General features: G+C 39.9%; 1 pseudogene; it reads right to left on the bottom strand.

The window, feature by feature from the left end:
• Nucleotides 1-12,524: 12,524 nt before the first annotated feature.
• On the bottom strand, nt 12,525-64,469 carry LOC103697805 (annotated as a pseudogene).
• Nucleotides 64,470-72,089: the final 7,620 nt, after the last annotated feature.

The following is a 72,089-nucleotide window of genomic DNA, read 5'->3' as shown; positions in this document are numbered from 1 at the left end:
ACTCGAAGCATCGTCGAGTCGACTCGAGCTACAGTCGAGTCGACCCTAGATCGTGCCAGTTTTGTCCAGACGTGCCAGAGTCGACTCGAACCACAGCCGAGTCGACTCGGGCTTGCGGAAAATCGTACGGACGATTTTTTTTTGGTATTTTTTGGTAGCATTTCGACGGCTATGATCATCTGAAGGTCTTGAGACTATATATAGGACTCATGAGAGCCCTAGGAGTAGAGATATTCAAGGATATTTTGAGAGAGACTCTTGTTTTGTGCGGCTAGGGTTCTAGAGAAGAAGAGGATTGGGATCCTACTTCTTGTGCAAGGGGAATTCTGTGTGAATCTCTTGTAGAGCGATCGCGTGTGATCGTTCGGGTGTGTGCTATCTCTGTAATCTGTTCATCCTAATTGAGATTTGGAGCGGTAGAGGACGTATGCTACTTGTAGCCGAATCTCGTTACATCTTTGTGTTTGCTTTGCTATTTTCTTCCTATTTCTTCTTCCTTTGGTTTGATAATCCGCTGCGGTGCTCAAGTGTTTTATCCTATTGAAACCACGGGGTAATCTTTTGCCCTTCATAGCGGAAGCGAAGCGGTGATCCTTGAGTCCGGTGTCGAGGGAGCGAGAGAGTGCTTATCCGTTTGCTTCTCTCTTTGCTTGTCCGACGTTGGTGGTTGTACTGGTGTGAGTGGGTTCCGGTGCAGGGCGTCGCCAACAAGTGGTATCAGAGCTATTGGTATTCTGCAATGGCGGATGAAGGAAAGTTGCGAATTGAGAAGTTCAATGGCACGAACTTCGGATTTTGGAAGATGCAAATAGAGGATTATCTTTACCAGAAGGATCTCTATTTACCTCTTGGAGGTAGAGCGAAGAAACCAGAGAAGATGTCCGATGAAGACTGGGAGGTCCTCGATCGGAAGACGCTCGTCACCATAAGATTGTCACTTGCATCCCAAGTGGCATTCAACATCAAAAACGAGAAGACGACGATGGAGTTGATGGCAACATTATCGCGGATGTACGAGAAACCCTCAGCATCAAACAAGGTATTTCTCATGAAGAGGTTGTTTAATCTTCGTATGAAAAATGGCGGCAGCGTAGCAGAATACCTCAACGAGTTCAATGGACTCACGGCCCAGTTGGAGTCAGTGGAGATTAGTTTTGACGATGAGATTCGGGCATTGCTAATCCTCTCCGGATTGCCTGATAGCTGGGAGGGCCTGGTGATGGTGGTGAGCAACTCTTCGGTGACGGGGAAGTTGATCTTTGATGACGTTGTGGGAGTGCTTCTGAGTGAAGAAGCAAGAAGGAAATCTTCTGGAGCTACGGAGTCGTCTGGAAGTGCACTAAACATCTCTAACCGGGGAAGACAAAAGAAGGACGGTCGATTTCGAAGCGACTCGAAGTCGAGATCCAGCAGGTCTCGAGCACCTCAGAACAAGGGAGCGAAGTGCTGGAACTGCGGGAAGATGGGGCACTTTAGGAGGGACTGCAAATCTCCTAAAGGGAAGCAAGGCGACCACACCGAAGGAGTCAGCAAGGATCTAGCAAATCTTGCTGAAAACGGTGACATGGATGCCCTCGTTCTATCTTTATCTACCGGTGACGAGTCTTGGGTGATAGACTCGGGCGCGTCTTTTCATGCTACATCCCAACGGAAGCTTCTTGGAGGATATGAGAAGGGAGACTTCGGCAAAGTCTATTTAGGGGATGGAGAGCCTTGCACCATACAAGGAAGGGGAAGCGCGGAAGTGAAGTTGATTTCTGGATCTTCACTTGAGCTTGAGGACGTACGGCACGTGCCTCAACTGCAGAGGAATCTGATTTCTGTTGGACAGTTGGCGAGCCAGAGGTACAAGACTATTTTCACAGCTGATCAGTGGAAGATATCCAGGGGTTCGTTGATGGTGGCTAGTGGCAAGAAGGTTGGGACACTTTATATCGCCAACGGCACGGAGAACTCTATTGGAGTTGCTGCAGCAGATGTGGACGCCAAGTTATGGCATGCAGACTTGGGCACATGAGTTATCAGGGACTGGAGGTGATGCACCAGTTGGGAAAGCTGCAGGGTCTCAGGAGTGTTGAGATGGACTTCTGTGAGGATTGTATTCTCGGAAAGCAGAAGCGTGTTTCATTCAACAAAGAAGGTAAACCTCGGAAGCAAGAAAAGCTAGATCTCGTGCACACGGACGTGTGGGGGCCTGCACCGATTTCTTCCATTGGTGGATCTCAGTACTATGTTACTTTTATTGATGATGCTACCAGGAAGCTTTGGGTGTTCTTCTTGAAGCACAAGTCAGAGGTATTTGGGGTCTTCAGGAGATGGCAGGCAATGGTAGAACTCGAGACAGGAAGGAGGTTAAAATGCCTGAGATCAGACAACGGTGGTGAGTATTGTAGCAGGGAGTTTGAGGACTACTGTGCAGAGGCTGGGATCGTCAGGCAGAGGACAATTCCAGGGACACCACAACAAAATGGAGTTGCTGAAAGGATGAACAGAACAATTAATGAGCGTGCCAGGAGTATGAGGATACATGCTGGATTGCCACAGCAGTTTTGGGCGGAAGCAGTTAACACTGCTGCCTACTTGATCAATAGAGGGCCATCAAAGAAACTTGAATTTGGGATTCCTGAGGAAGCATGGACAGCGAAGAAGATTGATTTGGCGCACTTACGAGTATTCGGTTGTACCAGTTATGTCCATGTTGATTCCAGTCAAAGAAGCAAACTAGACGCCAAATCAAAGAAGTGCATTTTCGTTGGATACGGAGGTCAACAGTTTGGGTATCGGTTTTGGGATCCCGAACACAGGAAGATCATTCGTAGTAATGATGTGGTATTTAATGAGAAAATGCAGCAGAGCACTGAATCAGAAACAAAACCTGTTGAGCCGTGTTTTGTGGATCCTGAAGAGGAGTCTACAAATTCTGGTCAGAAGACTTAGTCAGAGCAAGAACCTGAAGTATTGGCACCCTTTCCACAACTAAGAAGGTCCACTCGTAGTACTCATGGGAAGCCTCCTCAAAGATATGATGGGACTCTTAGTTATTTGCTGCTCACAGATAATGGCGAACCTGAATGCTTCATGGAGGCATTGGAGGTTGATACTAGGAAGGAGTGGGAGTTGGCCATGGATGATGAGATGGAGTCATTGGAGCAGAATCAAACGTGGGATTTGGTGGATCTGCCCAAGGGGAAGAAAGCACTGTCAAACAAATGGGTTTACAGGCTAAAGGAAGAGCAGAATGGGAAGAAACGGTACAAGGCCAGGCTGGTTGTAAAAGAATTTCAGCAGAGAGCAGGTATCGACTTCACAGAGATCTTTTCTCCTGTAGTCAAGATGAGTTCTATTCGGGCGGTGCTGAGCATGGTGGCAGTAGAGAATCTTCACTTAGAGCAGCTTGATGTGAAGACAGCTTTTCTTCACGGAGTCTCGATGAGGAGATATATATGCAGCAGCCGGAGGGATACGTTGCAGCTGGCACGGGTGACTTGGTTTGCAAATTGAAGAAAAGCCTCTATGGTTTGAAACAGGCGCCCAGGCAATGGTATCTCAAGTTCGATAGTTACATGCTTGAGATAGGATACAGGAGATGTCAGGAGGATCACTGTTGCTACTTCCGGGACTTCGGTACATCTTACATTATTTTGCTATTATATGTTGATGACATGTTAGTTGCAGGAGCTAGCATGCATGAGATTGCAAAATTGAAGCTGAAGCTGTCAAGAAAATTTGCAATGAAGGATCTAGGAGCAGCGAAACAGATCCTTGGGATGCGGATCAGCAGAGATAGATCTAAACATATCCTCAGACTATCTCAGGCGGAGTACATCAGCCGAGTACTCAAGAGATTCTGCATGGAGGGTGCCAAACCTGTTGGCACACCACTAGGTGCCCACTTAAAGCTTTCAAAAGGACAAAGTCCGAAGACGCGGGTGGAGGAGCTCAATATGTCAAAAATCCCGTATGCATCGGCGGTGGGGAGCTTGATGTACGCTATGGTCTGTACGAGATCTGACATTGCTCAAGCAGTGGGAGTTGTGAGTCGCTTTATGAGCTGCCCAGGCTTGGAGCATTGGCGTGCGGTCAAATGGATACTGAGGTATCTGAGAGGCACGGAGCACATGTCATTGTGCTATGGAGGTTCTGAGATCCGGTTACAGGGCTTTATGGACTCAGACATGGCAGGGGACTTGGACGGCAGGAGGAGCACGACAGGGTATTTGTTCACCTTGGGCAGTGGAGCCGTCAGTTGGATTTCCAGGTTGCAACTAGTTGTTGCATTGTCGACTACGGAGGCGGAGTATGTGGCAGCCACAGAGGCGTGCAAGGAACTAATATGGCTTCAGGGCTTGATGAAGGAGCTTGGGAAGGAGCAGAAGGATTGCATGTTATATTCAGATAGCCAAAGTGCAATTCATCTGGCAAAGAATTCAGCTTTCCATTCAAGGACGAAGCATATTGACATACGGTACCACTTCGTGAGGTCATTGCTCGAGCAGGGACTCGTCAAGTTGGAGAAGATTCATACAAGTCAGAATCCTGCAGATATGTTGACGAAGGTCGTCACGGTGGAGAAGCTGAGGAGTTGTTCAGCTTCTGCTGGTCTTCATGCTTGAAGACGTTGAGGAGGCATCGTACCTATCTCACTAGGATGATTCAGTTTCAGTGGGAGCACAGAGGAGAGACAAGTAACAAGAGGATATACCCAAGGTCTCCAAGTGGGAGATTGTTGGGGTATGTGGAGACCATTGGTGATGAAGAGAATTGAAGGAGAATCAATTCTGCATAATTCTGTCTGGCGGACTGTCGGAGTCGACTCGAGCTACAGTCGAGTCGACTCGGGAACAGTCGAGTCGACCCGGGAGGAGAAAGACCAGAAGACCGAGAAAACCATGTTTCTGTCTGGACTGTCAGAGTCGACTCGAGCTACAGTCGAGTCGACTCGAAGCATCGTCGAGTCGACTCGAGCTACAGTCGAGTCGATCCTAGATCGTGCCAGTTTTGTTCAGACGTGCCAGAGTCGACTCGAACCACAGCCGAGTCGACTCGGGCTCGCGGAAAATCGTACGGACGATTTGTTGGGAACCCGCCCATGCCGCTGATATTTCAAAAATTTTTCAGATGGCAGCGGAATCGGCATGCACGGGTTCGACGTTCATCGCATGAACGTTGTTTCGAGACCTTTCGTAATTAGGTAAGAATTAAAACTTTTAAAACTATTAGGAAGATCAAATCTTCACCTTGCGCGGGTAGATGATCACCGCAAATTTGAATTCGTGGTTTTGGAAGAGGGTTCGCTTGAAGCCGTTCAAACGTCCGGCCTCTACGGGTATCCACACGAAGCAGGATCCGATCCAAGCTTTCTATCTCACCGGGGTGCTAGCTCCCTTGCAGAGATAGCTTTGATGGCTGATCTCCTCTCTTTCTTTCAACTCTTGAAAGTGCTTGAGAGGAGGAAGAAGAAGGATGAAGAAGAGGAAGAAGATGAGCCCCTACGCAGCCTTCTTCTGTTGCTTGCGTTGGATGAAGAAAGGGAAGAGGAGGAGGCCGCCAACACTTGGAGAGCTTCTACCCTTGCTTGCGGCTGCAACTAAAGAGAGGAAGAGGGTGGCCACGGCACAAGAGGAAGAGGATTCCAATGCCCTAGGGCGCCGGCCTCATGGTGCCTTTTATAGCCATCAAGGGCTCCTCCAAAGTAGGAGCCCTAGATGGTTTTCCAAAGAGAGAAGGGGGGCGCGGCCCCTCTCTTCATGCCGCACACAAGGAGAGGAGGAGGGGCGTGATCCCTCCTTCTTGTGATGTTAGGTGCCTCTCTTATGGTTTAATCCCAATCCAATTAGGATTAGCCAAATTTGGGTTCAATCTATGCTAGTCCTAATCCAATTAGGACTTGAATGAACCATGACTCAATTGAACTCTTCAATCCTAATCCAATTAGGAGTCATGTTGATTCATTAGATTAATAATTAATTAGGACTTAAGGAATCCTAATCCAATTAGGATTTGTTTAATTCTAGTCCTAATCCAATTAGGACTCTAATTTGAATCCAAAGTCCCAATCCGATTAGGACTCTAGGAATCCTACTCCAAGTAGGAATCCAATTTTGATTCAAAACTCCTAATCTCATTAGGATTGAGGAATCCTATTCCAAGTAGGAATCCCAGTCCTACTCCAACTAAGATTTCCAGTCCTAATCCAATTAGGACTCTAGGTATCCTACTCGAAGTAGGACTCTTGTTTCAAGTCCAATTAATTAATTCTCTTTCCTTCTTCAACTTCTTATCAATCAAATTGATTACTTGTGATTCCTAATCATGATTTCAACCATCGGATCGGTCAATACTTCTAGTGTGTGTGACCCCATAGGTTCTATTCTGACTGGTAGTGAGATATATTGTGATCTCTATCACTATATCATTGAAAACTCCTTTCAATGGGTTGGAACGATTCCAACTCAACTCATTAGGGTTTATCGATCATCAAGATAATCCCTATGAGTCCCACCATCCACCAGTGACACCTAGCAGCATGTAGTGGCTACCCAGCAGAATGGAATGATGAACCTCTAGGTGCAGTTAACATGTGATACAGTCCTACTATCGTGGATCCCTACAGGACGGAGGTCATGGACAACTCGTCAAACCCCATCGTCTGTCATATGTCAAGATTTATTCGACTTGAGTTCGATAGTGGAAAACTCTTTTTCCACTTTATATTACTGCCCTGGCCAAGGTCTTAGAACTCAGTCTAACAAATCACATAGGATCACTCCTCTTCTATCAAGGTCGATAGATTCCTTATAGGTGCATACCCTACTCCTACAGTGAACCTACTGCAGCCAATCTACACTGCATGGACCCATATGGCTAGAGACCATGTATGTGTGCAGTCAAACTACAATAACCTCACTGTGAGTAGCCGAAGCACCGCAGGTCAAAGGACCAGTCACACTACTGCAACATCAAGCAAGTCACTGACGAGTGGATAGACATCCAAGTGACTTCTTGTCTTGGTCACGCTCAGTACCCTTGTTCTCTAACAAGCACCTGCACTATCACTTCAGTGTCCCTTCACTGTGGACTCAAGTCTCGTCCATCCAGAAGGAAAGTGATCTGTGCACTGATCGGATCGATCACCGTCCTCGTGATGATCCATTGATCAGGAGCATTTAGAAATTAATTACCAATGATACATGGCTTAAATTCTCAACTCTTGAGAATATGTATCATCATCTTATTAATTTCTTGGATGATTCATAGACACATAAACAATATGAATGAAAAAGATGCCTTTTATTTATTCAATAATAAATAGTCAAGTACAAAATTATGTCCCTAGAATCAACAATGCGTCAGCCAAATTGGCTTCTAGGGCATACATCTAACAATGCGTCAGCTAGTTTTCTTATGAGTCTAAATAGTTGTTTTTATCTCTCAATGGCTCTATTAACTGTCTAACGACTAGAAAAATGTTCCAATATTCTCCAAAGCGTATAAATGCATGGAAACACCAAAAAAAAAGAAAGTTCAAGCACTACAAAGAAAAATCTACTAAGAAGAAGAGAGAGAGAGAGAAAGAGAGAGCCTCAATGAGCAAATCATTTTAGAGCTTTCATTATGAGCTGAAAAATTACATCCTTAACTTCTGAGAGTTGTGGTAAGCGCCTTCAAGGAAAACTTTACCTAAAGAAAAAAGAAAAATATCTTAAATGGTAAAATAGCTCACAAGAGAATTTGGGTTTCAAAAGGAACCATTATAGCTAATCTGCAAGGACCCACAAGAGCTTGGGCACCTAAAATGAAAACTTGATTTCTATGATACAGGTGTGTAGCCCATGGAGCAAACAAAAAATGGTACTTGGACAGTGGGTGCTCTAGACCCATGATAGGGAATGAATCTCAATTCATTTCTCTTAAGAAGAAAGGAGGGGTGGTCACCTTTGGCGACAATGGCAAAGAAAAAATCATTGGAGTTAGTAAAATTTGTATCACTTTTCCTTCATTTATTAAAAATGTTTTGTTAGTTGATGGCCTAAAACATAATCTTTTAAGCATAAGTCAATTATGTGATAAAGGCTTTAAAGTTACTTTTGAATCTTCTATATGCTTTGCGTCCATCCTCTTTCCATGGTGAGACGCCAAGCTTGGAAAGAGTTTGAGTGAAGTGGTACTCTATACCCATCCTCATGCTCAATCCCTTCGAAGAGTTTGAGTGGAGGTGAGACTCTTCTATCCATCATCTTTAGTTATAGTATTCTTCCTCATGCCACAACCCTTCTCACACCATAGTAGCTATTCCTTTCTTTCCTCATGCCATATTCTTTCCTTATTTGAGAATCCTAGTGAAAGAAGAACTCCTTCCATCTCTCACGCCAACAACCTTTCCATATCTCATGCCAACCCTAGAGTCCTAGTTCCATTAGGACTCTTCCCTACTAGCCACACTGCCTTCAATTTATTACACCATATTAAGCCCAGTTGAACCTCATTCAACCTAGCCAAGTCCACCCAATTTATCATGCCACTAACTCAATCCTAAATTGGGTCCAATCCAATCCCATCCCATTCACAATTCCCTCAAGCATGACCCTCGCCCAATTGAGCCAATTTCCATGCCCAATTAGCCATCTTCCATCTTCCCTTCCCTTCCATCTGCAAGGAGAAACCCTAGCCTAACCAACCGCCATAGAAAAAAAAAAAAGAGAAGAAGGAGCCACCATCTTCCCCAAGTTTGGCCTCCTCCCCATCTCCGTCTGCGTCAATTAGTATCAGAGCTACACCATTCACCATCCTTCATCCTTCTCCATCCCATCCGCTACACCAAAAGTGCTATCAAAGTCCTCCTACGCCATCACGACCCTTGAAAGCATTGAGTCGACTCATGAAAATCTCAAGTCGATCCCTAAACCAAGAAGAGCTAACTCTATAAGTGCCACAAAAGTTGGATAGAGTGCAGGAGAAACAGAAGCAAGCTCGAGACGACTCCTGAACATCAAGATTCGACTTTTGAAAATCTCAAGTCGATCCTAGAAATTGGGAGTCAAACCCTCTACGCCTAACAACTATAATGGCTAGTTTTCTTGTGAGTCTAAACTGCTGTTTTTATCTCTCAACGGCTCTATTAACTATCTAACGGCTAAAAAAATGTTCCAACGTTCTCTAAAGCGTATAAACATATTGGAACACCAAATAAAAAGAGAGTTCAAGCACTACAAAGAAAAATTCACTAAAAGCAAGAGAGAAAGAGAGAGAGAGCCGTAATGAGCAAATCATATAAGAGCTTTCATTATGAGCTGAAAAATTATATCCTCAACTTCTGAGAGTTGGTAAAGTGCCTTCAAGAGAAATCAAGCCAACCAGAGTGTAGTTCCATTTGTTGTTCTACATTTACGGTCTTAGAGTTGTATTCATTGTAACCATATTTATTTTTTTTATTCTTTATTGTAACAAGTTTTAGGAATTGAAACTTAGAAAAAGATCCATCCAAACCTATAATTTGATTATGTTGAGCCTTGGATAGGCTCGGGGTAGGTTTTGGTTGATTGCTTAGAAAATCAACTGGTTTGATTATGAATCCAAAAAACAATCGGTGAAGGTTTTGATTAATTGACCTAAAAAATTAGCTGGGTTTGGTTGGGAACCCAAAAAACAACTGGATTGTAATCTAGATAATAGATTATAGTAAAATTTTCAAGAAGAAAGTCTTAAAGAGTGGACATCAGTGTAGAGTTAGCACCGAACCACTATAAATCTTTTGTATTTGCATTGCTTGATCTAGTTGCCCTTACTTTTAGTTCATTTACATAATAATTAGGTTTTTTCGCACGTATACCCTCCAACATATATAAAATTGTATGAATATCTTCGTAAAATTGCTATTTGCATGTAAACCCTCATCAAATACTTATTTTGCATGTAAACCTTCTTTTTACTTTTTTTATATATATACCCATACCATCTAATACTGTTAAAAATAAATGATTTAAATTTAAAATGATTGAAATATCCTTACAAGTAGAGGCACAACAAGAAAACTTTATAAGAATCATGCAAATAGCAACTTTGCATGGGTATTCTTGCAATTACACATATTTATTAAAAAATCTAATAAAAATGATCAAAATTCAATAAAAATAATTCAGTTGTTCTTAATGAAAAAAGGTGGCGACAAAAGATTGATATTATCATGTCACATTATCTCATGTTAATATGAATTCTTATAGAATGAATCATGTTGCTTTTAAGAAATTCTAGCCTTAAAAACAAACAACTCAATATTTACAAATCACTAAAAAATATTTTACCATTCTAAGCACTATAATTAATTTAAATTTGATATGCTTTGATCTTTTAAAAATAATGAAGAATATATAGATATCATAAAGTTAATAATGATAATTATATCAAAATCAAATAGAGAATAGAATTACCAAAATGATCACCTAATATTCTAACTTGACCAAGTCATGATCATAAAAAAAAAATAACAATGTGGCTCATTTTTTTTTTGACTTGTTAGTCTAACTGAATCAAAAAAGACTCAACAAGTTTTGGCCGAGTTTTAATTCTTTTAATAAATTTTTCGAATGTATACCCTTCTAAATCTAATAAATTGCAAGAATACCCTCATAAAGTTGTTATTTGCATGTATACCCTTATAACTTTTTTTACATATCTACCATAAGGGTATTTTAGTCATTTTATTTTTAAGTCGTTTATCCTTTAAAAATAATAGATGGTACAGATACATATACAAAAAAAAGATATACGTACAAATAGTAATTTTATGAGACGTCGGGTTACTCTCCGAGTGCCTACGCCGCCTTAAAGGCTGGGTCGTGTGGTCTTTCATGAAGAAGTGGAAAGCTTGCCCTATCTTTCCTTACCGGAAAGTCAAAGATCCCCTATTTCATTCTCCCGAAAAACGAAGGTCGAATCTGTATATCTGCATCTTCCTCATATATAGTTTCTATGCCTTTAGAAAGGCCCTATTATTGATCCACCATACTTCCTATGATAGGCTGTAAAGAAGCTATATCGGCTCTATTCACACAATTTCATATATTTAGGAGGGTATATATGCAAAAGACCCTATTAATTATTTGTTGCAACTTATTTTCTTTTATCAAGTATTTAATTTTGCTGCATAGTTAGCTGAACTTTCAAAAAATCCAGTTCACCCCCCTCCCTCTTAGGTTGCATAGCTCGAGAACAAGTAGTATAAGAGCATAATACTTAGCCACTTATTGACCTAACCGCCAATGGTTACTTTTGTTGGTACCTCTATCCTTGAGGGTCAGTCTATGAATAGATCTCCTTTATTTAATAGAACCAACTACTTTTTTTGGAAAGCTCGTATGTGCATCTTTATTCGAGCACTAGACTACGATTGCCATGGTTAATGGTCGTCACATACCCACAAAAGTAATTTATGGTATGTCTCTTCCCAAACCCGAAAGAAAATTGGATAAATTTGACAAGATGTCACATTTACATGGAATGTTCTATATTGTTCATTATATGCCAATGAATTTAATTGCAATTTAATTTGTTTATCTACAAAAGAAATCTGAAATAGGCTGAAAGTAAATCATAAAGGTACTGTGTTATTGAAAATAGAGTCTAGTGAGTCTATTTCTGAAATATTTATCAAATTTATAAATATTATAAATGATCTTCAAAGTCTTGGTAAATCATATATTAAAAGTGATTTAGTGAGAAAGATTCTCAGGTCAATACCAAGAACGTGGGAGGTCAAATTCATTGCCATTCAAAAAGCAAAAGATCTCAATGCCCTTCCTCTAGAAAAACTGTAAAACAGAACATGGAAGAGGATGAAACAAAGAAAAGAACTATCGCTCTCAAGTCAACAAGGTTAACACCGAACACTTTAAATCTTTTGTGTTTGCATTGCTGGATCTATTTGCCTTTACTTTCAGTTCATTTACTTATTAATCATTTGCTACAACTTATTTTTTTTAATCAAGCATTTAATTCTATTGCATAATTAGTTAAAGTTATTGAAAAATCCAAAATCACCCCCCTCTTGGGCTGCATAACTGGGCAACACATACTAATCTTTTTCCTAGGACGATCTTGTACACTTGTCCAAAGCTCTCCACCTCACAAAGAAAAAACACATATCCAAGTTACTCAGAAGGCAGTACTTTCGAATGTTCTACTGATAGCAGGCATATGATGAAAAAATAGCCGACATTTGTTCTGTTGCTTCCTTCAAGATAAAAATTTCTCAGTCCAGCCATGCCGTATAGTTTTGCAGGCATAGGATACAATCGACAGGCATATAGATGCTGTAAACTTGATAAAACCAGGCTGCTGACTTCATGTTGATTGTTTGCACCTGTTTCGTGACTCATCTGCCAATTTTTCCAGGCTGTCTTAACCCATGCAGGCTTAGATCCTGGATCAAGCTCAGGAACAATCATAACCTAACAGGATATCCCCTACAAAAAATCACATAATGCGTAGTATATCACAATCATGAGTCGCAAGCATCCAGGGCATCATGTCCATAACGCACAAAAAAACTGTATTGAAAACTTTGCAAAACAAAACGTGGATTAGTTATTCGGCTTATTCAAAGAGACTGATTAAGGGAGTGCACCTTACAGGTATGGAAACTGTAGTTTTCTATGCAGATGACTAAAGGACATAATTTCTTTATAAATTTCATCGTTAGTCTGAACAACAAATTGTGTAACAATCAAAGATAACATGGCGACCGTATTCAGCATGGAAAGCTCCCTGTCAACTGGATATGGTCAAGCGTACGTCTAAGGCCATACTGAAGAACTGCCTGGTTGCCAGCTCTGAAACCATCTCCATATGCTGATGAAGTATCTGATTCAATCTGGTGCTTAAAGAAGTCCCCCAGTTTCCTCTCGAATTGAGATCTGGAGCCCTTCTTTGAGGATGTAGATGCTGAAGAGGCTGAGGTCGATGCAATGTTACTGCCTGACCCTGACATGATCTCTGAATCCAGCCACATATGTGCCAGAACCTGGCAGATACCTTCTTCAACTTCTTGACTAAGGGTGGGATATCCTGTAACATGGTCAGGGTTGAACGAGCTCAGATGACTATCACATTGAAAACACAATCAGTACACATGAAATGACACAAGAAGAAAAATGCACAGCCTAGTGATGTGAACTGATGGGATTCAGAATGCAAGGGCTTGTCACCTTTTAGTTTTAAAATACCGGAAAGACGGGAAAACAAGGCCCATTTGGTACTGCTTATTTCTGTTTTTGTGTTCAAAAACCCAAGAAGAAAATGAACGACACTGGACAACATGTATGATGAAACCCTTATGCTTTTTAAATTGTAAGATCTTCGCAGCTATTGGTAGCCAGGATTCATTGCTTTCAAAGAAGAGCAAAAATAAAAGCGAAGAATCTCGAAAGTTTTATGCAAATGCTACCTTCAATTTTGGCGTGTTTATCCAATTTTGGCTTTCAACTTGTTTTGCAGTGAATGTCTCAATCTATACACATATTCTTGTCGAGAAGTTAAGCTAAAAACTTTAAACCTATTAAATATTAATCGTGATCATTTAAATATATCATCAAAACATAATCCTGACAATGCTCTACAATGACAATAAGTTACAACACAACCAAAATGATACATTATACAATCAAATTAGATATTAGGGTCATCAGTGGTAAATTGATAAACTTAAAATTCCTATGCTAGTATATTCCTGATAAAACCCAGTCGGGCCCACTTGATAAGTTTGATTCCTGGACCAACTCTGATTGACCCATGGCCTATTAAGACCAGGCATGCAACCTGGTCAAATTGAAGCGTAAATGCAGCATGAGAAACCATTAAAATCTGTTATTCTTATGATGCTTCAGTAAGCCTAGTTTAGATAATAATATCACGAGAACTCCCAATCTCATAAAGCAAATCTGCAAACAGTTAATTGGCGATCCAGGTAAGAAGTTTTCTTTGAATATGAATTCCATTAAATGAGGAGACTCAAAGCAACCAAACAAGTAATTTTGAAGCAAAGAACAGAGGCCTCAATTTAGGTCTCACAAAAGTCCAGCAGTGCCAGAAGATCGCTACGAGCATAACAGGCAAGTCCCATGCTTGTCTTTAAAATGTAATAAAGTCTCCGTAAGCAACAGGCAATCCAGATTGATAGAAAGTACCATCAAAGTTAAGCTTGACCCACTAACTCAAAGAGTGAAAGTGAACTATCAGAATGTGTTTGCAAGCCTATCTCTATGCATCTAACCTCCTCATACGAGGAGGCATAAATGGAAGAGTCATTTGCAATCCAAGTTATAAGTGATGAATTAGTAGATCAAATGGTCAGCATAGATTACCTTCTTTCAGTCAATACACCCTCAATTTATTTCTACAGGCTTTTTATCTAAGAGGACCACCGACCAATCCATTCTTCCACTATCAGTGGACAAAATTCTGAATATTCCACAACATGCACTAAACAGAAGAAAACAGATAGATCAGAGTGATTGCACAAGTATACGAGCCACTAGGAAGAAGGGAGAGATGTTATGTCCGCCCGTTGTTCAAAAATTTCACTTAGATCTTAGAATTGACCACTTAAACTGATTTTCATTTTGAATCATATCAGAAGTATTCATACACCCAGTCACCACCGTCCAACAGAAGATGTCCACTCTAGGTAAGAGCAATCTCATCTTTTATTTAACATAGATAGCATGGTTTGCCGTACCACTCCAAAATACTCGGTTCAGCGTACTGTCCTGAAACACCTAGTTCTGGGCATCTTAAACCAAGGACTACCGAACCCGGCTGAACCGCCCGGTTCGGGTAGCGCCGAACCAATCCGATGTGAAACCGAGTTGGTTCGCCTGTTATATTCGGTTCCGGCCCCGTACCAGCCGGAACCTATATAGAACCGGTCAGAACCAGTCACTTACCGACCGGAACCAGCCGGTAAGTGCCCGAACCAGCCAGAACCAGCTGGTAAATGCCTGAAACGGCTGGAATTAGTTGGTTCGGTGCAAACTCGATGCGAACCCACCGGTTTGCACCGAGTCAACCCGGTTCCAAACATTCTGGCACTGTAGCACTTTGCCTGAGGCTTTTTAAAAAGCATCACGTCACCTGTTGGAAAGGCTGAAGTGCATTCAGGGAGAACTAGAGCTCAAGTATACAAATCTGATTTATAGTGCTTTCGTTAATGATGAGGATGACCTATGATCGGCTGGCTTGTGGGCCAGCAGCAAGATCCGGAGCTTAATGAGCGAGGATCGCCTCCACGATCATTTTCGTAGCCAACGAGACTAGGGTCGATGCAGGGCAATAGGCTGAGCGCAATATTTCATGCATTCTTCCAGCTGATCAGCCATAGCCATAAGGGAGCCAATCACCACATGATTCCTTATTCGAGACATCCTCTCAGAGATATGATCGAGAGATGCTTAAACGCAGTATACTACTTGGTCGACTCGGTCAGAAGGGCGACATACATCCTCTCGGCATAGAGAAGGGCACGAAGGATAAGAAGGCAGCTGCCCAGCATACCAAAAGAGAAGAACAAAAGGCATCTGCAGCCGCAATGGAGAGTGTTGAAATGTCAGTACACTCAAATTCAAAGACCAAGAGTAGCAGCGATGACAGTTCTGGTGGTTATGGATCTGTTAGTCAAAGAAGAGTGGAGGACAAGAGACCACTGTTTATGAGACAGCCACAGGGTGGTCTTCAATTCATCAGTGTCTCAATTTACGCATACCACACAGGATAGAGACCACAATACACGATCTGGTAGAGTCCGCGAGGATACGATTGCATTAGAAGACGGACTCCTTAAGATCATTTAGGAGGACACGATGTAGCTGCAAATGACTTCGCACGTAGAGTAGAATACATAGATGTATCAGGTTTTGAGTCGTATACTGAATGCTATTATCCGTAGCCACAGGTAGCCTAATGACCCATATGGATACGAATATGGATAAGGTGCGTCTGAGGTATCGTTCAGTAGCTACTATCCTATGCAGCCCGGAGTATCTTACGGATCGAATTTTGCTAGCGACATTCAGATGGCCCCTTCCACAACCGTATTATCAGCCAGAGGACACCTCTCAGAGCCAGAGCTTCAACGAGGATCCGAGTGCTTATAACTCGGTGCACATTTCTTAGAGGATTAATATAAAAGACTATAACGCCGCTTAGTTAGAGGGGTAGGCTAATGTGCCTCCTGATTATGCTGATGATCTGGATATCTACGAGAGGCATCGCCACTCGACCCGATTTTAGATATCGGTATGTATGATGGACTTTAAATGTATGTAATTGATTGTATTATTTTTTTAATTTTTATGTCGCTACTTAATTTGAGAATATTTTATGATGTTCACTTTACGATTTGTATCATTTTAAAATAATAAGACGCTGTTGGGAATTGTATCCTAAATGTCAATCGTCAGCATGTTGATGATTAAATGAATTGACAAATCAATAAAGTATTTTTTGACATTATTCATCATTTTACATCTTCAAATGAACTCTTATATGATAAAGTCCTTAGGACTTATTAATGATAAAGGAGGATTTATCTTCGAGTCCTTAAACTAGTTCGCGACCAAATGATATGTTGTTATAAGGACGACAGCATTATCAAGATTAGGTCGTTGTGTGACATATACGTTGGTTGTCCTCTTAACCAAGGAGTGTGGAGACACTGGTATGCCACACAGGTGAAGTGTAGGAGTACATTTCACTGAACGTGGTGAATTCCGAAACACTCTACTGTCAAGAGATGTTCCGAGTGGATATGGGTATAAGTTTGGCCCTCTGATCTGAGACCGCAACTTGTGACTAGCAAGCAACTCATTGTACTTTGGTACCGGACTACCTAGATTTCTAATTCAGTGACGGAAGGTCACTGGGTGCAGTCAAGTACTTGCGTAGTCAGTTGTGAGTCGAGATGGAATTGACCCCTCCTGAAAACAGGAGATAATGTCTTGTGATTAATTTAGCAAAACCTTGGCCAGGGTAATCCCAGTGAGGAGTCACGGGATATCTAAAGTTAATTACATAATGGATGTACTAATTATAGGGTTGACAGTGAGCTCTAAGTCATCCTGGCATTAGGAGTCAAAGGGATTGAATTATACAGTAACCATAGTTCAGGGTTTCAGAATATTTGCTTCGCATATATTCGGCCTATCTGGACGTCGGGTACCATTGCTAGATGGTCACATTGATTAGTGTAGGAAGTCGTTCCTATACTACCGGCTTAGGTTCGATCCTATGAGGTCACACGCATAGAAGATTCCTGATTGATCAAGAAGGCTGATGAATGATTAAGAATCATTCAGGGGTAATTTGGTCAATTCGATTGGCAAATTATCTCATAAAATAATTAAAGTAATTATCGGAGGATTAATTAATAATTAGATTGCTAATGAACTCAATTGGATTGAGTAATTAGACTAAGGATGAGCCAAATTGAATTAGATTCAATTCTGGGCTCAATCAGGATTTTTGACCTGATTGGATTAGGTCTGAATCAAGAGGACTTACGTTGACCAAATTAAATTAGATTAAATTTGTGCTTAATTAGGGATTGACCTAATTGGATTAGGATCAACCCATGGTAATTGGATCATTCTAATTGTTAGGATTTAATTAAATTAAATGGGTTTGATCTGAAACTGTTCGGATCTTGAAATCCACTTGTCACATATTCATGCATGGCGCCATAAATTGATTTTTAATATGATTAAAAATTAATTTAATTTATTTAATGGTGTCATGGGACACTTGGCAACATCAGAGACCTCTTTCATCATTAGATGGGTCGAAATGGAGAGATAAATTCATGAAAAGAATTGGATAAGATCAAATTCTCTCTCTTCATGACATATATCATCTTTATCTTTATCTCACTTCTAATTAAGGTTGAATTTCGAATTTAATCATCACAAAATCACCACGTGACCCTCTAATCTGTTTGGGGGCATGGGAATTTTGAAATTGAAAGAGGGAAGTGGCAACATGATGAATGGTTTAGATTAAATCAAGCTTCATCATGTAATGGCACATGAACTTGAATTTTGAATTCAAAATTCAAAACCCCACAAAATCCTCCACAAATATGGGATGGTTGGCATGAAGTTAGGTAGGAGAGCAACATTAAAAGGACCTCCATCAGCTGGTGGTCGAATTCAAGGAAAAAAGAGAGAAAAAGAAGAAGAAAAAAGGGAAAAGAAAAGAGAGGAACCCTAGTTCATGCATGGAAAAATTCTGCATTCAATCTAGCTGACTTCTTCCTCCTCTAAGTCCATTGCGCCATTAGTGTTAGGAGTCCCTGATAAGAGTCTTTAGATCAGATCTAAGTCCTCTTCAATCCCTCCAAACTTTTTCTCCAAATTCTTCCAAGAAGGCGGTTCAAAAGTTGATAGCGTTGGGAAGATCAAATTTCAGCCTCAAGAAATTCTGCGCAAGCTAGCACTTCCACAGGATTGGATCTCTTCAAGAACTTCGCGTGTACTTCTCGTAGAGGCCATTCGTGTGCGTGGCAGTGAAGTCAAGGATCAGATCCACAACTTTCATCCATCATTTATTATGGTATCAAGATCTAGGTCCGGTTTTCCGAGGTTTTACCCTCTTTTGGGGCTCCTCACGGAGATATCTCCAAAATCCATTCAATGGATATTCGGAGATTAATTGGAATAGAGTTTTTAAGTTTCAGATCTGATAGTTAATCATGTATGAAAGTTTTAGCATAATTGTTTAAACGATTCCGGCATAATATTATGTGTTCTTAAGGTGCTGATTTCTAGATTTGATCTTGTAAGCATGCATGAATTAAATTATTTGATTCAATTTTTCCGCTGCATTTTTGAAACTTAAAAAGAACTACGTATGGCTTGATCCCCCTTATGAAGGGGTACGTAGGCAACCCGATCAGGTTCAGCCATGGTTTTCCAAAAAAAAAAAATCAGCATGCTTAACACCGAAGAACCTAGGATTCACTTTCAGATGCATCATCAAGGTTAAACTGGGATAATAGAAATATTCGAAAACATCAAAACAACATCAGAAAAAAATCAAATTAGACCTAAATTCATTAAAAAAGTTCAAAAAAAGTGATTACGGACTAATTTTTTTAAAAACATCCAAAAAAAATAGCATGTCGGTCCGTGAATCGGCACACTCTACCAGTACCAGTTCGTTATGGTATGAACCGATACTGAACCAATCCAGGCACCGACCGGCACGGGTCTTGGAACCAGTTCGGCGGACCTTGTCTCAAACTGTACCGAAGGAAACCAGGATGGTTTCCCCTTGGTTCGAAATAATGCCTGAACTGGTGGCGAACCACTCCAAACCAAGCGTTTCGGAGTGGTACTGAGGCGAACCAGGAGGTACATCATGGTTCGGCCTGATCCACCAAATACCCTCACTCTCGTGTGAATAAAAGAGATAAGAGGCTGAGAAGGCCTCTTGAGCCTTCTAAACCCCTCACCTATTTAAAAAAAAAAGTGAAAAATTGCTAGAGGCCAGATTTCACCAGATGTAAGCCAGATTCAAGATAAAAATAGGTAATGACCCTCTCCTATGTCTTTCTCATTTTTTCATTTTGAGGCTAAAACTAGTAAGAAAATGAGAAAATAAGAGATCATGCCAAAATTTGACATTGGCATAATTTCATGATATGTTGTAGGCCTATGGATGATCTACGCAATGTCACTAAAATCATAATTTTCATTAACTTGATAATTTTTTAAGTAAAAAATAGATTTTTGAATAAAAATTAATAAAAATAAAAATTAATCAAAAATATTGTAAAATTAGTAGGATATTTAGGAATGTGCATGCCACTCTCTATCAAAATTTGGTGCCAATTTATTTAAATTTGGGCATGATCATGTACGCAGAATTATAGGCCCAAATTTGAATAAGTTGGAAAAATACGTAGCCTTTTGTACATACCCATGGGATGAAAAAAAATATATGTAACATCTTTAGTAGGATGCCACGTTGTCAACTCAAGCTAATTTTCAAAACATTGTCTATCTAAAGTTATTTTTAAATCAAAAATTATTTAAAAATATTTAAATAAAACAAAAAATTAGTACTATGTATAGATAACTCAAAAGTATTTTCTAGAGTAGAAAACGATTTTTTTGCATTATAGAAAAATTCACTAATTTTTAAATAATTAAATAAATAATAATAATGTAGGATAAAAAATATATCTAGCATTTGTGGCAGGTTCTATATTATTCTGAATTAAAATAACTATTTTTTGTATTCTAAATAAACATAGATTTATTATATAAAAATCAGTTAAAGATATTTCATGAAGTCTTAAAATATTAAAAATTTGTATATATATGATGATGTAGAAGTATTTTTTGGATTAATTTGGTTTTTTTAATTACAATATAATTTCACTAATTTTTAAATAATTAATTAGGTAATTAGCAATTGATGTAAAATTGTTTGATGTGTTTGGTAAACTTACAGGAGTAGATCCAACAAGAAAGAACCCAGGGCATAATATTTATTAGGATTATAAGGTCATGCTCTTAGTCCAGCACCACTGGAGATGCAAATGGGGCGACATAGAGCTCAAGGAAGAAGAGGTAACCAGGTTGAAACAGTATCTAGCTGGTGGTAATCCCAACACGTACATGCTGAAAATGCTTGCAGAAAATCTGCTAGCTAATGAATAAATACTTCGCTAATTTCAACAACCAAAAAGAAAGCAGCCAAAAAGATGGTAGAGGTGGAGTGCAAGGCAACAGAGCCTCCATTTAACCACTCCAAAAATCTGAAGGGCTATAAAGAGTCCGTACTGAATGACGATGGTGCAACCTATAATCGACTACCACAGGTGTAGACTGATTTCATAATAGTAAATTATGGTATGATTGATTAGACACTTCAGCAAATGCTCTTTATCCCAAGAGATCATCATAGAGGTATGTGAACACAAAACAGAATATGATAGATATCTTATTAATGAAGCCTAATCAATAAAATATAACTAGTGCAGCAAGCTGAAAATAACAACAGAACAATAAAAAAAATACTGACAGTAAACTCGGATTCCAAGAATGTGATAGATGGCAACGATGGTAATGATGATGGGTAGAGATAATGATTGATGGATGAAGAAATGAGAGCTGGGTAAAAGATGGTGATAGAACTAGTCGGATAATTACCTCTGCGAGTTTGGTCCCTCCAATCCAATGAGAATCTTCAGGCCGTGCTCCACCAAAGCATCGAGATGAAGGATGACGGGGTTGAGAAAGTGGCTTCAAGAAGAAATAGGTCAAGAAGCAGGATGAAAGTGGAAGAAAAAAAATTTCTCCGGACTTCGCCCATGGTAGTACTCACCTTTTTAGGTTTTTTTTTCTTTTTCCTCTTTTTTTTCAATGGTTGTTGTCCTTTCTTTTCATAGGCCCAAAAACAGTTGTAACAATCTTTCTAAAAATCCTCCAAAATGATTCCTATAACTTCTGCACTAATCCTTATCCAACTTCCCCAACAGCCCTTATCTTTCCCCCACTCGTCCCTATCTTCCGTCCAACCGTCCATTACTGTTCCGTGAACAGTAACTTGGGCCGGATTACTGTTCATGTGAGCAGTGTTTTTTTTTGCTATTTTCTGCAGATTTTTATATATTTTTGCAGATTTATGTTGTATTTTTTTTCTTTTCTAACTTCCTTTCCCCCTTCTTCCATACATTCAATATGCACAATTCTATCTCCAAGACTATCATCCATCCTCCTCCGTTCCTAGAGATGAGTGATGGTCGTGGACATTAAAGGTAGGCCAAGGCTCAGACAATTAAGTGTGGTGGTTTGGGATTGGGTTAAGCTTTCTATCACACCTAAGTGGACCCCTTTTGCTTGGCAGTCCTAGTACATAACTCGACTGAAAATCCAAACCTAAACATAGCTTTGGATGGAAAATACAGAAACAACAAAAAACATAAACTATGTACAAAATAGAGCCCTGAGATTACATTAGTTCCCTCCAATTGGAAAGAAATCGATTTCTGACGAGTAGGCCTCCTGTATCCACTACAACAAATCAGGTCTCTGGCGCCTCAACTCATCCTTGCTGATTCATGAACTGTCTGAAATAGGTCTCCCTTGTCAACGTACAAAGAATCTGCGGTACTGCCCATGCCTAGTGTCTACTGCTCACACGTCAAGGATATCCTCAATGCCCCCATGGAAACTGGACTCTGAGCTGGTGTTGGGCAGATCTGGAACTACAAGCGCCTCTGGTGGATCTCCATGAAATTGGTAAAGGTCAGCAACGTTGAAAATTGAGGAAGTCTGGACGTTATCTAGAAAATCTAATAAATAGGCATTCTCCCCCAACTTTCGACGTATGTAGAATGGACCATACTTTCGCGAACTGAGCTTGATGTAACTGTCCAATAGAAATCTCTCCCCTAAAATAGGCCATCATCAGATTGCCCTCTGCAAAGTGAACCTTCCTGCGATGACAGTCAGCATCATTCTTATACTTGGCACTGGAGTCAATCAAGCACTAACGGATTTTTCGTTGGATGTGACGGACTTGCTTAATATTATCCTCTGCTTCGGCACTTATCCGACCATGATAGGGAATAGAAGCACGATCAAGTATGTATGGAATAGAAAAATCATGATGATTTCAAATGGAGACTTACAAGTAGTACGATTTATAGAACTGTTGTATGCAAATTCAGTCTGTGCTAAAACCAAATCCCACTGAGTAGGACGCTCACAAACCAAACATTTAAGCATGTTACCGAGTGTACGGTTCATTACCTCTGTCTGACCATCTGTTTGGGGGTGATAAGCACTGCTGAAGTTTAGTTTTGTTCCTAATTTGCTCCAAATTTTTTTCCAAAAATAACTAGTGAATTTTATCCCTATCAGATGTGAATGATCTTGAAATACCATGCAATCTAACACTTTTTTTTAAAAAATAAATTTGCTATATGAGATGCATCAGATATTTTTCTACATCGAATGAAATGTGCCATTTTTGAAAATCGGTCTACCACAACAAAAATTGAATCAACCTTCCTAGCAGTCATGGGTTGTCCTATAATGAAGTCCATGGTGACATCCTCCCCAGGGCCACTAGGGATAGGCAACGAGGTTTTCAAGCCTATATTATGGACCTTTTTCTTTTCCTGCTGACAATGTTAACATTTTCGCACGTATCTAATGACATCGTCTCTCATCTTAGGCCATAAATACCTCTCAACTAGAAGTCCTAAAGTGCGACTTTATCCATCATGAGCAGCTAACCCTCTATGAAATTTCTGAATCAAAGTCTCACGAATTTCATCTCTACATATGCACAAGCGTGATCCTCTAAACAGGAATCCGTCTTGAATGTGAAAGCTAATAGGAGGATCTGACCCAGTGTTGGCCATACCGCGAGTCGGCTCGAGGTCTCAGGTGAGACGGCTCGAGCAACCAGAAGGCGGTCCCTGAGCGGCATGTCCTGCCCCTGCCAGCAGTGTTTGTGATTCGGTGGGTTATACCAAGGTTGGTCCCTGAACCCATGGATTGGTGAGCCCAGCATCCGACCCATGCGCTGCCTCGGGTGCGCGCCTTCACTAATACCTGCGGGTTTTGGTGTAATGGTAGCGCTTGATCTTGACAATTGGTATTAGAGCCAGAGATCATGAGTTCGAATCCCAGGCTTTGCGCTCGGGGGGGGGGGGAGGAATGTTGGCCATACCGCGAGTCGGCTCGAGGTCTCAGGTGAGACGGCTCGAGTGGCCAGTAGGCAGTCCCTGAGCGGCATGTCCTGCCCCTGCCAGCGGTGTCTGTGATTCAGTGGGTTATACCAAGGTTGGTCCCTGAACCCATGGATTGGTGCGCCCAGCAGCTGACCCCTGCCTCGAGTGCGGTTTAAGAAAATATAGTTGCACCTTCACTAATACCTGCGGGTTTTGGTGTAATGGTAGCGCTTGATCCTGACACCCAGTCGTCTAACACAACTCTCAAATCTCACCAAAATATGGGTCAGTAGCATACTTATCCTTCATGCCATCAAAGTCTACAACCTACGCCCTCAAAGTGGCTAACAAATAAACTTGATGACTCAAGGCATCTGCCACATTGTTAGTGGTTCCAGACTAGTGGAACGTGTACTCTTGCAGGAAAGCAGACCACTTAGTATGTCTTCTATTCAGATTCCTCTATGAATTCAAATATTTCAAAGCCTCGTGGTCAGAGTTGAGTACAAACTCCCGTTGAATGAGATAATGCCTCCAATAGCGCAAAGCCTGAATGACTGCATAAAATTCTACGTCATGCGTAGAATAGCGTGAACGAGTGTCATTCAGTTTTTCGCTAAAGTAAGCCACATGACATCCTTCCTGACTTAGGACAGCTCCTATGCCTACATGTGAGGCATCACAATCCACCTCGAAGACCTTATCACTCTTAGGTGCAAGCCACGACTCAATGGCCTTTACCTTGTCAGTGTCAACCTTTATACCCTTTGATCACACAATGTAACCCAGAAAAATCAGATTGTCAGTAAAAGAGACATTTCTTCAGATTTGCATACAATTTGTGGTCTCAAAATGTCTGCAATACTAGCCTCAAATGATCTAAGTGAGACCCAGGGCTAGGACTATATATCAAGATACCGTCAAAGTACACCACTACGAACTTTCCTATGAATGGTCTAAGTACTTGGTTCATGGTTCGCATGAATGTACTTGGGGCATTGGATAGCCCAAATGTTATGACCAACCACTCATATAATCCTTTGTTTTGAAGGCAGTCTTCCATTCATCTCCTAGGCATATCCTAATCTGATGGTACCCACTCTTGAGATCAACTTTGGAGAAAATTTTTGCGTCGTTCAATATATCAAGCATGTCATCAAGTCTAGAAATCGAGAATCTATATTTGACTATAATCTTGTTAATGGGATGGCTATCAACACACATTCTCCATGACCCATCTTTCTTTGGAGTGAGCAAAGCAGGTACAACACATGGACTCATGCTCTCACGAATGAAACTCTTTCGTAAGAGTTCGGTCACCTACTTGTTCAGCTCCTCGTACTCAATCGGACTCATCCTATAATGAAGTGTAGCAAACTTGCACCCAGGACTAGATTAATGCAATGCTGAATGTCCCTCAAGGGTGGAAAGCCATCTAAAATATCCTCAAAAATCAGGTCCTTCAATTCAGACAATAAAGGTTGGACCGCCTTTGGAATCTCCACTTCCTCCTGGATCTGTTTTTCTACCAGAACACACTACCGAGTCCTCTTTCAGTTCAGCCTTGAAAGATTTTGAATTTAGAATCAGGGCCCTTTGAGTAGGTTCTTTGCCTCTTTCTTTCACAGAATTTTTCGTGTTATACCCATACAATTTCTTTTGTGGATAGAGTGTGATATTTATTTTATTTTTCACAAAGGAATATGTATTCTTTTTTTCGTCATGTTGGGTCTTTCTATCATACCGCCAAGGCCTACCCAACCACACGTGGCACACCTCCATAGGCATAACGTCACAACATACCTGATCTTGGTATCGTTATCCAATGGAAAACTCTACTAGACACCTATGGGTGACCGAAACCTCAACTCCCTCCTTAAACCAAGATACCTTATATGGTTTATGAATCTTTTGTGTAGGTATCTTTAGTTTATCAACCATATGTTGAGACACGAAGTTTTCAGTATTGCCACTATCAATCAAGATAGAACATCTATATCCTCCTGCAGTACCTATAGTCAAGAAAATACTTCGCCTCAACCAATTATCCTGGACAGGTTGCTTAGGTGCGACCATGACACGGTGAATGACCCTGAGTGGGCCCACCTCATCACCTGTAATGTGGACATCGTCGTTCTCTGACTCATCCTCCTGTTCAAACTCACCCTCATTTGCCTCTAGATTGGGTTCATCTGAATCGTCCTGATGTCCTTGCTCAATCAGGTGTGACTAAGATTGAAATTTTCTCAGGAGACATTCAGAGGATTTATGACCGGATTGTCAGCACTTATAAAAAATGATAGTGGAATTAGCTGCTGGTGCCAGTACGCCTTTGCCCTTGTCCCATACTTGCTAGTATTGGGCTTTAGGGCAGTTGTGGTCTTTGTAAAGTTTTGAGAACTTATTGTGTTGTTTCCGAACTGACACTTTTCACGGGTAGTGGAGTTTCTGTTAGAGCCCCACTTTCAACCACTGGTTCGCTTTTATCGTGCTTTTACTCTCAGTGCATGACGATGGGCATTATCAATACTCAAGACATCGAACATCTCCACTTGGTCCAGAATGTCCTATCTCAAGCTATTGATATATCTACTAACAATATGGATGGGGTCCTCACTAAGACCGTTTCTTACTTGGAGCTCCTAGAACTCCCCAGTGTACTCATCCACGGTCCTAGCCTCTTGTTGGAGTTTTGGAATTTCAAGTAGAGATTTTGGCGATAATCCAATGGGACAAATCGCTTCCTCAACTTCTCCTTCATCTTACTCCAGGTACGGATCTTATCCTTATCTTTCTAAACTCCATTCCTGGAGTTGCTTCCACAAAATTAGTACATGTCCCTTTAACTTGAGGGTCACAAATTTGACCTCTTTATCCTCAGAAATTTTCTTTCAATCAAAATATTGGTCGATTTTGTCAACCTGATTAAAAAAAGCATCTGGTTCGAAATGCCCCTCAAAATTCCCAATATCTATGTTAATGCCATCACCCAACGTCTAGCACGAGGGGGTTCTCTATGTGGTGGTCTCTCTCTGTTCCTATATAGTGGTTGGTCATCTGAGTCATTTTCTATCTCATCTAACTCACTACTCTCGACTACCCTTTGATTGACCCTTTGTCTATCTTGAGGTCTGACTCTACGTCTTAGTTCATTCTGATGGTTTTTTTCTTTCCTAGGTCTCACTATCTCAAGTATGTTTAATTCTAGTCTAGTCATGAAGTTGGAGAGGTGTTCTATTTGTCGTTGGATCTGTTCTAAGGTTTGTTGTTGGTTCTAAATGTATCTTGCCAATTATCAGACATGATTGTAAGCTAAGATTCAACCCAAAATTGTTTCAGAAGTGTTTTTAATGTTAGGAGGTGAAACAAATTTTTTCAGAATTTTTTTTTTGAGGCTAAGCGATTAACAGATTAGGGTTGGTTACCAGTCTTCGATTAACAAACTCGGGAAAGGGAAAGTGACGAAAGAATCGAAACACATCGAAATGGTACCAGCCGTACTTAATAATGGAAGGATTTGGCAGATGAAAAACGAATTTTCTTCTTTTTTTCTTTCTCATTTTTAATTTTTTAATGCTAAAAATGAATATTTTAATGCAGAAATTTTTTAACTCTTTTAAATGCGAAAAATGAATGCAGAATTTTTTTTCAAACGCAAAAACTAATTTTTCTGCATTTTTAACTCCAAAAATTAAAATTTCTGTAGTTTTAAATGTAGAAAATATAATTTACTGTTTTTTAATTCAAAAAATATATTTCTCTGTTTTGAACTGCAGAAATTTAATTTTCAGAATTTAAAGAAAAAAATAAATGTTATGATGCAAATACAATAATTAAAATTTCTAGATATGCAGAACCTATTGGCTCTGATACTACTTTGGTGCATCTATAATTGACTACTATAGATGTAGACTGATTTCATAATAGTCAATTATGGTGCAATTGATTAGATAATTCAACAAATGCTCTTAAGCCCAAAAGATCATCATAGAGATTAGTGAACACAAAACAGAACATGATAGATATCTTATTAATGAAGCCTAATCAATGAAATATAACTAGTGCAACAAATTAAAAATAACTATAACAGAACATTAAAAAAAATACTGCTAGTAAACTCGAGTTCCAAGGATGTGATAGATGGCAACGATGGTAATAATGATGGGTAGAGACAAGGTCCGCCGTACCGGTACCGGTCGGCGTACCGGTGGCGTACTGGTCCGAACCGATCCCGTACCGGTTCTTCAACAATAAATTACAGGTACCGGATTTCACACTGATCCGGTACCGGTCCCAGGCCGGACCGGTACGGCAGACCATGGGTAGAGATAATAATTGATAGATGAAGAAACAAGGGCTGCATAAAAAATGGTGATAGAACTAGTCGGATAATTACTTCTGCGAGTTTGGTTCCTCCAATCCAATGAGAATCTTCAGGCGACGCTCCACCAAGGCATCGAGACAAAGGATGACAGGGTCGAGAAGGTGGCTCCAAGAAGAAATAGGTCAATAAGCAGGATGAAAGTGGAAGGAAAAAGATTTTTTCGGACTTCGCCCACGGTGGTATTCACCTTTCTAGATTTTCTTCTTCTTTTTCCTCTCTTTTTTTTTCAATGGCTATTGTCCTTTCTTTTTATAGGCCCAAAAATAGCCATAACAATCTTTCTAAAAATCCTCCAAAACGGTTTCTATAACTTCTCCACTAATCCTTATCCAACAACTTTCCCAACGGCCCTTATCTTTCTCCCACTCGTCCTTATCTTCCATCCAACCGTCCATTACTGTTTCGTGAACAGTAACTCGGGTTGGGTTACTGTTCATGTGAACAGTATTTTTTTTTTGTTGCTATTTTCTGCAAATTTCTGCGTATTTATGTAGATTTATGTTGTATTTTTTTCTTTTCTAACTTTCTTCCCCCCTTCTTCCATACATTCAACATACACAATTCTATCTCCAAGACTATCATCCATCCTTCTCCGTTCCTAGAAATGAGTGATGGCCGTGGGTATTGAAGACAGGCCAAGGCTCAGGCAATTAAGTATGGTGATTTGGGGTTGGGTTAGGCTTCCTATCACACCTAGGTGGACCCTTTTTGCTTAGTAGTCCTAGTACATGACTCGACTGAAAATCCAAACCTAAACATAGCTTTGGATGAAAAGCATAGAAACAACAAAAAATATAAACTATGTATAAGATGCAGCCCTAAGATTACATCAGTCGAGGAAGCGTAGATTCAGGCTGCCATCTAGGTGCGCCTTGATGACCAATGGTAGCTAGACGAGATTGCTAGGCCTATAAAGCTTGGTTTAGGCTCTCCTTACAATATGAGTCAGGCTTTGGCAACAAAGCTGGTAGAGTAAATCCAAATTATAGGAGGATCTCCTCAATCAGAAAGGTCATCAGCAGAGGCGGTAGATAATATAGCATCCATGTTTAGAACCTTTGGCAATAGGAAAGTGTAGAAGTCCTCCAAAGAGATTCCGTTAAGGGCCACCATTCATGAAGTAGATCCAGTAGTAACAAAGATCCGAAGCAACAAAAGATTGATACCATACGAGTGAATGATAAGAAATATATATGGAGAGTCATTGCATCCTGGTTCCACTTCAGTCACATCCTTACATATGTGGCAAACAACACAAAATATCTGCTATCACCTCCACCTAAAGAGCTGGTCAGGGTATAGATCCTCCAGGGCTGAAGGATATATATGGTGAGCTTCTAGACAACAAGAAGGAGAAGTTAAATAAGCATATAGCCTCCAGCCAAAACAAGTGGGACACCTGCGGTTTGACTCTTATATGTGATGGTTGGACAGGTTCCAGCAAGCGGAGTCATCATTTTTTGGCATACTGTGATACGATATTTTTCATAAGTAAATAGATGCTTCAGATCAGGTGTACGATGCTTAGTACATTCTTAGATTGAGGGAGAAAGTTAGAGACCAAGTGGGAGAGTAGAATATCGGATAGATAGTCATAGATAACAGACCACGGTATAGGACCGCTAGGAAGATTCCAATGCAGCGGCAGCCAAATATTTTCTAGATCTCATGTGCTACACATTGTATTTATCTTATGTTTGATGGACATCGAGAAGATTCACAAAGTCAAACAGGTCATCGAGATTGCCCAATCCATTACTAGATTCACATACAACCACACATGGGTGCTAACTTTGATGAGGAAGTACACAAGGAAAGAGATACTGAGGCTAGCAGTCACCCATTTTGCTACTAATTACACTGCACTTGATAGCATACTCGAAAAGAAAGCATGCCCACATCAGATGCTCAGTGCCGAGTAGCAAGAGAGCAGATATATACGGATCGACACTGAAGGAAGTCACATGGAGAGCTTGGTGACAAGCCAGTAATTATGGCAACAAGCCTAGAGAATTGTAAAAGCGATCAAGTCATTATACGGAGTGCTGAGAGCTATAGATAGTAAAAGGTACCCTCAGATGGGCTTCCCCTACCATATGAAGATGGTTGCCAAGGTCCAAATGATGTAGCCAGACCCCAAGCATGCATAGGAGTACATTGATATCATTAAGCTGAGGTGGGATTGTCAAATGGGCAGAGATCTACATCTAACAGGTAATGTTCATTAGCATACTTGTTAATCATATACCTATGTCAATGTTATACAATTGCAAAATGTATTGACAACGTATTATCTGAACCTGACATTCCAGTACAGAATCCTTGGAATAGTTATGGATGAAGAACTTTTGTCCGCCTTATGCAATATCAGCTATAAGATGAAGTCCAATATGGAAGTTGCCGCCTAGTGTTTGGAAGAGGTTAGTTAACTTGAGTGGAGTATTTTGAGTCAACTTGTAAAGTCATTAGAAATATCAAATTAACATCATATTCTATGTGCCTTGTTAATCACTTACAACTTCCGCAATAGGGTAGCTATAGCAAGCAAAGATCGTATGAATCCAAGTATTTTGAAACATCAACTATAAGTCTATAATTGCTCTTTGGATGTTTTGTAATTGGTGGTTTCTAATATGTAATTTTCTTAAATGCATTTCTAACCAAATAGTGGTTGCACTTTAGCACATCAACCAAGAGCATTAAGTACTCGGTGATCTAGATCCTCTCGAACATAATCTCCTTTAGTTGTTGTAAGCGCAATTGGTCTACTTTACCCTTATCCACAACAAACAGAGGAACCATCTTACATAGAAGCACCTGAAGATCTAGTATACAGACATTACAATCTATGTCTAAGATTGAAGTGCATTAAAAAGGAAGTGGGACCTACAATGACCCACTTCACAATGACTTCTTGCATGACAAAAAGGATCCAATGATTGGTTGGCTTAACAGCCATCAGCAGTAGCAACAGTCAAAGCTAGATGAACTAGGATCGCCTCCTCAACAGCAAGTTTCGTAATCAAGAAGTCTAGGATGGATAAAGAACAGTAGGCACAGCGAGACATGCCACGCTCACATCCAACCGACCAACCATAGGGGTCAAGGAGGAGCCAAACGTCATAGGGCTCCATGTCCAAGACATCCTTCCAATGATTTGATAGAGAGCTGCTGAGAAGAGGCCACCACGGTACCCAGTCTAGTCAAGATGAAGAGTCCAATTGATCCTCCCAATAGAGCTACGCATACAAGGGCACCTAAAGAAAGAAGGCAGCTACTCAGGCCAACAAGAAAAGAAAAGGCAAGGCAGTTGCATATCCATTGGAGAGAGTCAAGAAGGAGTCTGTTCGCTCAGGCTAGCTCATCACACAATCGCAATGATGCTAGCAGCCCAATTGATGATGCATCTAGTGGTTAGAATGGCACAACAGCTTATGACTCAGAACCCCAAGGTGGCTTTCAATTCATCGATGAGTCTCAATTCACTCATACCATAGAATAGGGACCATGATGCACGACCTAGTAGAGCCCATGACGATACTATTGCATATGGGAGACTGCCCCCTCGAGGTCTTTTGGGACATGACGTTGCTGCTGTAAATGATCTGGCACGTGTAGTAAAAGCCCTAGACATATCGGGATTCGAGTCATACACTAGATCCTATTCCACACCGGTATGATATGACACATATGGGTAAGGATATGGTTCATTTGGGTCATCATATTTGAGTTGTATCATCCTTCATAGCCTCAAGCATATTACGGGTCAGATTCGCTATCGAGATATTTGGACGGTCAGTTTAGTATCACTATCAAGCATTAAAGTACTCTATTTGTTGTATATTGCATTGTATGTATATTTACTTCAATTACATTTTATGGTAAAACGACGTCATTCTTTACATTATTGTTGTATATTGTATGTCATTATGCATGCCTACTTCAATTCTATTTTATGGTGAAACGACATCAAAAGAACGATGAAATTTCAAATTGCACAATAATAATCATCAAAGTTACAAGTGGAAACCAAAAAAATAAGAAAACAAAAAATAAAAAATTGAGGAAATGGCATACCGATCAACTGAGTGGTGCACCATGGCGTACCATGTATTGAAATGGTGCGGAATTGATACCGTACCATACTAGTGGCCGACTAGTACAGGTGTCGATACTGGTTTCGGTGAACATAGACAATTTGTTAAGGTTTTCGATATAACGGACAAATTAGCCAAGTTAGTTTAAAGAAAGTCACCCAAATCAACTATGACCCAGCTATTTTTTTAAGTGCTAGTAAAAAGTCAACCACTTCTTGTGCCAAGAAAATATACAAGGCAGTACCAAAACCAGCATCCATGTCGGTTGGCCAGCGGGAAGATACAGTATGCCACCATGTCGTGCCGTCTCGGCATGAACCAACAAGCAAAACTAAAAGGGAAGGGGAGAGGGAGAAGGAGAGAGAAAAGAGAGAGAGGAAGGAAGGGAAAGAGGGAGAGTGCGGCAGCCGGAACGGGGGCAAGGGAGACGGGGAGAGCCTTTCAAAGCTCTTTCTCCTCCAAGCATCGAAATAGGGGGAGAGCCCCTGTTTCGAAATGAAATAGTAGTTTCCATCCCTTTTCATATTTTTTTTTTTGAATTTTTTAAGTGAAGTCGGCAACCACTACAAACTTCACTTATTATTTCTTTTTTCTTAAAAAAGAAAGTGAACTCGGCAGTAGCTACTAACGAAAGCCCTCTCTCCTTTGTGTGTTAGAACAGGCGTGGATCGTCTGTTTCAGAATGGAGGCCCCTTTTTATATTTTTCTTTGATTTTTTAAGTGAACACGACAGTAGCTACCGAAGTCACTTAAAAAATTCTAAAAAAATATAAAAAAGGGCTTCCATTCTAAAACAGGGGATCCACGCCTATTCTAATACACAAAGGAGAGAGAGTGCTTCAAAAGCCTTCTCTCCCCCTCCCTCACCCCTATTCCAACCGCCACCGGCCACTCCCTCGCTCCCCCTCCCTCCCTCGCTCTCTCTTTCTCTTTCTCCCTCTCCCCTTCCACCATTTTTTGAGCTGGAGGCTGGAACCGTCCCAGTCCGTCGCCGGTATAGTTTAGTACGCCCAAAATCAAGCAGTTCGGTGTGCTCCAAACTGGGCAGTTCGAGATGCTCCAAACTGGGCAGTTCGAGATGGTTCTACCAACACTGAAAATACAGTTGAACAGAACTACAGATTTCAACAAAAGAAAAGGGTAGGAACCTACCTAAAATAATGGTCCTACATAATAAACATCAAATTTTAACTCTATTAGCCAGACTAATTCCTCCAATCATTGTAGTCATATGCTGCTCTTTTGGAATGTAAAATTTTTACCGTAAAGTAGAAGAGAAAGAAAGCGAATAGAATTTAACCACCTCTCGTCTGAGAAAATACCTTTAAGCCGGAGCCATGCATGCATCATCTCATGGGCAAGAATTGACCCTGTCAGTAACCTGTATGAAAAAGGATTTAAATAATAAGTACTTATCTCAAAGTCTTTGCATTTTATTTATCTGTAATTTACAATTGAAAAGAACCATAATAATTGGAGTTGTTATTGCAATTTCGGTCATCACTAATGCTTGAAAACTCGATAATTGTCTACAGAACATATCACAAGCTGTTGATGGCTAGTAATTCAGCATGGCACAACAAATATAATGGATAGGATTAAATATTCTGGATTTTTTTTAGTTCATATGGCAAGTTGGTATTAAAATCATACCAATATAATGACAGGAAAGACATGTAGTAATTAAATAATACCTTGGGAGACCATAAAGTATAAGAATGGCTGTTACTTCGCATCGTCGAGTGAGTCTATATGGCTCTGTTATCATTTCCATAATTCTGTTTCCAGCTCCAATCTTTGGCCTCCTTAAAATCTGATAATGTTTTTTTTTTAAAGCTTAGTTCATGATTTTAAGAAACGACAATAATTAAGAGAAACAAGCGTAATCTTTTCAAGAAGCACATTTTTCCACATTCAAGTTAATGAAATTGAAGCTTGCTCACCGTGCTGACTGTCTGCTCTTCAGAAAGGCAAAGACCTCTGGTTTCTGGAAGGTGATGGTGACCCTGCTCCCAAAAGGTAAATTAGTAAATGTTAAGAAAGTGATTTATACAATGTACTAAAAGCAGAACTTCCAGAGTTTAAATCACTTACATTCTTTTCCCCTTCCATTGCCTCATTTAAAGCTTGTCTCTCAACAAGAAGCAATGGTATCTGCTGTTCCACTTTCATGTTTAAACCTTCATAAAAATTCTTGTATATCAAGGTAAAGAGGTTGGCACTCGCTAGTGTCCATTATTGCAGAATCTAGACACTCCAGGCAGAGCTTCCGCCCCATCATCTAAAGTCACATATTGTGCGTCTCTTGGCTGGGATTTATAAAGAGAAAGAAAAGGATAGTAAGCAGCACATATCGAAAACAAGATATGATTTAGAATTCGTAAAAAAGTTGACGTACTGTAAATCAAGATTGGAGCAACCTATATACAAGAAAGGTCTAGCACTATCACATGTAACAGGACTAAGCAAGCATCAATTAAAGGATCATCTTTGACACCTAGATAAAGTTATGCAAAATAATAGCTTAGACCAACCTCCATTCTTTCACAACTGCAGCATCTCGGAGTACCATCCATCTCATGCGAGGGACAATATTTCTGGCAGCCAAAAAGGATGTGCCCTATATTCAATAAGGCCATTCATATTTGTTGGAATCTGCAAATGAGGACATGATCACATTGAAAACTTAGTCCAAATTTTCAAAGAGATTTTCAAGCCTAATTACAATCCCCAAAAGCTTCAGGAGCAACAATAATGATGTCTCCCATTAAATTTTACTAACATTATAATGCATTATAAAAATCTCATAGTAACCCTAGATTTTGAAGTCATGTTGATAATAGCCATCTATATTAACAAGCACCAACACAGCCCTGACTCTTGTTTGAGGCTTCCAACAAATGATAGCAGATCATGCAATGATAAGGAGGAGCTGTCAGCTGAGATAGTAGCAAATGTGGTTGTGATCTCATGAAAGTATCAGCAAGGATCTCAAAAGATCTTAATAGAAGATTGAGGAGGTTAATTTTGTAAAAATATTAGCAACAATAATATTAAAGAATAGTAAATTTGATGTCCATAGGATTACAACAATAAGACTGTAAAGGCCCAAGCTGCCTTCAAAAAACAATATAATTTCTGCTGGATCTGACATGGATTTTCACTTCATATTAAATCTTGGGACAGAGAATTGGAGGGAGACAGATTCGCAGAGGCAGGGAGGGTGTGGAGGGAATTATAAGGGTAATAGTCTTCCCACAGTTGAATGATCAAAGAATCAAGAAATGCAAAGAATTATTTGATAGTTATGCAATTGAATTTTATGACAAAAAGGGTCAGAATGAAATATGGCACTAGAAATTCTATCTCATTGCAAGTGTCACCCACATTTCTTTTTTTTTTAAACAAATTATCAATATTTATCATCAAATATCGGATTTAGCTCAGAATTGGTCTGACGTCCTCAGAAGTGCTTCAATGTGTCCCAATAATATGGTTGTGTTTTTAATGCTTCTGGCAATTAAACACAAAGAATAAGACTCAAATTACACATCCTGCTTGAATTATATATTCAAGAAAATATAAGTTCAGCATTATTTATACTTACAAATTGCTTGCAAACATCACATTTTGGGTGATAATGCTCCTTGTAACAAGACTTGTGATATGGATAATTCCCAGACATGGAGAACTTGTACCAATAGGCTAAGTGTACTTCAGTCCCATTCTATAAAACTTCTCACAAGATGCCAAAGCAGGTATTATTAATTTCCTTACCTCATAATCTGGATATTGGCTGATTACAAGCATGGCAGCAAAAACACTCTGGGTGGCCAAAACAGCTCCCATACAACTAAGAAAGCGCCCGTGACCAATCTCGGTATTGCAGCCAGCACATATTCTACTGAATATATTACAGAAAGATTTTTAAAAATAAAAAAGAGGAGCAACAAGATAAAATGAAGAAAATGATAGTTTTTTTTCTTTTAACTGGCTAACAAGATTCAACCAGAATGAGATGAGATGCCACTTTTTAAAAACCAATATACAATGTGTGGCAGAATTATTTTGGTGGTCGAAGGAATTTAGATTTTATCCTACAAGAAATACTCCATAAGATTTTTTCTTCCTTGAGCATACGTATTGGTAACAATGCACTAGAGGTATTCATTTCCTCAATGTTTAACTGTTAAGATTTTCCTACCTACTTGACCGCTGCTCTATACTTCAAGTCAGATTAGAACCCTCATCTTCTGATAATCAATTTACCACCAATGGCCTTCTATCTTACAGGAATAACAGTTAGAAGCATTTTCACTAAGTATTCTCTTAATTAGAAATATGAAAAGTCATATCTAGAGTCAGATGAGCTGGTGTAGGTTGAAATTGTCATAATACCTAGGGCAAGGATGCTCTAGATTAAACAAACAGATTAAGAAAAAAAGGGCATATCATGAGAACCTTAAGGTCTATAGCAATAATCATATATGGTTTGGTAATCACTTATATGCTACCAAACTTTGAGCTAGAAAAAAAGACTGCCATGTCAAGTACCCATTATACATTTGAATACACTGCAAAATTATTCAGTGGATATTCATATCAAAATTGTCCATTAAACAAAACCTATATGTCCAGCATGCTGTGTTTCCTCATTCCAAATTTCCAAGGTTTCGCTTCGCATGATTATTTTTCACTAGGTTTTATGAATTTAGTGGGTTTTGGAGTACCTCACAGTTTTAGACATCAACTTGGGATTAGTTTCTTTTTGGTATTCTTTATGTAACCTTTCCATGCAATTGCTAGTCCTAACATTTTCTAATACATTAACAATATTTTAACCCATAGTAGTTTCAAGTAGCCATTTTGGTGGTTGTTTGGCCTAATCTTGCTTTAGGAGATTTTCTTGATTCATCTCTCAAATGAAGTACCCAATTCTTTGTTAGACACATGTCAAAACCACGGGTAAGAGTTTAAGCTGAACAGAAGTTTATTTTACTCCAATAAGAGCATTTGAAGAGAATTTGTTAAGCAAAGTTGGAATCTATGATGTGGATTTGTAAGTGCTGAAACTTGAAAAGTTGTAAACTTAAGCACCCAACAGTTGACAATTTGGACACCTTATGCTGCAAAATCACTTTCAAATTACAGAAAATTAGCAATAAAATATAGAAATGGGTGCATATATGGCATTCTCTTCACCATGAAAATATATGTTGATAATATTCGTGACTTATCAAAAAAATGTACAAGGAACAAGTTGATGCGTTGATTTCATATTATCAATAAAGATGGCGCAATAAATCATTTGTTTACAGATAGCTATAACTATCTGAGATGATACCGACATTTCATACTTGAGCAACCAGTATGCTGATCGCAGAGTGATAAGAGCATCAATGACCAGCTAACCATCAATGATTGTAAAATCAACTGCATCCAACTTTGCCTCATAAACAATTGACCCTTTACAACTTGCAAGGTTGCAGATGTAGTTGGTGATTGGAGCCTATCCTAACTATTTGATTGAAAAAATGTCTAAGAGTGTATGGACAACTAAGAAACGTAATGTTATGGCTTATGCAACTGTAATTGATTCATGTGGTGTCGATTTCCATATTACAACATAGTCCAACTTTAAATTAATGAAAAAAGTGCTGCCGAAAGCTTACCTTCTTCCACATGGATACAGCTGCTATCACTTTTCAGCTTTTTGGAGGAGAATGGAAGAGTTCGCCTCTCGACATCTTGTTTGTTTGGTAAGTGGGATTTTGACCTAGGTGTCGTAGTGGTTGGCCTAAAACCATTTGGCTGTAGATGTTGAATGTGAGAATCTTTAGCTACTTGTACCCATTTGCTAACCGTGTGGTTAGATACAATGCACTGGCAGGAATGGAGTTAATTAGGGTCAAGGGAGCAGGGAAGAGTTTGGTTATTCGCTATTGGTTTGTGAGGATGATAGTGGTATTTTGATAATTAATACAACCATTAAGGAAATATCTAATTAAATATTACAAAGTAATATAATACATCATTACTAAGTTTGTCACCGACGGTACATTAAAAGAATGAAATCAAGATGTATTTCAATGATTAATAATGAGATAAAAATTTGCGATAGAAAAGAGATAGTGAAATTCTAAATTCCAATTCGGCAAAGTTTCAAGTGGAAACGTACTCTTAAGGGGACAATAGTAATTTTCATTGTTAAGAGTATGTAGCAATACCCATGGCATACATTCAAAATTGCTTGAGTAATATTTCATTGATTATTTGGATGAATCTAACCTTAAGCTGCCAGCAAAGTGTGGAATGAGTTGACCCCAAGATTGATGGAGTCGACCCCGAATACATCATGGAACCATCAGGCACACTTCTGCAAAAATGGCACGGATGAACAGTAGTTGAGTCGACCGCCATCTTCAAGCCTCAAGAAAACAAGTCTCTGGAATCCCTGAGAGGGTCGACCCCAATATAACTTGAGTCGGACCCCACCTTGAGTCGACCCCAACTGAACATGAGTCGACCCCAAGGCTGTCTCATTCATAAACTGGTTGTCTGGAATCTCTGAGAGGGTCGACCCCAATATAACTTGAGTCAACCCCAACTAAACATGAGTCGACCCCAAGGCTTGTGTCAATCAAAACTGGGTCTCTGGAATTCCTGAGAGGGTCGACCCCAATGGAACTTGAGATCGACCCCCACTGTACCTTGAGTCGACCCAAAAAGAGTTGAGTCGACTCCAGTGAAAAACGGCTGAAATATAAGGTTCTGTGTTTGCTGAGAGGGCCGACCCCAATGTAGCATGAGTCGACCCCAGTAAAAGTTGGGTCGACCCCAATGAAAGTTGAGTCGACCCAAGTCTGATGACAGTGGTTTGAGTCGACCCCAGAAAGTTTGGGTCGACCCCAGCACAGGCAGAAGCATAACGGCTAGTTCTGCAGAAGTACTTTTTGTCCTTTCAACAGTAAGTAATGGCTAGTTTTTGAAATCTAACCAATGGAGGGTGTCCAATGGGTGAGGAAAACTATTTAAAGTGACACTATTCATCAGAGAAAGGATCCCTTTTGCAAATATCAAAGCTTACACAAGAAAGACAAGAGCCCTAATTTTCTTCATCCAAGTGCTTCATTCAAAGAGTCAAAAGGAAGTGGTTGGTAGATTCCAAGAGACATTAAGAGCTCCATCCACCCTTGAAGAGTGAAGCATTCTTGACAAAGAAGAGAGAAGTCTCATCAAGCGATAACTATTTCTAAACTCTTCTTTGTAGCTTATAATTGTTATATTTGCTCATCTAGGAGTTTCAACTTTCTTCTTCTTTTAATCACCTTGTAAAGGTTTGTTGGTGAGCCCGTAAAACCAACGGTGTAGGTTTGTTGGTGAACCCGTAAAACCAATTGTGAAGGTTCGTTGGTGAGCCCGTAAAACCAACATAGGTTCTTGGTGATCCCGGAAAACCAAAGTGTAAAGGTTTTTGGATTGTGAGCCCGGAAAACAATCCAACTGTAATCCGCGGGATTATAGTGAATTTCCAAGGGGTCGCTTGGGAGTGGACGTAGGTGCTTAGGAGAGCACCGAACCACTATTTCTTGTGTGTTTGCATTGTGTATTGTTTTAACTTCACTCACTCATCGATTGACTAAATTAAGATAGTAAAAATTTAGAGAAACCAATTCACCCCCCCTCTTGGCTTGTCACCTTGGGCAACAAGTGGTATCAGAGCAAGGTGCTCACATAGTATTTGTTGATCTCACAATCAAGAGACAAAGATCATGACAACCCAAGTAGGATGTTCTATGAGTGAGGGCAATCCACAAATAGACCTCCTCTATTTAATGGCACTAATTACACATACTGAAAGCTAGGATGAGGATATTCATTCAAGCTCTAGACTATGAATTGTGGAATATCATAACTAGAGGACCACACACACCACAATTAGTATAGAGGGCACAATCATTCCCAAACCAGAAATGGATTGGAATGAGAGTGATAGAAGACTAGCACAACTAAATGCTAAAGCAATTAATGTACTTTACTGTTCACTAGATGTAAGTGAATTCAATAGAATATCTACATGCATCTCCGCAAAAGAAATTTGGGATAAACTGAGGTCACACATGAAGGAACTAATCAAGTAAGGAGTCAAAAATAAAATATTAGTACATAAGTATGAGTTGTTTAAAATGGAATCCACTGAGTCCATAACTGAAATGTTTACTCGATTCACAGAAATCATAAATGGGCTAAAAGTTTAGGAAAGTCTTATACTAACTCTGATTTAGTGCGAAAAATTCTCAGGTCTCTACCAAGAGTTTGGGAGGCCAAGTAACAGCAATTCAAGAAGCAAAGGACCTCAATACACTGCAATTGGAAGAACTTCTAGGATCACTCATGACCCATGAGTTGACCATGAGGCAAAATTCAGAAGATGAGGTCAAGAAAAGAAAGACCATTGCCTTGAAGTCTACACTCCAAAACAGAAACTGAATCAGAAGAATCTGATGATGAGGAAATATGATGAAGAAGGAATGGCTATGCTTGGAAGAAAATTCAAAATTTATGAGAGGAAAGAAGAAATTTCAAAAAGAAGCCCTTCTTCAAAGGTAGCTCAAGCAAAGAAAAGGGTAAGGACAAAGAAAAGAAAAGAAACACCAATTTGCTATGAGTGTAACAAGCCCGGGCATTTCAAGATAGATTGTCCGGAATTGAAGTGGATGGCAAGAAAACTTAAGAAGAAGAACTTCATGGCTGAATGGAGTGAAAGTGAGGAGTCAAGTTCGGAAGAGGAAGATAGAGATCAACAATGGCCAATGACGATGAGGTAGATTCTGAACTTGAATGTGATTTTAGTAGAAAGTTACATGATGCATTTTTAGAACTCATGGAAGAACACAAAAATTAATCAATAAAAATAAAGTTCTAAAAGATGAAAATCAATCTCTTATCAAAGAAAAGCAAAAACTATCTAATGACTATGAAACATTAAGTAGGAGATTCACAATGAAACCAAAATCTAATTGCTGAAAATGTCAAGTTAAAAGAAGATGCTGAAAAATACAAATCCTTAGTAGACAAGTTTACACTTAGCTCAACTAAATTAAATATGATTCTTGATAGTCAAAAAGCTGTATATGATAAAGCTGGATTAGGATATAAAACAAATAGGAAACAAAAATACTTAAAGAACATATTTGTGAAAGCCAAAAATGAAAATATAACTTGTCATTGCTGCAATAAATTAGGACATAAAGCATATGAATGTAACTATAGAAAGTCTAGCTACAACAAATTGAGTAATAATATAAGCTTAAATCCAAGAAAGTTTGGGTTCCAAAAGGAACATCAAGTACTAACCCTAAAGGACCCAACATAGTTTGGGTACCTAAAGCATTCTTGATCTTGATTGCAGGGGTGTCTTGCAGCTAATAAGGTGGATAAACGATGGTATCTAGATAGCGGCTGTTCAAGACACATGACAGGTGACGTAGAACAATTTGTCACCTTGGAATCTAAGAAGGGTGGAGTAGTAACCTATGGAGACAATGGAAAAGGATTTATCATTGGAAAGGGTAAAATTTTATTACTCCATCTACCTTTATAGAAAATGTCTTATTAGTTAATGGTTTGAAACATAACCTACTTAGCATAAGTCAATTTTGTGATAAAGGTTTAAAGTCACATTTGAAGCCTCAGTATGCATAATCACAAATCCTAAAGATAATAGCATTGTACTTATAGGACAAAGGCAAAGAAATATTTACATGGTAGATCTTCATGAATTAGGCAAGAAAAATGGATTATGTTTAATTACTAATGAAGAAAAAAAAATGAAACAAGTTGGCTTTGGCATCGTAGACTAGGACATGCTAGTATGGACTTAATATCAAAACTAGTCAAGAAGGAATTGATAAAAGATGTGCCAAAATTGATCTTTGAAAAGGACAAAATCTGTGGACCATGCTCATTAGGAAAGCAAACAAAATCATCCTTCAAATCAAAGAATATAGTATCAACCACTAGGCCTTTTGAACTCATACATATGGATCTATTTGGACCCACTAGAACCGCAAGTCTAGGAGGGAAGAAGTATGGACTAGTTATAGTAGATGATTTTTCAAGATATACATGGGTTTCATTTCTTGCACATAAGAATGAAGCATTTTCAGCATTCTTGAAATATATAAAAATATCATAACTGAAAAGAAGCTCACCTTAATAGCAATTCGAAGTGATCATGGAACTGAATTTGAAAATCAACACTTTGAAGAATTTTGTAATGAAAATGGTATCTCACATCAATTTTCAGCACCTAGAACGCCTCAACAAAATGGGTTGTTGAAAGAAAAAATAGGACCTTGGCAGAAATGGCACGCACAATGTTGTGCGAGTCAAATCTTCCAAAGTACTTTTGGGCTGAAGCTATAAGTACTGCTTGCCATATTCTAAATCGGGTTTTAATACGACCTATAACCAAGAAAACTCCTTATGAACTTTGGAAGAATAAGAAACCAACTGCTAAATATCTTAGAGTATTTGGATGTAGATGTTTCATTTTAAACAATGGCAAGGAGGATCTAAGTAAATTTGATGCCAAGTCAGATGAAGGTATCTTCTTAGGATACTCTACATCTAGCAGGGCATACAGAGTATTCAACAAAAGAACTCTTGTAGTTGAAGAGTCAGTTAATATCATTTTGATGAGTCTGATAGTGAGTCTCCTAGGAGAAAAATATTCTTGATGATGATGCAGGAATTATTGACTTTGAAAAATTGAATCTTGATGACGTGCCAAATCAAAAAGGAAAAATGATCGCGTGCCACCACAATCTCAAGACTTGCCAAAGGAATGGAGGTATGCACATGGACACCCTAAAGACTTAATCATTGGTGATCCATCTCAAGGGGTAAGAACTCGATCCTCTCTTAGAAATTTAAATGATTATCTTGCTTTTGTTTCACAATTAGAACCTAAGACTTATGAAGAAGCTGAAAAAGACACAATTGGATAAATGCTATGCAAGAAGAATTAAATCAATTCAAAAGAAGTAATGTATGGACATTAACTGAGAGACCAAAGCATAACTCTGTAATTGGAACAAAATGGATCTTTAGAAATAAATTAGATGAAAAGGGTAGTTATAAGAAATAAAGCTAGACTTGTAGCTAAGGGATACAATCAAGAAGAAGGGATAGATTTTGAGGAAACATTTGCTCCCGTGGCTAGATTAGAAGCTATTAGATTACTTCTAGCTTTTGCATGTTTCATGGATTTCAAATTGTATCAAATGGATGTAAAAAGTGCCTTCTTAAACGGTTTTATAGAGGAAGAAGTATATGTAGAGCAACCTCCTGGTTTTGAGAATCATGAATTGCCAAATCATGTGTTTAGATTACATAAGGCATTATATGGATTGAAACAAGCACCTAGGGCTTGGTATGATCGACTAAGCAAATTTCTACTGAATAATAATTTCAGTAGGGAAATGTAGATAAAACACTTTTTCTCAAAAGAAAAGACAAAAATCTGCTAGTAGTTACAAATATATGTAGATGACATAATTTTTGGTGCCACTAATGATAATCTTTGCAAAGAGTTTGCTAATTAATGCAAGGAGAATTCGAGATGAGTATGATGGGAGAACTAAATTTCTTTCTCGGATTACAAATCAAGCAAACTAAGGAAGGTATCTTCATTCATCAAACTAAGTACACAAAGAAATATTAAAGAAGTTTGGGAATGAAAATCACAAGGAGAATAGGCACCCCAATGAATCCCACTAGTAAGCTAGACAAAGATGAAAAAAAAAAGTATAGATATGAAGCTTTATAGAGGCTTAATTGGATCCTTGCTTTACCTTACTGCTAGTAGGCCAGACATAGTGTTTAGTGTGGGAATATGTGCTAGATACCAATCAGATCCTAAGGAGTCACATCTAAGTGCTGTTAAAAGAATCCTTAGATATTTGAGAGGAACTACAAACATAGGATTATGGTACTCTAGAGACTCCTATCTAGATTTGCTTGCATATTCTGATGCAGATTTTGCTGGTTGCAAATTAGATAGGAAGAGCACTAGTGGAACATGTCAATTTTTAGGAAATAACTTAGTATCATGGTTTAGCAAAAAGCAGAATTCAGTAGCATTGTCAACGGCTGAAGCCGAATATATAGCTGCCGGCAGTTGCTGTGCTCAAGTACTATGGCTCAAGCAACAACTAGAGGACTATGGAATTAAACTAGATAACATTCCTATAAAGTGTGATAACACTAGTGCCATTAACCTTACAAAATCCAGTTCAGCACTCTAAAGCCAAACACATTGAAATAAGATATCATTTCATTAGAGATCATGTGCAAAATGGAAATATATGTATTGAGCATGTGTACTGAGAAACAATTAGCTGACATATTCACAAAACCTTTAAGTGAAGATAGATTTTGCATGCTTAGGAGGGAATTAGGCATATGTGATCCTTTTGATTGAGGAGATATAAAAGGAAGCAAGTTGTCTCATGATACTCTCCTCCATTTCGAAAAACCCATGAAACATTAGTCAAACTAGTCATCTATAGATTCCTTACTCATGTATCATTGTCCCATAAAGAATTTGTAAGGATTGGAGGAAAGGAAGAATTTTTAAAAAAAAGGAAAGAAGAAAGAAAATTTTCTGAACTGGGTCGACCCAAGCCAGAATGGGGTCGACCCAACGTTGAGTCGACCCAAGAAAAATCTGGGGTCGACCCAACGCGGGACCCTTTTTAAAGAGGGACCCGTGAGCTATCTAGGGCACTGTTTCATCTTGTCCTCTTCCTAAAACCCTATTTTCCACTCTCCAATCTCTTCCAATCATCTCCAAACAGTAGAAGGAAGCTTCCCAAGCCGTTAGATCAAGATCTTGAAGAATGGGACCCAAGCGAGCCGTTGCTAAGAGATCCGGGAGAGTTTCACGGACAACCCGTGTTGATAGACATGCTAGAGAGTCTTCTACAGTGCCTCCACAAGGTGAGACACGTGTAGAGCCTCCTCCTCCTCCCTCCCCTTCAGTCAACTTGCAAAATATGCGGGGAGACCGGTACCAGGGAGAAGGATCCACTCCGAATTTTTGGATCAAGAAGGGTTCCGGTTGGGTGATTGGATCCGAAGGCAAGGATGGGAGTATCTTTGCTCCCTAGATGTGGTGATCTACCCGGGCTTGGTTCGTGAGTTCTATGCCTTCCTGAAAGTTGGAATGGGAGGGCTTATCTGAAGTCCGAGGAGTAAGGGTTAGGGTTTCAGAAGAAAGTTTGAGTGAGTTGCTTCATCTCCCCTGCGAAGGAGCTACTCCAGAAAGACCAAAAGTAAGTTGAGAGCTCTACAGTTGATTTTGAGAGAGAGATTTTGATTATTCAGAAAATTAGTAGCTAGCTCTCTATCAGCTGAGATGAGGTTGTTGCATAACTTCATAGGTCGGATTTGTTTCCGAAGAGGGAAGATTTGATCTCATATCTGAGCGAGACTGGTCATTATGGAGCATTATTCAGGGCATTCCCCTGAACCTCCCAGCTATGATGTCAGGCAGATGAAGGCATATGCAATCGAGAGTCTTTGCCCTATGGTATGATACTCACCCTGTCTTCCGACAGCATGACATATCAGGAGGGAGAGATCTCCAGGCATCTCTATTCACTGACACTTACACTGCACGTCCCTATTCGCATGGGTTATGAGAAGGTGAACGGGCAGTGGGTGCGTGCAGGAGCAGGGATACTGCACCAGAGGGTGATGCACCGAGGGTGATGCACCAGATTGGAGACCCCATCCCTGAGGCTGATACCTGCGGATCATCCTACAGCACCTTCAGAGGCTGGACCTTCGTCATCCACCTACGGGATGTACACAGATGAGTTTTGGAGTAGGATGACTGAGCTTATCAGCTCAGGTGAGGACTCTCTCTGATGGATGTGAGCAGGATGGATACATGACTGCTGAGATTAGCGATCTCAGAGAGCAGGTAGGAGCATTACGGAGAGAGAGAGGCTCATGGTCCATCTGTGCCCCGAGCAGCTGAGTCAGAGGTTCGGCACAGAGTCATCCAGCTCAGCGAGGTCCACGCCAGACTCAGTCCCATCAGGCTCGACCTCCCTCGCCACTTATGCTAGGAGGATGAGGACAGATCACAGCCATTTAGATATCCCCTAGGCTGATGTTAGCATTATGATTAGTGCTAGGATTTATCTAGTTCTCATATGTATTTTGTGTTGATCATGTACTTTGGCACTTTGATTGAAGAATATTGTATTTTTGGCATTAATGTACTACAATGTTCCTTTCAGATCAATGAAACTTTGACTGTTTATTATTTACTGTATCTACTTATCTATTGCCATGCACCTATTTGATGATAAAAAAAGGGGGAAAAGTAAGAAAAGAAGGAAGTGGCAATAAGTTATCAAACAAGGTTGAAAATTAAAAAAGGGGATAATATACACTTAAGGGGGAGCGATATGTAACAATGAAATGTTAAAGTCTAAACTTTAATCAAATTCAGAATTTGGCATACCTTTCACACCTCGATACATATCTGAAACTCAATGCTTTATCTCAAATTTTTGAAGTTTCATCTTTAACCAAATATAAAAGGGGAGTAAATCAAAAAGTTCAAATTGGCAATATTTGGATGAAAAATGAGAAGAATTCACTCTCAAATTTGAAAAGATGAAATTCAGCAACTTGAGCTCTTCTAAAACTGATTTTAAGTTAAGTAACAATCTGCTCATACTCAATATTTTGTTAATCATCAAAAGGGAGAGATTGAGGATGATAGTGGTATTTTGATGATTAACACAACCCATTAAAGGAATATCTAATTAAATATTACAGGTATATAATACATCATTACTAATTCCTCACCCACGGTACATTAAAAGAATGAGATCAAGATGTATTTCAATGATTAATAATGAGATAAATTTGCAATAGAAAAGAGATAGTGAATTCTAAATTCTAATTCGGCAAAGTTTCAAGTGAAACGAACTCTTAAGAGGACAATAGTAATTTCATTGTTAAGAGTAATGTAGCAATACCATGGCATACATTCAAAATTGCTTGAAGTATATTTCATTGATTATATGGATGAATCTAACCTTAAGTTGCAGCAAAGTATGGAATGAGTCGATCCCAAGATTGATGGAGTCGACCCCGGCACATCATGAAACCATCAGGCACACTTCTGCAAAAATGGCACGGATGAACAGTAGTTGAGTCGACCCCAAACTTGCTTGAGTCGACCCCATCTTCAAGCCTCAAGAAAACAAGTCTCTGGAATCCCTGAGAGGGTCGACCCCAATATAACTTGAGTCGACCCCAACTGAACATGAGTCGACCCCAAGGCTGTCTCATTCATAAACTGGTTGTCTGAAATCTCTGAGAGGGTCGTGTTGGGTTGTGGAGCCTGATCCATTCCTTTTTTTCTAGACCCCTATATGCACTATGGTGGTGGAGGATCAAGAGAACACAAGCGAGAAAGAGTTCGAGAAGATTCAGAGTTGAATCAGCAAAGAAAGAAACCTTCAGCAAGGTCCGGAATCGACTCCAGCAGACTTGGAGTCGACTCTGGCACGCAGGTAGTCTTGGCACAGCTTTTTGGAGTCGACTCCAGCAGACTTGGAGTCGACTCCTCAGTGTTGGAGTCGACTCGAGAACTCCAGGAGTCGACTCCCACAGGCAGACAGAGAGGCATTTTTCTGTGGACTGTTGCCGAGTCGACTCGAGCACGTTTTTCACGCGAGGCTGAGTTATGAACCAGGTCCAAGCCAAGGTTTTTTGAGCCCTAATCAAAGTAAGAGATTGGGAGGTATATATAGACTTCTTGAGGGATACGAGAGGCATGTTGCAACCTAGAAAAACCCTAGAACTCATCAACGAGAGGTTCCAAAAGTAGATCCTTTGTGTGGCATCAAGAAGACGACGTGTTGCTCGTCTTGAGAGAGATTGTTTGCTGTGAGAAAGAGAGTTTGTTCTCTTCTCTTGAATCTCTGTAACTTCCTTTGATCATATAGTGAAATATTGATCTGTGCAGCTGTGGACGTAGGAGCAAGAGACTCCGAACCACATAAACTTGAGTGTCTTGTGTGTTTGCTATTGTTTTTGCCGTGTTCCTCTTTCTCCTACTATCCTTTATATTCCGCAATCGTAGGGTTGATCCCTAACAACTGGTATCAGAGCAATCTGGTTCGAAGGAAAAAGTGGGAGTCGTAGGGTTGATCCCTAACAACTGGTATCAGAGCAATCTGGTTCGAAGGAAAAAGTGGGAGCAATTGCGCTGAAGAAGGCAAGGTTAAGATTGACAGATTTGACGACAAAGACTTTGGTTTCTGGAAGATGCAGATCGAAGATTATCTGTATCAGAAGAAACTTCATCTACCTCTTGAAGCTATGAAACCGACAGATATGTCCCAGGCCGACTGGGATTTAATGGATCGTCAGGCTTTGGGAGTTGTTCGCTTAACGTTGGCTCGAAACGTTGCGTTCAACGTTTTGGAAGAGAAGACAACAGCAAGTTTGCTGAAAGCACTGTCAAATATGTACGAAAAACCCTCGACCTCCAATAAGGTGTACCTGATGCGCCGTTTATTCAATCTGAAGATGAGTGAAGGTTCCTCAGTTATGGATCACATCAATGAGTTCAATCTGATTATGAGCCAGTTGAGTTCCGTGGAAATCAGTTTTGAGGATGAAGTTCGTGCTCTAATTCTCCTATCCTCCTTGCCAGAAAGTTGGGGTGCAACAGTGACAGCTGTAAGCAGTTCCTGCGGCTCAAACAAACTGAAGTTTGAGGAGGTCCGAAATCTGATACTCAGTGAAGATATCAGAAGGAGGGAGTCTGGTGTGAAATCTGGTTCGATTCTGAACACATCTGAAGGTAGAGGAAGAACTGTGCAACGCAGTGAAAACCGTGACACATCGAAGTCTAAGAGGAGGAGCAAGTCTAGATCGAAAGGTGATGGCTGCTGGCATTGTGGCAAGATGGGCCACACGAGGAAGAATTGTTGGCTCAGAAAGAAGAATCCAAGCAAGGGGCAGAACGAGGAGTCCATGAATGTAACCACAGATGAAGCCAACGATACTTTGATTCTCAGCGTGGACAGTCCTATGGAATCGTGGATACTAGACTCTGGAGCTTCGTTTTATTCTACCTCACGGAAGGAGTGTATGCTAAATTAAACTGCAGGAGACTTCGAAAGGTTTATCTCGCTGATGATGAGCCTTTAGATATTGTGAGAAAAAGTGAAGTTCATATCAGGATGCTGAATCAGTCAGTGTGGAAACTGAAGAATGTGAGGCATGTCCCAGGCTTGAAGAGAAACTTGATTTCTGTTGGGCAGCTTGACAGCGAAGGATATGTTACTACCTTCGTAGGTGGTTCATGGAAAATTACCAAAGGAGCTATGGTGATAGCACGTGGGAACAAGTTGGGGACACTCTACATGACCAATGACACCAAGGATACGGTGGCATTAGCAGAGACAGGTGCAGATAGTTCTCTTTGATATCGCAGACTCGGACATATGAGTGAGAAAGGTATGAAGATAATGGTGAAGAAGAACAAGCTAGCAGATATGAAAACTGTTGATGTAAGTCTCTGTGAAGACTACATATTTGGAAAGCAGAAAAAAGTCAGTTTTTCAAAAGGTGGAAGAACACCGAAGACAGAAAAGCTAGAGCTTGTACACACAGATGTGTGGGGCCTTCACCGGTTGCATCTCTTGGAGGCTCACACTATTATGTCACGTTCATCGACAACTCTACCAGAAAGGTTGGGATTTATTTCATGAAGCACAAATCAGATGTATTTGTCACCTTTAAGAAGTGGAAAAGTCTAGTGGAGAATGAATCTGGTGCAAAGATAAAACGACTAAGGTCTGATAATGGCGGTGAGTATGACAGCAGCGAGTTCAAGAAATTCTGCGCAGTGAATGGAATCCGAATGGAGAAGACGATATCTAGCACACCGCAGCAAAATGGGGTGGCTGAGCGAATGAACAGAACTTTGAACGAGAGAGCCAATAGTATGAGGATCCATACTGGTTTGCCCAAGATGTTTTGGGCTGAGGCAGTCAACACCGCAGCGTATCTGATAAACAGAGGCCCGTCGGTTCCCCTAGATTGCAAATTGCCTGAAGAAGAGTGGACAGAAAAAATAGTAAATTTGTCACACTTGAGGGTCTTTGGGTGTCTCCTTTGTGCACATCAATGCATAGAAAAGGGACAAGCTAGATGCAAAGTCCAAAAAGTGTTTCTTCATTGGATACGGTACAGATGTTTTTGGTTACAAGTTCTGGGATGCGCAGAACAAGAAGGTCATCAGAAGCAAGGATGTGATATTCAATGAGCGAGTTCTCTATAAGGACAAGAATACTTCAGATCTTGAGAATGTAGGGAAGCAAAGCAAGGAAAAACAACAAGTTGAGTTGCAAGAGATTACAGAAGAAGACGTTGCCAAAAGAGCTCAGAGAAATCCTGAAAATTCAGAAAATGTTGCGGCACAACCTCCACCAAGTATACCGCAGCTGAGAAGATCTACAAGAATCTCGAGACAACCGGATAGATATTCATCCTCTTTACATTATCTGCTATTGACAGATGAAGGTGAACCCGAGTGTTATGAAGAAGCCATGGAAAGTGAAGATTCGGTGAAGTGGGAGTTAGCCATGAAGGACGAGATAAAGTCCTTGGATAGAAATCAAACTTGGGAACTCAGTTCACTACCAAAAAGCAAGAAGGCTTTACAGAACAAGTGGGTCTACAAAGTTAAAGAGGAACATGATGGCAGCAAAAGGTACAAAGCAAGGTTGGTTGTGAAAGGCTTCAACAGAAGGAAGGTATCGACTACACTGAGATTTTCTCTCCGGTAGTCAAATATTCAACAATTAGAGTGATTCTGAGTATTGTGACAGCAGAAAATCTATATTTGGAGCAGTTGGATGTTACAATTGCATTTCTCCATGGAGAGATTGATGAAGACATCTACATGCAGCAACCTGTCGGCTTTGCAGTCCCTGGCAAGGAGAATCTTGTATGTAAGCTAAAGAGAAGTTTGTATGGTTTAAAACAGGCCCCAAGGTTGTGGTACAAAAAGTTCGATGCATTCATGATCAACAATGGTTTTGCAAGATGTCAAGAAGATCATTGCTGTTATCTTAAGGTACTTGATGGTAGTTTTATCATCTTACTCTTGTATGTTGACGACATGTTGATAGCCGCACCAAACCTACAAGAGATTGAAAGATGGAAGAAAGAACTATCAAGGAAGTTTGCAATGAAAGACATGGGTGCAGCAAAACAGATGCTTGGGCTGAGGATTGAAAGGGATAGGGTGGCTAGAACACTGAAGCTTTCTCAAGCTAACTACATTAATAAGGTGGTGAATAGATTCAATATGACAGAATCAGATCGACACCTTTGGCGAGCCACTTCAAACTTTCAAAAGAGCAATCACCCAAGGATGATGAGGAGCTGAAGAAGATGTCAAGGGTACCATATGCTTCAGCCGTAGGCAGCTTGATGTATGCTATGATATGCACGAGACCCGACATTGCACATGCAGCGGGAGCTGTGAGCAGATACATGGCCAATCCGGGTAGACAACATTGGGAGGCTGTCAAGTGGATCCTAAGATATTTGAAAGGTACCAGAAATGTAGGCTTGTGTTTTAGAAAAGGCAGTCAAACACTACAAGGTTTTGTGGATGCAGACCTAGGAGGTGATACTGACACTAGAAGAAGCACCACAGGGTATGTTTATACCGTAGGCGGGACAACAGTGAGCTGATTCTCACAACTGCAAAATATCGTTGCTCTTCGATAACTGAGGCAAATTATGTTGCCATTACAGAAGCCAGCAAGGTGATGATTTGGCTGCAGAACCTTCTGAAAGAGCTGGACAGAGAACAGAACTGTAGTGTACTATTCTGCGACAGTCAGAGTGCTATTCACTTAGCTAAGAACCCAATGTTTCATGCAAGAACGAAGCACATACAGCTGAAATATCACTTCATCAGAAAGTTGCTAGAAGATGGCAGTTTGTTACTTGAGAAGATTCAAGGAGTAAAGAATTCAGCTGATATGTTGACTAAGACAGTCACTACAGAGAAATTGAGGCGATGCATGGCCTCAATTGGCCTCCAAAGATAGTTGAATGGAGGTGCCGCACAGAGAATACAGATCAAGATATGGAAGTTTGTTTATTTTTAAGATAGATGCACGACTGGATGTATCAGTCTCCAAGTGGGAGAGTTGTTGGGTTGTAGAGCCTGATCCATTCCTTTTTTTCTAGACCCCTATATGCACTATGGTGGTGGAGGATCAAGGGAACACAAGCGGGAAAGAGTTCGAGAAGATTCAGAGTTGAATCAGCATAGAAAGAAACCTTCAGCAAGGTCCGGAGTCGACTCCAGCAGACTTGGAGTCGACTCTGGCACGCAGGTAGTCTTGGCACAGCTTTTTGGAGTCGACTCCAGCAGACTTGGAGTTGACTCCCCAGTGTTGGAGTCGACTCCCACAGGCAGACAGAGAGGCATTTTTCTGTGAACTGTTGCCGAGTCGACTCGCAGAATTGTGGGAGTCGACTTGAGCACGTTTTTCACGCGAGGCTGAGTTATGAACCGGGTCCAAGCCAAGATTTTTTGAGCCCTAATCAAAGTAAGAGATTGGGAGGTATATATAGACTTCTTGAGGGACACGAGAGGCATGTTGCAACCTAAAGAAACCCTAGAACTCATCAACGAGAGGTTCCAAAAGTAGATCCTTTATGTGCATCAGGAAAACGACATGTTGCTCGTCTTGAGAGAGATTGCTTGCTGTGAGAAAGAGAGTTTGTTCTCTTCTCTTGAATCTCTGTAACTTCCTTTGATCATATAGTGAAATATTGATCTGTGCGGCTGTGGACGTAGAAACAAGAGACTCCGAACCACATAAACTTAAGTGTCTTGTGCGTTTGCTATTGTTTTTGCCGTGTTCCTCTTTCTCCTACTATCCTTTATATTCCGTAATCGTAGGGTTGATCCCTAACAGGTCGACCCCAATATAACTTGAGTCGACCCCACCTTGAGTCGACCCCAACTGAACATGAGTCGACCCTAAGGTTGTGTCATTCAAAACTAGATCTCTGGAATCCCTGAGGGGGTCGACCCCAATGGAACTTGAGTCGACCCCACTGTACCTTGAGTCGACCCAAAAAGAGTTGAGTCGACCCCAGTGAAAAACGGCTGAAATATAAGGTTCTGTGTTTCCTGAGAGGGCCGACCCCAATGTAGCATGAGTTGACCCCAGTAAAAGTTGGGTCGACCCCAGTGAAAGTTGAGTCGACCCCAAGTCTGATGAACAGTGGTTTGAGTCGACCACAGGAAAGTTTGGGTCGACCCCAGCACGGGCAGAAGCATAACGGCTAGTTCTGCAGAAGTACTTTTTGTCCTCCCAACAGTAAGTAACGGCTAGTTTTTGAAATCTAACCAATAGGGGGTGTCCAATGGGTGAGGAAAACTATTTAAAGTGACACTATTCATCAGAGAAAGGATCCTTTTGCAAAATATCAAAGCTTACACAAGAAAGACAAGAGCCCTAATTTTCTTCATCCAAGTGCTTCATTCAAAGAGTCAAAAGGAAGTGGTTGAACAGATTCCAAGAGACATTAAGAGCTCCATCCACCCTTGAAGAGTGAAGCATTCTTGACAAAGAAGAGAGAAGTCTCATCAAGCGATAGCTATTTTCTAAACTCTTCTTTATAGCTTATAATTGTTATATTTGTTCATCTAGGAGTTCCAACTTTCTTCTTCTTTTTAATCACCTTGTAAAGGTTTATTGATGAGCCCGTAAAACCAATGGTGTGGGTTTGTTGGTGAGCCCGTAAAACCAATTGTGAACGTTCGTTGGTGAGCCCGTAAAACCAACATAGGTTCTTGGTGATCCCGGAAAACCAAAGTGTAAAGATTTTTGGATTGTGAGCCCGAAAAACAATCCAACTGTAATCCGCGAGATTATAGTGAATTCCCAAGGGATCGCTTGGGGAGTAGACGTAGGTGCTTAGGAGAGCACCGAACCACTATACTTCTTGTGTGTTTGCATTGTGTATTGTTTTAACTTCACTCACTCATCGATTGACTAAATTAAGATAGTAAAAATTTAGAGAAACTAATTCATCCCCCCCCCTCCTGGCTTGTCACCTTGGGCAACAGTTTGGTACGACCTATACAACATTGGGCCATTACGGTTTTGGCAAGTTCACGCCTTATCAATAAAGGATGGTGCAGTACAGCTAACTAAGCTTAATTATCAAGGGCAGAATGATAGAGCTTCTCTTGTTGCTAATGGGGAAAGATTGGAGTGAAATTTAGTATGCTTTCTAAATCGGAGAAGGAAGAGAATGAAGGTGTGGGTGGGGAGGAGGTTTCCCAGCCTCAATGTAGATGTGTTCAATGCAATCAACTTTGGATAAAATGGAGGATCAAATGAGCAAGATTAAGTGCAACAGTCTATGCATCAAAATTGATAGATGGGATATTCGATCATGCATACATAACAGCCCAGCAGCTCATGGAAGTCCATGTTTGAGACAATTTCTGATCTACTCCATATTTAAGTATATGTAGTTAACATTACAGCAAAACCACATATCAGGTTTCTGTTTATTTTAAATAATCACTCTAAAGAACATAAGGTGATCAGTCAAAAAACAAACATCACCACACTAAACACCATTATAATTAAACTTTGGGTATGGAAACCAAGTGCAACAGCAATTGAAATGAGGCCCACAATAGAATCATCCTTTTCCTTAAATGAAAAATATTTTACCAGGAGCATGTGATTTAATTATCAAAAGTTAAATAAGATTGCAATTATAATCTCTAAAAGGAATCATATAGAGCAGCCAATTTGTTTTGCAAGGTCATTTAACTTGGCAAATGAAGTACCATGATGTTGGCACTGCTTCGAGGGATTTGGATTGCTGAGATTGGATTCTGACATCCAGAAATGGTCGACCGCTAGATTCATTCTTTATGAAATCTTTATTAAAAGTGGCATATTTTGATGTTCTATAGTTGATTCGATTGAATAGATAGCACGCAGTCAAACACTACTTAGGTGCAGTTATATAGTCTTCACCTTCAATTAGTTCTATTCCCAACTTTTTTTGCAGCTACAAGCTCTAATTAGCATGATAAAGTGCATCTCATGGACAAGAGAAGTTGGAAAAAGTACTACTAAATAGGTGCAACATTATTTACCAATATCTGATGATAAATATATTGTAGGCTTTGGATATGTGATAAAGTGAAGATAGCAAACCAAACTTAAGAAAAAGATACCTGAACCCTGAAGAAAAGAGAAATGGTAGTGGTTGATAATTATGGCCATTTTCGCGAGGAGGAGATTCAACGTTTAGACTTTCCTGTAAAGCTCTTGCAAGTTGTTCATCCTCCTCCAAGTGCGATTCATTTTCTGAAGTAGAGCAACCAAGTTTATAAAGCATCATAAGTACACAATAATTATTAAAAACAATCAATAAAATATCCAATTTTTTGAGTATCTTCAAAAGAAGGAATTAGTTCCAAGAAAATTTAGAAAATCACTTGTTTATTTCATTGGCCAATAAGTTCTGGGTTGAAAAAGAAGAAAAAGAAAAGATAAAAGAAAGGCACCAAAATAAAGAATACTACAACATTCCAATTCCTTCAATAATGTACTTTGAAAAAACTATCAAGTAACAAATTAACAGGATTCGAACTGCTATTGATCCAAGGCAAAAGCAAAGATACTTAATACAAAGTGGATTAGCAAAATGAAGTAACATTGTCTCAGCAACTATCCTCCTAGCCAAATTCAACGCAACAAGTCAGGAGAAGTGCAGTAGTCCCCTGGTTGCACTTCATCTTACCACAATCATCGAAGATAAGGCTCAGATACTTGGGCTAGTCTAACATGAATATAGTTCTTGAAGAAGAAGAGAATCTGGTGACATTATGAGGATGATAGATAGATAATAAGTATTTTGATTAGAACATGGTACTACATAAGGAATGGATTCAACGAAAGTTTGCATCAAGATTGTGATGCTGGGTTTCATGTGGATTTTGGCATATGCCAGAACTCCTCGCTGTGATGAAGTCATCAAAGGGCCAGAAAACAATCAGAATCTCTGTGTTATAATACTCAACTTTCAGACATGTGGTCAACAGTCAGTACTATGCAAGGAGTAGGAGAAAAGACTAAAATTTCATCAATTATTGGGCTCCTTAGAAGAAGAAAAATCTGTATGATGATGATAACATCCCCCTCAGGGTGATCCTGCATGCAGTGTGCATGAGAGTTGGCCATATACCACAAGCAGTATTTTTTATGATACGATCCAGCACAACTAATTATTTGTCAATAAAGAGTTAGTACTTGGGTAGATGAGGTAGACATAAGTAACTGGGAGTCAACAGGAGAACAAGGTTTTAATTGCTGGCTGTGCTGGCCAGGACATACCATGCCGTGCCAGTACTGGCACCTATATTTTGAAATCCTTTTTTGTTTGCCACCGCACTGTGCGTGCTGTGAGGAGACAGTTTGTACTATGCCAGCAGGTGACTGGCACTCCCACTGGCACAGATTCTTAAAACCTTGCATGAGACAATCGCAGCAAGAATGGTGAATAACAAGAACTTATACTCTGCAACCCACTAATTGAATTGAACTGCGATGAGTCTGTGTTACTTCTCAACAATATGAACAAGTCCAATATTCAGTAGGAAGAAATACAAATGTCATGGAAATATGAAACTTTGGGCCAACAATCATTAGTCAAAGTAGAAATGCAACTTTCTGCAAGAAGAAGTTGCATAAAATGGAGCTCTAATAAGGCAGATTGGGATTGGAAATACAGAAGATGAGAAAAACACATACATGATCTGTATCCGTGATATCATATTAGAATGATGCATGAATCAAAGGCAGCAGACTACAGGAATTTAAAGGTGTTTCACAGTATTAAGAATGCAGGTATGTTATCCCTAATGTGGAATACAGATATAAAGGGAGAAGCAATATAAAATTAGTAACATTGATATCGTATAACGGCATTGATATGATAGCTGCCATTAACATTATTATCACCCCCCTCAAAAATAAATAAACAAATAAATGTCACCATTACCTAACTTAGTGGATATGCAGTCAATAAGAAGCAGAAAAATAACAATCACCTTGTGAAAAAAAGAGATCAATCAAACCCCATTAAAAAAAGAAAGATTATATTGAATCTACAAAATTGACTTGAATATCTTAAAAGGGACTCTTCTATTATGACATAGAGAGACAATAGATTCAAGGTTTAATTAGCAAGGATTTGTATTCTTAGGTGGACCACACCTGGATTTCTCATCCAAGGGTGAAAAAAATGATGTCATTCATCATCTGATAGCAAAACAAGCTAACAGCAGGACCATGCAACAAACATAATACTTACCAATTGCCTTTGCCTTTTTATGTTCTTCTTCTAATAGCGAAAGTGCAATAGCATGATCTATATCTTCATCCTGTAACAAGGCAAACTGAATTAAGTATAGATACTGAAAACACTGAAGAACCAATATTAAACACAAGAAAGATGACACTAAAATAGATTCAATATTGTTACAAAAAACAAAAGCAAAATATCACATGAGTAAATATTTGCCCCACCGTCATGTATCTGAAAAAAGGAAAACCGTTCTCTCTTAGGCACCATATATTAACTTCAAATGCAAAATGCTATTTGGTGAACACAGCAAGACTAGATAAACCAACAAAAGAGAGTGCATAATTTAAAAGAATTATGGTTTAGTAGGATTCATTACCCACTTGATGGAATAGCATTGTTTTTATGTTATTGTAAGAAGCCATGACACTACCATCACAAGTAACATGCACTTTTTCACACATCCAAAAATTGAGTGGATACCGTTTCATGCTTGTAAATTGATAGAGGTATGAATAGGGCAGCAAAAGTTGGAATGACAATGTATTTATTGTATTTATTGGTAAAATAAGAAAAATTAGAAGGCATTTATGAAAAATAGTAGCTTGATCACAAAATAGTCACGACTCACTATTTACACCACATCCCAGCCGACTACAATCAAAAAACTGTTACACCAAGAGAGGTACAGACCAAAATGCCAAGGATGTAGGCCAAATGAACGTGACGAAGACCAAAGGGAGCAAAAGTTATCAGCCTATGACGAGACCTTAATGAAGCGGAATCCAAGAAAGGTAGTTACACCCATCTTCCCAGTATTTGTAACATGGGAGGAGTGGGGTAGTTACACCTATCTTCCTTATCTTTCCACTATCTAGGATGTAAGCAAAGAGGTAGCACTACTTATCATGTATGGCAGTAGTGGATCATATGGTTAATAATAGCAAGGACAAGTGTATAAGAGTAGTGGCACCCATATTACCAGTTACAAGGAGCTATTTATAAATATTAAGTTGTAGTGTTGAAGAAAAAATCCTTCGATAATCCAAATTAATGCATTCTGTCTTATCTTAGTTCTTAATCTATCAGTAGTTTTTGCCTTAGGAGTAGCTATAACATAAAATTTTTACTACCACAACCCAACACTAAACTCCTATCCCTATCTAAATCCATCTCTTTCGAACGGTAGTGTAATAGAAGCAAAAATCCCTGAAGGTCAAAGCACCTAGACCTACACAACTCTCTACTCTTTCTTCAATCATTATATTTCCAGTTGATACAATGCCGGTGGCACATTCATGCACCTATTTATTGTAGCAGTTTGACTTGTCACCCTTGTCCATCAACCAACAAGTTCCTTGGCACATCCAAGCGGGACAAGAAGGGCAAACAAGTTTTGTCGCACGTCCGGTGGGACACTGCATAGCTACTATCATGCCATTATGGAAAAAGATTAATGAAGCAGTTGTAAAGAAAGAAATTGTTGTGCTAAGGCCACTCTTGGAGTGATATGCAACATCTTCGACTTCGATGCTAGAGCAGGTTGGAAGACTTGTTTCTATTATTGAGAGCCTGAATTGTGTGCCAAAACATATTCTAGTGCATACTATGACAAAATTAGCCAATCTTACCACTTTGTTGGGCGGATTGGCTTATCAATTTTCACAGTACGAGGATGTTAGGATCTTTAAGAAACTTAACTTTTATTTTTCAACCCACCTGAAGGACAAGACTGAAGTCTGTTCCATGGAGTCCTCAGAATCTACAGACCGATGAAATGAGGAAGATATCCTACAGATAAATGCAAGAGCAGGTAAGACCAACAGGTAAACAATGATTAGTGTTCGAGGCTGAGACGGGCTTCAGCCATCCTAATCTGCATATGGTTATTAGGAGGAATGTCAGCAAAATCATGCTAACACTAATCCCTTTTATTAGAGTCGGACATTTTCCAGTGGCAGTGAATGGAGGACAATAGTTCAATCAACTTGCAATGCAGCATGCCCTTATTTTGAGAGCTGGAGAGGCAACCACCTGCGAGGGTACCACCACCTCTTCCTTGACAACCACACATGCCAAATCTAAATACCAAGGGGCATTATCCATATTATTGAGCACCTTTCCCTCTAGATCAGCCGCATCTACCATCCCCACAAGCTAGGAGGCAAGCACGGCGATAGTTCTTATCTCCATCAGATCCTCAATGGTTTCTAACTATTGCTCAAATTTAAGTCGCACCACTACCAAATACGCCATGGTCTTTAAATTGACCAAGCAAAATGATATCCAAGTGCAAAGCTTTGAACAATGGATGTAGTGTCAAGTACATTCCGTCACCCTCTTGACCATCGACTGATGGGTTGTGGAAGGCATTGTTTACACTACGTTCAAACCAATTGCAATCTAAAGACTGATATACCAAGGAAGATGCAGACTAAAACGCCAAGGATGCAGGCTGAATGAATGTGATGTAGACACAAGGGAGCAAGAGTTATCAACCTATGATGAGACCTTAATAGAGTGAAATCTAAGAAGGGTTGTTACACCCATCTACCTATATTATTCATAACACGGAAGGAGTGGGATAGTTACACCTATCTTTCCACAACTCACGACGTGAAAGGAGGGGTAGCACTACTTATCATGTATGGCAGTATTGGGCCATGTGGCAAACAATAGCAAAGACAAATATCCAAGAGGAGTAGTAGCACCTATCTCGCCAATAACGAAGAGCCACTTATAAATATCAAATTATAATGTTGAAAAAAAGATCCTTCGACAATCCAAATCAATGCATTTTATCTTATCTTAGTTCTTAATCTATCAACAACTTCTACCTTTTCTACCTTAAAAGTAGCTGTAACTTAGAATTTATACTGTCATAGCCTAGTGTTGCACCCCTATTCCTATCCAAATCCATCTACTTTGAACGGTAATATGACAGTTGAGAAAGTTCTTGAAGGTCAAGGCACATAAACCCATGCTATTCTTTATCCTCCCTTTGATCACCATCTTTCCATTTGATCCAACGTCGGTGGCATACCCATGCACCTATTTATCGTAGCCATTTAACTTGCACCCTTTTTGTCAGCCAACATTTTCCATTGTACACCCAGATGGGAAAAGAAGGGCAAACACTTGAAAGTAGGATTTTTTTTAGATAGCCTAGCAAACTATAATCATGAAATGGATAAAAATAGCAGATACCAGAGAGAGATGAAGAAGAAAACATATGATTCATTGCTTTTCATCAGTACATGGGGAAGAAGGTTTATATCTGGCATTGTTGGCTAAACAACAAAGCAACATATTTTAGTGATCTTTCATTGAAATATCTTGACATGATTAGGGTTATGAAGCTTTATAAATCTTCCATTATTCTAATTTTTATAGTTTACAGCAAAGGTTGAGGGGTCAATAAAAAACTATAGTGAATTAACATGACTTACACAATGGCTGCCCAATATTTTTGATAAAAACATGGAATAGCAGTCAGCATTGATGTGTTTGTAAGGCATTGAACAGACTGGCTACAATCATTATTGTGATCAGGATTGTCTTAGCATAACAAGAAGGCCTGTAGTTAGACGAGAGCAACATTGTAAGATTTTTCACAACATACAAGATTTACCAAGTATCAATATCATGATGGAAACAAGCCAAACCATCATTTCTACGATGGTGGACAAATTACAAAGCTTACAGAAATCAAGCCTAGAGCTAGAGCCCATAAGAGACAGGAACAATTACTGCAGAATGGGGAACAAGAATATGCTATTTTTGATAGATAATAAGTTCAAAGCACTCAGAGAGTGATGGAGAGACAGTACTGACCAACATTTTGCTTGTGTGTGTGTGTGTGTGTATATATATATATACATCCTCTCAACCATTGGAAGCTTTTCCTTGTACATGAGGATGGGAAAGCATCTTTTATGACAAAATGGTGTGAAATGTGAGAAAAAGAAAACTAGATCACACAATAAAGGATATGGGAAGCAAGTTCCACCCACTGAAATGACAGATGAACTAAGAGATTCATTCACGCCTCATCATATTCAGATTTCTGATGTATCATAATGTATCAGTATATTAGAAAGTGTTAGAAAGGAGTTCAAGCTGTTGCAACTACTAAAACATTTATTCTGGACATTACCATTCCCAACTTAACTGTCATGTTTCTCATGGATTATTTTAAGTTTGTCTGTTCGCTTTTATCTCCCATCCTTGGATACAAGTTAAAATATGAGTGCTTGGATAGTTGAATTTAACCACAAGAATCATGTTAGGTATGAAAACACTGGACAACCTCAAAAGAGTATCAAAAAAATGCAATAAAAGAGAATACAGACAAGTTCTATGCATCATAGTTACCAATGAGCTTGATGGCTCATTCCAGAACCTATCATCCCCAGGTTTTCCATGGTATTGTCCCTCTGAAATTTTATGGCTGGAACCTTTAAAGATTTTGTTCAACCAACCCATGATGCATGAAGTTATCTGAACATGGCTGCGGCTAATTTTTGACTGCAAAAAGATAAAACTTCAATAGGCACATAGAACATGATTGAAAACAAAAACATGTAAGCATTTATTCAAAAGACATCTCCAGTAAAAAGTATAAACTAAGACCAGTCTTTCCGCAGGATACACCATATTGAAAATTAGTTTTCTGCATAATGTAATACCTGGAGCTTCATAATTTGCAGAGAAAATAACAATGCTAGCTTGCTTGAACTTTTATTTATTTTCGTTGTTTATTCCTGAGCTTCAACATAACATGTATAAACGGCATGGGTTTGGACTATGTGCAATAACAAGTATCCAAGTTTAGTATATCAGTGGTGTGCTTTTGATTAAAGCAGATTTTAGCAAAGCATTGGACTCTTATGCAATAACTTGAGCAAAGAGTACCGAACTGGACTAAATAGCAAAAACTTTTCCAATGAAAAATGTTCATGTGACAAAGTCAAATCTGCCAATGGCAAAAAAAAATAATAAAGACATTGCAGAAAACACCGTAAAATGGGACTGCTGAGACACTGATCAATCTATGTTAAGGCAAAACAACATCAGGCAGCCACTTACCTCTGTTAGAAGCTCAATACTGTGGGAAAGATGATCAAGCGGTGGAAAAAGGTATATGATTGGAAAAAAAGGAAGGCGTGCAACATGAAGAGTGTCTGTTACTGGATCAATAAATTCTCAGCACCCCTGGGGCAGAGAAAACAATTTGTTAGGCAGAAATGTCTTGTCAACACAGATTGGTAGAGTTAAGAAAATTTCTACCTTGGTTGTCAATGTAATATGAATGTGGCATCTCATAATGCTAACTTAACAATGTCTGTTTAAGAATCCAAGATTGAATAACTTAACAGCTTTGCTATTTCAATGAAAAAGAGGTTCTTGTTCCGCTTTTCTTTGAATTGATACTCGATATGGTGTTATTTGATTCTTATAAAGGTATTCCCACATCAAATTGGTCTCCCACATCATGCAATCAGTTAATGACAGTCAAAATCTATGATCGAGTGAAAAAAAATTCAGACCCTGTTGTTGTTGTTTTGACATAGTCCAATCACTCGCTGTTTCACATACAAATTCAAGTCCTCCACTTGTTGGGGCAATGCATTTAGCAATGGTAACATATTTAGCAACCATTCCCATTATCAAAGAGTTGGTGGGAAAAACAATGAAAAAGAAGAAGAAAATGAGGCAAAATTTAGAGGACTTAGAATACCAGCTCTGGGCAAAAAGATATTATTGAAGTTTTAAGAAGTCTGATATCGTAGTATATACCAAACCATCCAAGTCTTAAAGTATTCACCGAGACTACACTAAGGAAGAAGTTATACATCAATAGTGATAGAGTTATGCGCTTCCATATGATCCCTATCCCCAGCGGATCATGTGCACCTCAATGGACATAATCCAAACAATTCAGTGCATGATATGTCAAACGATTCATATAGGCATAACAATAGAGAAGCAAACAGAAGAAAGATAGAAAATCATAGCAGAAATGGCATGCAGGACAAAAATTGATAACTAGTAATTCTAATGAAAGACTGGATCGTAGGCAATCCTAAATAGTGAACTCCAAGAAGAGAAAAGGCACCATCCACCACCACACCATCCTCAACTATATAATTGGCAATTAATAGTAAACCAATCAAGAAGATAAGGAATCCACAACTAACACCATGATTCTTTTTACCTCAAATTGACATTAGAACTGCAAAAACATCGGTCAAATCGACAGAGACCCAGATCAAAAAAGCTCCCCGATCGTCAACAGATCGCCCACAATTTCCCCTCTTCTTTCCAATCTGGGAAAGGAGCATCGCAGAGCAAAGATCAATGGAACTCGTAAAAGAGGAAACAAAACGAAGCGATGACGGGGATCGACCCCGGGTTCACGGCGAAGCCGTGAGAGATTTGGTGGAGGAGGAGGAGGGCACCAGACGCATGTGGGGGTTGAAAAGTTCTCACGCTACGCCATTCCAAGGGGCGGTGGGTCCTCCGGGCTTTTCCAAGGCCCCCAAATCCCTAAAGATAAGCCAAAACCTCAGTAAAAAATATATAGAGGGAGGGGGTTAGAAGAGAATAGAATGCAACATTCTATTCTATTTTGTTTTGGCCTCTCCCGGCTTTCTTTCTCTCTTCGGGTACTTTGGTTTCGATTTTTTTGCGGCTTTCGTGGCTTGGTGGGAGGATAAAGACGTGGATGCAACGAGTCACAGAGAGGCGGGGGAAAGAGAGGGTGCTTTTGAAAGGTAAGATCCACGGCTGTTTTGAGTACCAAACCACCCACCGCCAACATTAAAAAAGGGGAACGTTTTTCAGTATAGAAAGTGGAGGAGGAATCTGCCGAAGTATAAGAAGAGCAGAAGGGGTTGGACAACAGATTCCTGGCCCAATACCCATCCACCAACCAGACAGATGACGGAGAGTGGCAATATCGATGCAAGGGCTGGGATCTTCGATGAGCCTTCCACCTGGGCTTTTTGTCAAACTAGTGCAAATATACTTCCATATTTCTTACGCTCTTTTTTGTCCCTCCGGGTTAATGAACCTTCAATGGGATTCGACGTGTATGGTACTCTAGATACGGTAGAATCCTTTATTGGCCAAGACAGTTACATAATTTTGGACCTTGCCGGACAGCAAATAGCTGAAAATATGTTGTATGCCTCCAAAATCTATTTTATACATACATACATACATACATACATACATATATATATATATATATACATACACACACACATATATATATATATATATATATATATATATATAGAGAGAGAGAGAGGGGGGGGTGGGGATTCTACATGCGGTAAACTCTCCACTCATTATGTGGAAATTACTATCAATAACAAGATTTAGATTTGTTGTAGTTCAAATTTGGCCTGAGGGTGATGACGCCGGGGGAGTCGAAGGAGCTACCAGCCGCAGCGAAGAAAGAGGATAGCCACCTCCCGAGCGACGGCATATCTGCACAAAGCCTCACCGGCGGTTCCGGTGAGGACCCTCCAACGCCCAAGTTAGAATGGATTTTAGTTGATCCAAAAGTCCCTCTAGTATTACCTGATGGGGCTATTTATAATCTCCATAAAGGTGTCCAAGTGGCGGAGATATGGCCTGTTCTCATCATGGGAGGAGATAGGTTTTAGACAGATGGCGCGCAGCTAGAGCTTACTTGAGGCGCACAGTGTAAGCATATCTGTGAACGGTAAGGCGTTAACAGGTGCGACGGGGTATGGTTGGAGCAGCATGGTGTTGTTCTTGACTGTCGTTGGCCAACAAGCAAGCATGGCATGGTAACATTGTAATGTATGGCCATGTAGACGAGCGTGGGCTCGCACGTGGATGCGGTCGCAGGTGAGGCCGAGCTCGATGAGGGATCGCATCGTGTACTCGGCGAGGTCGGCTTGGCGGGTGCTAAAGTTGGCCTAGCTTCCCCGATTTCGAGGATTGCTCGGTAGAGCACCCCAAGCTCGAGGATCGGGGCGCGTTGATGGATAAGGCGCCCCAAGCTCGGTCGGGGTGCATTGGCGAATATAAAGGATGCCCCAAGCTCGGTCGGGGTGCGTCGGTGAATATAAAGGGCACCCCGAGCTTGGTCGGAGTGCGTCGGTGAATATATTCCGCTCCCGTTGTCGATGGTGAGGTTCATGGCCTTGTTGTTGTGCTCGACACGGACATGGACCACTTTTGGTGGAGCAGAAGAAGGAAGGGGCAGCAATAGAGAAGAAGGTCTTGGAAAAGATGATAGTGGGGAAGAAGAGATTACCTTGAAAATTTCAGATCCAACTTTCTCGCCTTGCTTGCAACCCGAAAGGATCCTATGAACGACATAAACGAACAGTTCTGAACCTTCTAGTTCCACTGCGTCGGCTTTTTCTTCATTGCCTTTTTTCTCTTCTTCAACCTTAGCAGGTTTAGAAAAAATTTCAGAAGTCGCAGCGATCTTGTCTTCCTCGCAAACCAATATAAATCACTGATCTTTGGTGGGGCAAATATCGGCGAAGCGCCCTCGGCCACCGCACTTGCTGCAATCGGATTGGCTTTCCCTATTGGCAGAAATTTCAGATCTTGTAAAAGAAAAATTATCTCGAGGGAAAGAAATGCCTTTGTTGCTGTATTCCGAAGATCCTCTCCCAACATGAGAGCGATGATGTAGTTGTGCATCCACAACATCCATCTTTTGTGCCATAGTAGCAAGTTGATTGGGCGATGCTAGCCAACATCTCTTTTTCTTCTCAATCGTCACCGTAGGGACAGCTGCTTCTTATACTTATGATAGTAAAGTACCCAAGTTGAAGTCGATCGACATTGTAGGGATGGCCGCTTCTCGTAATCATGGTGGTAGAGTACCCAAGTTGATGATGGGCATTGTAGGGACATTCGCTTCGTGTGCTCGTGGTGATCAAGGATCTTTGCTCTAATACCAATTGACGTAGATGGGTGGGATAGTTGCTAGATTTTGGGATGATGGGGGTTGATCTCTATTTTTTTCTCTCTGCTTCTATCGATGGCGGCTAGGGTTCATGTGGATGGAGAAAGGAAGAAGGAGATGATGAGGATGACTAATTAGATCAATTGGGTTCAACGGTTGTGGACGAATAAGATGGGGGGAGGTGCTTAATTGGTTTGGGTTGCAATTAGGCTCGTTATGGCTTGACTAGCTACTTTTTTCCCTTCCTCACAGCTCCTTCTTCTTCTTCATCACCAGGAATTGATTCAATTGGTAAGTGCCTTGCTTAATTGGTTTGAGTCCTCCAAGCACTCAATCGATGAACAAAGGCAGAAGACCAAGAAAAGAAAGCAAGCAAAGAACTAAAAATATCAGAAAGGAGGTGCGAGGAAAGGAAGGGATGGATGGAGTTCGATTAATGAGATGGCTAATTGAAAGTTGTTGAGTGATTGTTGTCCTCCTACTTGATTTTGATGAGCCCAAAATACTTGAGTATATTTCATATTATACTAATGAATTCAAATGAGTGTTTCAGGGAAATATTGTTGAATGTGCTAGAATGACTTAAAAATTGGTTCAAGGGTTTTAAATTCAACCTTTACTATATTTGGAACCATTTCAATCTATGCCCTGCACTCGAGTCAACTCCGAAGATTCTTGAGTTGACTCTGGCACAAAGACTGCTAACTGGCACGCCCTCGAGCCGACTCCCAGTTTGGGCGAGTTGACTCCTGATGCATTAGCAGAAAGTAGGATTTCTGAATGCAAAGTGTGAGTCGACTCCGACTGAGACTGAGCCGACTCTAAGAGCAAAGATAGAGAACTATTTTCTAAGATACAGTACTCGAGTCGACTCCAACTGTGGGTAAGTCGACTCCTGCGAAAAGACAAAAGACCAGTTTTCAAGCCAACTGATATCGAGTCGTCTCCAACTGTGGGCGAGTCAACTCCTGCGAAAAGACAGAAGTCTCGTTTTTAAGCCAACTGCTATCGAGTCAAGTCCATCTATGGACGAGTCGACTCCGACAAGAATGACAGAAGAATGTTTTCTGCGGCACTGAGATCAAGTCGACTCCGAGGATCAAGTGAGAGATCAAGTCTTTAAAGCTTCTGATAATGAGTCGACTCCAACTGTGGATGAGCCGACTCCAACAAGAAAGACAGAAGGTCAGTTTTTGATACACTGAGATCAAGTCGACTCCAACTGTGATCGAGTCGACTCCAATAAAGGAAGACAGAAATCCAGTTTCTGATACACTGAGACCGAGTCTACGCCTGAAGGTCTTGAGCCATCTCTCGCTTTTGGCAAGTCGATTCCTAAATGTCGCGAGCCATCTCCTGGAAGAAATACCTAAGCAGTACTATTAAAGATATAGTGAGCGAGTCGTCTCTTGAAGAACATGAGTCGTCTCCAATTTCAGTTGAGCCATCTTCTAGTCGCGCAAGTTGACTCCAATCTCAACGGTCATATTGTCAGGCTACACAGTAATGTCAGAACGACTCTCTTAGTCTCTCTAATGGCTACTTTTTTTTTAAAAAAAAGCCTTGAAAGTGTTTAAAAGGAGAAGGGAGACAACAACAAAGCATCCATTGAAGGGCATTCAAGTTTACATCTTCCCAAAAGAAAGTTTAGAGCCTTTTTAGAAAAGGGAAAGAGGAATAACTACGCTTACATTGATTTCAAAAGTACTCCTCACATTCAAGGCTTGATTATCTAATCCTCAACCATCGACGCATTCAAAAGAGGATCCAGAAAAGGAGAAGCCACATCTTTCTTCAGCATAAAAATCTGTTTAAGAGCTTCTACCTTTTTCATATTGTTTATATTGTGCTGTAACTTATATGTTCTAACTTTGTTTCTTGATTCAATCAGGAGATTGAATCAAGAAGATTAAGGATTGTTGGTGAGCTAGTGTAAAATCAACATTGTTTAGGTTGTAGTTGGTAAGCCGGAGAAAACCAACTGGGTTAGATTATGAGCCCGGAAAAATAATCGATTTGGTTCTGGTTAGTGAGTCTGTGAAAACCGACCGAGTTCGTTGTGATCCCGTGAAAACAACAAGTTAGGTTGTGAGCTTGTAAAACAACCAGATGTAATCCTAGGGATTATAGTGAATACCCAAGTGAGGCTTGGGGAGTGGACGTAGGAGCAGGGTTGGCTCCGAACCACTATAAAATTCCATGTGTTTGTGTCGTGGTTCTTTGAGCATCGTTTCCTTATTGCTTTATTCATAGGTTGATTTATCCTCTTAGATTAGAATTAAGAAAGCTTCACAATTCTCATTAGATTACTTAAAAAGTATCAAAGTTTTATTAGTACCTAATTCACCCCCCCTCTTGGATTGTCTACTAGGCAACAAGTGTTATCAGAGCAGGTGCTCTTATAGTGATTGTTGTTCCAATCAAACTAGGGTAAAAGATTAGATGACAACTCAACTCGGGTCTTCCCTTGCAGAGGGACAGTCGACCAATAGGCCACCGTTGTTTAACGAAACTAACTATATCTATTGGAAGGCTAAAATGAAAATTTTCATTCATGCCCAAGATTATGATATATGGAGCATCATTGTAAATGGAAGACCACACATTCCTATACACACAGTGGATAACATCCCTATTCCCAAGCTTGAAAAAGATTGGGATAACAATGATAGGAGAAAAGCCCAATTAAATGCTAAGGCTATGAATGTCTTATATTGTGCCTTAGACCCTAATGAATTCAATAGGATCTCCTCTTGTGTTTCATCCAAAGAAATATGGGATATACTTGAAGTTATCCATGAGGGTACTAATCAAGTAAAAGAGTCTAAGAAAAACATATTAGTGCATAAATTTGAGCTTTTCAAGATGGAACCAACTGAAACCATTACTTGCATGTTTACTCGGTTCACTGATATTATTAATGGGCCGAAAAGCCTAGGTAAATCATATTCTAACAGTGAACTTGTTAGGAAAATGTTGCGTTCTCTACCTCGGATATGGGAGGCAAAAGTAACGGCAATCCAAGAAGCCAAAGACCTCAACGTGCTTCCACTCGAAGAACTTCTTGGATCCTTGATGACTCACGAGTTAACTATGAAGCAACATACCGAGGATGAGAGCCAAAGAAGAAAGGTAATAGCACTTAAATCCACTACTAACAAAAAAAGTGCTTGCCGCAGCAGCAGTGAGGATGAGAATGAGGAAGATGAAAAAGAAGCTCTACTTGTGAGGAAGTTCAGAAAGTTTATGAACAAAAAAAAGCCTTACTATAAGAAGAGATATACCCCTCATGCCTTTTGTTGCCCAGTAGATACAACCCAAGAGGGGGGGTGAATTGGGTCTTTTAAAACTTTTATGCTACTTCTAAAACTTTATGATTAACTATACTAAGTTGTATAGATGCACAGTGAAAGTTAAACTTAGCAAGGGTTTGATGTATAGACTTCGACTTGATTAAATATGCTTGCAACTAAAGGATGTGCGGATAAGAATTAAGCAAGCAATTTATCTAAGTAAGTAAGTGTGTTAGTTAGACAATAACTAGAGGCATTACAAACACAAAGGACATATAGTGGTTCGGTGCACCCCAGCACCTACATCCACTCCCCAAGACCTCTTGGAAATTTCACTATAATCCTACCGATTACAGCCGGTTGTTTTACAAGCTCACAACCCAACTTGTTGTTTTACGAGCGCACAACGAACTCGGTCGGTTTTCCCAGGCTCACCGACTAGAACCAACCCCGATTGTTTTCCCGGGCTCACAATCAAACCCTTACACGTTGGTTTTACCCTCGGCTCACCAACAAACCTAAACCCCTTGATTCAATCCCTTGATTGAATCAAGTTACAAGATATTAGAATAAAGGTTTAAAACAAATCAAAGCTTCTTAAACAAGCAAATATAACAATATAAACAATAGAACCCGCAAGAACCCTTTTAGCCATTGGAAGCGTGGGAGATGATGGTTCTTCCGATGTGGATCGCATTGGCTTGAATGTGAGCTTTGAATGCCAAACGGGAGAGAGTAGTTGAGCACGAAATCTGTTGGAAAACTTGAAGGCGCTTGATTTCTTCACTTGAATGCACTAACTCTCTTGAACCTCTTTTTCTCTCTTCTCTCTTGAATGATCTTGTATTGGGTTGGTAAGAAGATGTTGAGAAGCACTTAAGAGGTCCCTTTTATAGCCCAAAAAGCAAATATAGCCGTTAGACACAAAAAAGAGACGTTTGAAATTCAAATCAAACCTGAAAAAGTTGTTAGTCGCGTCCCAGGCGCTCCGGGGACGTCTCCGCGCTTTACGGGGACGTCTCCGCTTGTTTGCGCTTTTTGCATGGGGACGACTCCGCTTCTTCGGGGACGACTCCGCGCTTTACGGGGACGTCTCCGCCGTTATATCTCCGAAAAACAAGTCTTCTGGAATTCTCTGAGAGAGTCGACTCCGCTTTTTCAGGAGACGTCTCCGCGCTCCGGGGATGTCTCCGCGCTTTACGGGGACGTCTCCAGACGTGCCAGTTCTTCCTGTTTGTGCCAGAGACGTCTCGGAGATAACCCGGAGACGTCTCGGCTGTCCCTGAACTTTTTTTTTCATCTCAAAAATTCTTCAATAAGTTCTTAAAAATCATGGGAACTTGCCTAGACATTTCTTAACAATATTCTTAATTAACCAACTAAAATCCTCAAATAACTTGTTAAGATAAAGGGAATTATGCTCTAGTGTTTTGTATTCATCAAAATCCATTAGAGGGTCAACAATCTCCCCCTTTTTGATGATGACAAAACTTGGAGTATGTGCAATATAAAATATATTGTGTTCTAGGACTAATGCATAGCTAAGTTGCATGAAGTAGAAAACATAAATATTTAAAACATACTTCATGATAATGCTTTAGATTTAATCAGCTTAACACAATCAACCTATTTCAGTTTAAGCTGAGTTGGTATTCAATATAAAATACAAAGCATTATGAGCATATACTTAGATATTTCTCCCCCTTTTTGACAACATCAAAAAGATAGTGGAACATTAAGCACAAAGATAAGAATACTCAGATATTTCTTTTTCTTATTGTACTCTGATTTGCAAGAATATGAATCATATAACTCAAGGCAATAATGTTAGAAAAAGATTAATGAGCATAGATCAGAGCCAATTAAGATAATTCCAGAGCAGAACACATCGAATGTGATTTCAAGAAATTTTCTAATTTGATACCACAGATAGTTTTCTAATCAAGTGTAGGTGGAATCTTCCTTAGGTTAATTCAAGAAGTACCACAAATGATATTCAAGGAAAGCACGAATGGAAATCTGACCTCTCTTCAATAATAAGTGGAAAAGCTTGCTCATTTAAGACCTTTTGCCTAATCTATTAAGTATTTTATCAATAGGAGAGCAATTCAATTGATTTTCAGAGTAAAAGATCAAA

Source organism: Phoenix dactylifera, unplaced genomic scaffold, assembly GCF_009389715.1.
Source record: "Phoenix dactylifera cultivar Barhee BC4 unplaced genomic scaffold, palm_55x_up_171113_PBpolish2nd_filt_p 000365F, whole genome shotgun sequence".
Lineage (NCBI taxonomy): Eukaryota > Viridiplantae > Streptophyta > Magnoliopsida > Arecales > Arecaceae > Phoenix > Phoenix dactylifera.
The sequence above is the reverse complement of the archived record's forward strand: the minus strand, read 5'-3'. Positions and strand labels throughout refer to the sequence as shown.